This window comes from Camellia sinensis, chromosome 7, assembly GCF_055761805.1.
Source record: "Camellia sinensis isolate YWXY chromosome 7, ASM5576180v1, whole genome shotgun sequence".
Taxonomy (NCBI): Eukaryota; Viridiplantae; Streptophyta; class Magnoliopsida; order Ericales; family Theaceae; genus Camellia; species Camellia sinensis.
The window spans coordinates 176,352,450-176,424,538 of record NC_138967.1 but is presented as its reverse complement, the minus strand read 5'-3'; the positions used below and the strand labels follow the sequence as shown (position 1 = coordinate 176,424,538).

The following is a 72,089-nucleotide window of genomic DNA, read 5'->3' as shown; positions in this document are numbered from 1 at the left end:
AGCTCCACGTGTCAAGAGACTAATGGGAGCAGATATAAGCGCAGAAAGTATATAAGCTTGACAGTGCCCCCCATGTTGAGGATGGAACATCATTTGGTGAGATAGACTTACATTCATTGAGTTTCTCTCTCCCTGTCTCTGTCTCTGTCTCTCTCTCTCTCTCTTTGAGTGTGTGCTAACTTGACCGTCGGAGGGCTTTCCGGCAACACACTGCCGGGTAACTTACCGCCGTTGTGTTCTCAGGTTAATCAGATAGATTCGGAGTTTGGACGAAAAGAGTACGGACAGTGACGAATATCTTTTCCCCGTACATGATACTTGTCATGTCATCTCTCATAAATCAAATAAAAATACTAAGGGTTGGTTATGGAATAGATTATTTTAGTAATTTTTTAGTTTTTTAACTAAAATATGAAGTAAAAAAATTAATATGTTTGAAATAATTTTTTAAAAATTTACGAAAAAGCGTGTAAAAAAAAAAGAGAGAAAATTTTGACTTTTTTGTATAATTGTTTGACTTTTTAACTTTTTGATTTTTTTTTTTTTTTGACTTTTTTAACTCTTTCCAAACCAAGCCTAAATCTCACTATATTAATATAACAACAATGCTACATCTACATAATTTCTCTTTCCCATAATCCCTCGAATGGGTGGCAAGACGGAATAAATGCAAGGAGAGTTTTTAGAGAATATTGGAGTGTAAGTCAAGTATTTAAATGTAGCTTGTTACCTCATTTGGGGGAGGGGAGAATTTGTGTGGATGAATCATTTTTCATTCAACAATAAACAATAGTGCTACATCTATACAATTTCTTTCCCTCCCAATCCCCTAATGAGGTGATAAGACAAAATGAATACAATGAGAGTTTTGAGAGAATATTTAAAATTGGGTTTATTTTTCAAATTTTACTTGTCACGTCATTAGAGAGATTGTAAGAGAAAGAACTTATGTGAATGAATCATTTTTGAACAATAAGGCCTCATTTGGGAATAAGCTATTTTAGTTGATTATTTGACTTTTTACGAAAAGATATACAAAAAAATATAAAGATATAGGGAGCTTCTATTTGCACCCCAAAAAATAGATTGGACACCCCAATTTAATGATATTTTTTAATACTATTTAGTCCCTATTTAAAATGACCAAAAAGTACTTGACTTTGGAAAAAAATGTACATAAAAGTGTTTTGGCCACCCCATTCATCATCAGTTCTAATATTCATTTTCTTTCTTCTCTTCTGACATTCATCATTTTGCATCTTCATACCCAACCTTAACCCAACCCTATTTGCTTTAATCTATCATTATTACATTGTATTTTATATTGAAATCAACAATGGACAATAAATAAGACTTTTCCAATCAATTTTTTTTGTAGAAAAAGTAAATTTTTAATTGTTGTTCATCGTTTTTCTTAGGTTGGTTTTCCGAATTCATTCAGAACTGAGTATTCGAACAAATTTCATAGGTTTGGAATTAAGTATCTGGACAAATATATTTTGTTCGACACTAATAAGTATCCATATGAAACAATTAGAACCAATTTTCTTATGTTTGTCATTGAGTATCCGAACAAACTTCATAGGTTCAGAATTAAGTATTCAGATAAATATATTTTATTCGGCATTGAGTATCCATATGAAACAACTGAAACTAATTTTCTTATATTCGGCACTGAGTATCTAAACAAACTTTTAAGTATCCAAACAAATATATTTTAATTCACTGAGTGGAAGACTTTCGTCTTGGAATCCCTCTTCGTTTCAGATGAATTCATAATCTCTCTTCGTCACTTGGAATTTCAAAGACCCCAAATGTGTAATTGGGTGTACAAAGTAGATTTGTATAGGATTTTAAGGTTATTAGCGTTAGGATATGTATTATTTGGGATGCTCAGATAAATAAATAAAATTTTAAAATTATTATTGAAATGTTCAAAGTAATGGGATGCCCAACCTATTTTTTAGAGTGCAAATAAAAAGCTCTCAAAATTGTGATGAAATATTTTATTTTAGGATTATTTTTTGATAAATCCTCATCTAACCCATATTCTTTTTTAGTATTTCACTAAGTCTTGTTTAATGTAATATGACCAAATCATTCTTTCTAATTTTCTGCACATGTTTCTATTTTGAAACTAATACATAAAAATAGTCTATCATTTTATAGAGAAAATCTCTCATTCATTCTAAAAAGATAATCATTCCCTTATTCCATAGAGAAAATCTCTCCATTATTCTAAGGAGAAAATCTCTCCCGCATTCTATAGAGAAAATTTCAAATTATAAATTTTGAACATTTTATGGTTTGAAAATTTTAAAAATAACGCAAAAAAAATCTGAATGAAAATCAAAATACAATGTGAATGTTCATTGTAAACAACAAACATATAATTAATTTTTGAAAAGACAAAATACATATTAAAGTCCAATACGAATGTTCACAATAAACAACAAACATACAACTAACCTTCGAAAAAATAAAAGTCATACCAAAATACAATATGAATATTCACAATTTATAATTAACATGCAACTAGCCTTAAAAAAATAAAAAAATAAAAAAACTCATACCAATGTAAACATTTACACTGTAACTTGAAAACATAAAATAAAATTGAAAAAAAAGTAAAAATCGACTATTTCAATTGTTCTATGGTAACAAAAATGATTGTTCAACTAACAAGAATAGTAACAAAACCAACAAACACACAATTAACTTTCGAATAAACAAAACTTATACAAAAATACAATGTGAATATTCACAATTTACAATTAATATACAACTAGTTTTAAAAATAAAAAATAAACTTATACCAATGTCAACGTGCACACTACAACGTGAAAACATAAAATAAAATTGAAAAAAGTGAAAATCGACTATTTCGATTGTTCAATGATAACAAAAATGATTGTTTAACCAACAAGTATAGTAAAAAACATCAACAAAATACAACTAAGTTTCGATTTTTAAAAAAAAAAAAACTCATAACAAAATACAATATGAATGTTCACAATTTACAATTAACATACAACTAACCTTAGAAAAACTAAATTCATGACCATTCACACCGCAACATGAAACAAAATTGAAAGAAAAAAATGACAATTTCAATTATTTAATGGTAACAAAAAAGAATTGTTCAAACAACAAGTATATTAACAAATAACCAATGATATGTGAACATTTACATATTGTAAAACTAGTGGTCACTCGTGCGATGCACAGGATTTTAGAAAGTCAATAATTACTAAAAAAAAAATTGCTATTTGTTTATATTTCTTAATATTTTTATTTGGTTTGTGTATATAAATCTTACTTCACATCATTAAAAATATTTAATATTTCACATTATTAAAAATTTTAAAAAACTATCATACATTAGTAAATCATCACATATATAAGAGCTAATTTATCTAAGAATTACTTCGGACAACTAAAAGTAGATTAACAAAGGCATATTATAATTAACCAAAATGACTAATATATTAAATAAAAGTAACACTAATTTTGCTTAATGAATAGTAGATATTACATTAATCATCTCATATAATATAATAAATTAAAATAAAATTAATTTTAATTCCCATTATATTCAATTAGTGGTTAAAATTTTTTTACATGCTATTTGTTTTTTCGTTATATTAATTCATTAAACACAAATAGGTTTGGAATGATTATAAAAAAATAAAAAATAAAAAGGTTTGAAAATATGTTAAACTTGAATTGACAAACTTGAATAATATAAATATTTAAATTATTCAAAAAAAAATTAACATTTTAAATATGAGATATTGTCCATTTGCTCAAACTCTGAATCCAAATAAATAAATAAATTAAATTTTAAAAAGAAGAAATTTGTGGTTTAGTTCTCAAAGGAAATAAGTTACTAAAAATAAATTTAATCATGAATTACTTCAACAGGATAATCAACAATAAAAAATCAACTGATGAATACATTTAAAGTATAACCCATATCCAATCAATTTTGATGTGTTCTTCATTTTAAATCTAACATCTACACCAAAAAAAAAAAAAAATTAAACACAAATAATCAATAAGAGAGAGAGTTACAAATTGATAATAGCAGTGCTTTTATAAATATAAAAAAAGAATAAAATCACAATTAAATGACACATTATTAACAGAAAGAAAGAAATAAGGAAAAATACAGATTGTAACCAAAAAAAAAATTAAAAAAATATATCCATTTATATGAACTCACTTTCTTACAAATGCAAAAACTCATGCAAGTACACATTTCATATGTAAAAGTAAATATTTAAGATTTTTAGGCACCGAAAAGAGATCAGAAATGGCTCAATGTTGATTATTTTTCCCCTTAATTTTCTATTCATGGTTTATTTTGCAGGAACTTATTTTTATATTGAAATGATTATGCTTAAACAAAAGATATATATGGAATTCTATCATGTTTAAAATTTGTATGGATAAGTAATTGATGATTTTAAAAGATAAAATATTAAGTTCCACTTAAAGATAAACTTTAAAAAGATTAAGTTGAAATATATAGAAATTCTATAACAAACTAACAAAAGATAAATATAGATCGTTAAAAAAATTATCATCTTTTTGGGATATTTGTATCCCAATCTTATTCTTTTTTTTTATTTAAATATTTTGTTATCTTTTATTTGAATTTTTATTAAATAGCTATATTTTTATTTTTGTATATTTTTTCATGTATATTTATTTGTTATTCACATATACATAATTACCTTCTTATTTTAAAAATCATTTGACTCATAATATTTTTTTATTTAATTTTTTTAATTGTTTATATATAAATAGTTAACTTTTTATTTTTATAATTAATTGACTCGCAATATCTTTTATTTAGTTATTTTTTTCATCTTTTATTTGACTCTTTATATTGTTTTGTAGTTGAAATTTGAATAGTTATCATTTTATTTTATTTATTTTATATTTTTATCTCTACCTCTTTGTTGTTCATATTTAAATATTTATCATTTTATTTAAATATATATAATCCTTTTAGCTTTTGAGATTTAGATAATTGACAAATGATTAAAAATTAGGAAAAGTGAGAGGGAGACTTGAGAAATGACACGTAGGAGAGAGAATTCATAAGAATTTAGTATTAAGAGTTTGGATATTTTTTTTAATTGTTCATATATAAATAGTTAACTTTTTATTTTTATAATTAATTGACTCGTAATATTTTTTATATAGTTAATTTTTTTTATCTTTTATTTGACTCTTTATATTGTTTTGTGGTTGAAATTTGAATAGTTATTTTTTTATTTTATATTTTTATCTCTACCTCTTTGTTTTTCATATTTAAATATTTATCATTTTATTTAAATATATATAATCTTTTTAGCTTTTGAGATTTAGATAATTGACAAATGATTAAAAATTAGGAAAAATGGGAGGAGAGACTTGAGAAGTGACACGTAGGAGAGAGAATCCATAAGAATTTAGTATTAAGAGTTTGAAGAATTCTTTGCAGGAACTTATTTTTATATTGAAAAGATTATGCTTAAACAAAAGATATATATGGAATTCTATCATGTTTAAAATTTGTATGGATAAGTAATTGATGATTTTAAAAGATAAAATATTAAGTTCCACTTAAAGATAAACTTTAAAAAGATTAAGTTGAAATATATAGAAATTCTATAACAAACTAACAAAAGATAAATATAGATCGTTAAAAAAATTATCATCTTTTTGGGATATTTGTATCCCAATCTTATTCTTTTTTTTATTTAAATATTTTGTTATCTTTTATTTGAATTTTCATTAAATAGCTATATTTTTATTTTTGTATATTTTTTCATGTATATTTATTTGTTATTCACATATACATAATTACCTTCTTATTTTAAAAATCGTTTGACTCATAATATTTTTTTTATTTAATTTTTTTAATTGTTTATATATAAGTAGTTAACTTTTTATTTTGATAATTAATTGACTCGCAATATTTTTTATTTAGTTATTTTTTTCATCTTTTATTTGACTCTTTATATTGTTTTGTAGTTGAAATTTGAATAGTTATCATTTTATTTTATTTATTTTATATTTTTATCTCTACCTCTTTGTTGTTCATATTTAAATATTTATCATTTTATTTAAATATATATAATCCTTTTAGCTTTTGAGATTTAGATAATTGACAAATGATTAAAAATTAGGAAAAGTGAGAGGGAGACTTGAGAAATGACACGTAGGAGAGAGAATTCATAAGAATTTAGTATTAAGAGTTTGGAGATTTTTTTTAATTGTTCATATATAAATAGTTAACTTTTTATTTTTATAATTAATTGACTCGTAATATTTTTTATATAGTTAATTTTTTTTATCTTTTATTTGGCTCTTTATATTGTTTTGTAGTTGAAATTTGAATAGTTATTTTTTTATTTTATATTTTTATCTCTACCTCTTTGTTTTTCATATTTAAATATTTATCATTTTATTTAAATATATATAATCTTTTTAGCTTTTGAGATTTAGATAATTGACAAATGATTAAAAATTAGGAAAAATGGGAGGAGAGACTTGAGAAGTGACACGTAGGAGAGAGAATCCATAAGAATCTATACTATATATATAAGCAAATGTAGTGATCTCTTAAAAAATTCAAAACTCTCAATCCTAACATCTTATGAACCTCTTTCCTACGTGGCACATCCATTCTTTTCTCATTCTATTTTCCTATTTTTTCTTATCTTTTTTTTTTATATTTTTTATTTCACTTTTTAATTACTTATGGCATGGATATAAAAGATTTTCAAAATATTTAAAGATAAAAGATTTTCAAAATATTTAAAAATAGAAGATGAGTTTGACTCTAATTCAAGTTTCTTCATCAAAACAAAACTTTCAATCCTAACATCTCATGAATCTCTTTCCTACGTGGCACATCCATTCTTCTCTCATTCTATTTTCCTATTTTTTCTTATCTTTTTTTATATTTTTTATTTCACTTTTTAATTACTTATGGCATGGATATAAAAGATTTTCAAAATATTTAAAGAAAAAAGATTTTCAAAATATTTAAAAATACGACCCCGCTACGTAGCTCGAAAGTCTTTGGCACGAATTTGGCTCGACACCAAAACGACGTCATTTTGGTATCGTTTTTTTTTTTTTTTTTTTCCTATGTTGTTTGCAGAGAAGGAGAACGGAGAAGAAGAAGAAAAGGAAGAAGAAAAAGAAGGGAGAAGAAGAAGGGTGGAGAAGAAGATTGGGAGGAGGAGGAAGGAGGGAGGGGAGGGGGCCATAAAAATCAGGCTGGAGGAGGAGGCGGGGCTGCGCCGGGCTAGCTGCTGCGACGAACTGGACAGGAGGGGTTGCGACTGCGACTGCGACGATCGGCGAGGCGGTGGTGCAACGATCGGCGAGGAGGTGAGGAGGTGGTGCTGCGACGACGGCGGCGAGGCTACTGCGACGGCGGTGGTGCTGCCTCCTCCTCTTTCTCTTCTCCTCTCTTCTTCCTCTCTTCCCTCCCTCTTTCTCCTCTCCTCTTCCCTTTGTTTGTGCAGAGCTCCTTTGCTTGAAAAGGGAAAAAAAATTTTGAGCCGTTTCGAGCCGTAGAGTTTCGAGCTCTGGATCATTTTCGTTAAAAATAAAAGATGAGTTTGACTCTAATTCAAATTTCTTCATCAATTTATGTCTTACCCAAGGATATTTGAAATAAATAAATAAATAAATTTATAAATCTCAAAACCTAACTTCTATGACAATATGAAATTAGGCAAAAAGATTGGAGAACAAAAATAACGTTCTAAAGAAATTAAACGGGTGATTTAACCAATTATGCAAAACTTTTAGCATCTTATGTGAAAAGAAGCACATGTTTTAAATCTCATATTATGTTTTTTGCTCTCTTTTACTTTTGCAATTTATCTAAGTTTCTCTTTCTATATTCGTATAATTTATCTTCAAATTTGCATTTGATTTTTTTTTTAATCTTTATCTTATATTTACAGGATCGATTCTTGCTTTTGATTTTTAATTAAGTTTATTCTATTTTTATCTGATTTTCACTTTCTATATTCTTATAATTTTTTATTCTTTCTTATTTCAATTAAGTAGCTTTAGAAGACAAAATTTGATTAAATTATAGGTAGTAGACACAAAATAGAGTTAAAATTTGTATAATAAGATAACATAATTGCTTATTTTTTAACTACACAAAATTTAAATTTTAAAAAATTATAAGTGACACTTAAATCTTATATGATTTTTAACATACTACCTCGATTTTATTTTAGTTTTTTTTTTACAAATTTTAAAAAATTATAAGTGGCATTTCACTCTTATCTAATTTTTTAATTATTACCCTCTCCATTTCTTCTGTTATTAGAGTTATATTAGATTTTATTTTTCTTTTCAAGTTTGTCTTATCTTATTTTTTAATTTTAAATTTCAACTTTTTTTTTTTTTCAATTACTGAATTTCTCTCTACCTTTCTAGGATTTGTCTAATTTTCTTATATATATTTATAGTTTATCTTCAAATTTAAACTTAATTTGTTTTTATCTATATCTTATATTTACAGAATCCACTCTTACTCTTAATTTTTAGTTCAACTTTTTTTTCTTCTAAAATTTATTTAATTAAATATAGTAAGATCACTAAATATATTATTTCAATACCCATCTAAATAAATTTCATAGTATTTAATTGTTAATTTTTAGCATGTTCAACATTATTTACCATTTTTTGTTACTTGTCCGTACATAGCACGGGTTACCGCTAGTTTAGTATTAAGAGTTTGGAGAATTCTTTGCAGGAACTTATTTTTATATTGAAAAGATTATGCTTAAACAAAAGATATATATGGAATTCTATCATGTTTAAAATTTGTATGGATAAGTAATTGACGATTTTAAAAGATAAAATATTAAGTTCCACTTAAAGATAAACTTTAAAAAGATTAAGTTGAAATATATAGAAATTGTATAACAAACTAACAAAAGGTAAATATAGATCGTTAAAAAAATTATCATCTTTTTGGGATATTTGTGTCGCAATCTTATTCTTTTTTTTTTATTTAAATATTTTGTTATCTTTTATTTGAATTTTCATTAAATAGCTATATTTTTATTTTTGTATATTTTTTCATGTATATTTATTTGTTATTCACTTATACATAATTACCTTCTTATTTTAAAAATCATTTGACTCATAATATTTTTTTTATTTAATTTTTTTAATTGTTTATATATAAGTAGTTAACTTTTTATTTTTATAATTAATTGACTCGCAATATTTTTTATTTAGTTATTTTTTTCATCTTTTATTTGACTCTTTATATTGTTTTGTAGTTGAAATTTGAATAGTTATCATTTTATTTTATTTATTTTATATTTTTATCTCTACCTCTTTGTTGTTCATATTTAAATATTTATCATTTTATTTAAATATATATAATCCTTTTAGCTTTTGAGATTTAGATAATTGACAAATGATAAAAAATTAAGAAAAGTGAGAGGGAGACTTGAGAAATGACACGTAAGAGAGAGAATTCATAAGAATTTAGTATTAAGAGTTTGGAGATTTTTTTTAATTGTTCATATATAAATAGTTAACTTTTTATTTTTATAATTAATTGACTCGTAATATTTTTTATATAGTTAATTTTTTTAATCTTTTATTTGACTCTTATATTGTTTTGTGGTTGAAATTTGAATAGTTATCTTTTTATTTTATATTTTTATCTCTACCTCTTTGTTTTTCATATTTAAATATTTATCATTTTATTTAAATATATATAATCTTTTTAGCTTTTGAGATTTAGATAATTGACAAATGATTAAAAATTAGAAAAAATGGGAGGAGAGACTTGAGAAGTGACACGTAGGAGAGAGAATCCATAAGAATTTAGTATTAAGAGTTTGGAAAATTTTCATACTTCACTACATTTGTTTATATATATAGTATAGATATATAATTATGTTAATACTTATATTCCAATACTTATTTCTCAGACTTTCAAATTATGTGAAATGTGAACGTTCACACTAATTGACAAAAAAATAAAAACAATTGCAGCAATAGAATTATAAATTCAAAAAAAAAAAAAAAAAAAAACTCAATCACTCTAAAAAAAAAAATATATCACCCACATTCTTATCATCATCATCATCATCATCTTTATCATTATCACTATCATTAATAATCTATGCAATTTTATCATTCCATCAATCCAAATTAAACCAAACCCACCTTTGAAGAATATGTTTGCAACAAAATTGACTGGACATAAACAGAGTTTCGACTTACAACAATGGAGAAACATAGAGCTTCGAACATAGAACAATAATGGACAAACACAGAACTTTGAACACAGTAACAGTGGAGGAACACAAAGATTCACCGTAACAATGGAGGAACATAATATTATTTCACCACCATGTGTAAACTAAAGTTTATGAACCCTATCAAATATAGAGTTTCAAACCCTAGCACAATGAAACAACATTGGGGGATTCTATTTGAACCGAAAATATGTCTCAATACGCTCAATTCAAATTCATAAATTTTAATTTCTATTATATCCTAATATAAATTTACTAATAAGGACAACATATATTAAATCCTAAAATAAATTTTTTTTCCTCATGGTTCAACCTAATCAGTTATTCCTATCTAAATCTCTGCATGTTCTTCCCCAAGAGATCGAAGTTATTTCTTTTTCTTCTTCTTCTTCTTCTTCTTCTTTTTCTTCTTCTTTATCCTCCCTCCAAAACTTCAATCCACCCTACCAAAACTCACTATCATCATCAACATCATTGTTTTTTATTATTTTGAAACCCCAAACCCTATAAGAATGAGAGTAATAATCAAAATAGTTTTTTGAAGCAACCCATAAAAAATGAGGTAAATATTCATGTAAAGAGATTTCACAATTTTTGTAGAGCACCATCAATTATTTTCTATATCGTTTTTTTGATAAAAATTAAAGGGTATAGTAATTAAATTAGCAATAACGTATTATTGGAGTTGTTATTATTTTGTCATTTATATAGTACATTATTTGAGAATTACTCTTTCTTATTAGTGCCCGATGCTTATGTACTTATAAGTTTAGTTTTTATTTTTCCACGAGTATTCTTGTGGATAATTTATAATGTAAAAGTTTTTTTTTCTGTATTGAAAAGTTTTACAATACTTATGTAAAAGTTTGATTTTTTTTTGTATTTATAATGCTTATATGCTTATAAGTTTGTTTTTTTTTTTTTTTTTTTTTTGTGTTTGAAAATTATTTTCTATATTGAAAAATTTCAGAAATAATTTAGTTTTTTTATTATTTATTATTTAGGTTTACCTTGAGAGTAATTCGGAAAAAATAATAGGGTGTAATGAGAGTAAAATACAATTTTAAATAATTAAATAAAGTGTACTTAGAAATTAGAAGTACTTAATGATTTTTTGGGTGTAAATAGAATCCTCAACAATACCACAAATGTGAATGAAACTGATCAAAAAGAAAAACATGAATAATGATAATTAACAAAATAGAAATAGCAACAAAAAAATAAATGTATATATTATTTTTTTATGTAATACATATCAATAATAGACATAAGGGTATAAAAGTCCAACAAATAATATAAGTTAAGAAAAAAAGACCTCATAAAAGAGTGCTGCTATTAGCACCTGCCAAAATTCTTTGGATCCCCCATTTTATAAAAAATTTTTTATTACAATTATACCCTAAAGTAAAATTACATTAAAAGACATTATGAAATGGAACACTCACCTATCAATAATAACTAATACTCTATAATATTGGACACCCACCCACACCCCCACCCCCACCTCCAACTCCAACTCCAACTATACGTATTCCATATTTGTAAACCCTAAACCTATTACTTTTCATAACCAATTAACATAAACCCTAAATCTATTATTTTTCATAATCATCTTAAATCCTGAATGTGTCATCTTCATCACCATCATCAACGCTATTGAACTTGAAAGTTTTGCTTCAAGTATAACGTATACTTCATCACTTATTTCACTGTATAGAGCAATGGAGGACGAGGACAACATTCTCGGTCGTTTATCTGTCTTGTATTAACATTCTCGGTCGTTTTCGGTCATTCTTGTTTCGTTCGAGCTGTTCGGTACTGGTTTGCTGACTGTTACAATTATGTTCGGTAACACAGTACTAAACATAATCCTTTCGTTCAACACATAAGTTCTGAACATTATTGCAGATAGTCAGTTATGTAATTTTCTTTGTTAAACTAACTTAGAATGGAAAAGAGTGAATTGGAATGGATTTAAGTTATGTATTTTGAATGGATTTAATTCATGTTATTTTAAGTTGTGAATTAGAATGGATTCAAGTCACACAGTTATGAACAAATTTTGTTCGGACATACAGTGCTGACAGGATCATTATTGTTCGACAAAACAATTCTGAACAAAATACATTTTTTCGGCTACACGGTGGTGAACAAATTGGGTGGGTGTGCTTTTCATTGTGAAAATATGGAGATTAGTTTTCTATTCTGAAAATATTATGGAAATATTATGGAGATTAGTTTTTCATATATATACATTGTTTTCTATTCCTACAATTCGCATCAATCTTCACTTTCTCATCTGAATTTCCCAATCAATGGCAAATTCTAAAGAGACCCACGTCGTCGAAATCCTAATCGACGAAGAACACCAACCCCACAAGTAAATGCATTGTGTTTCTAGGAACCACTTTTTAGATGTGGTTAATGTTGGAGAGAGAAGAGAGAGAAAAAACTAGAGTTTTGAAGGGGTTTTGAGAGAGAGAGAAAAGAGAGAGAAGAGAGAGAAAAATCTTCACTTTCTCATATGAACAAAAGGGGTTTTGAGAGAGTGAGAGAAAAGAGAGAGAAGAGACATCACTGATGAGGAGAGAAAGAGAAGAGAGGAAATTGGAATGGATTCAGGTGGGTGTGCATTTCATTGTGAATATGAGTAAATTTGGTAATAAGTGGGGTGTCTAAAAAAATATTATTAAAATTTAGGATTTAGGGTTGGGGTCCAAAGAAATGAGGGGTCCAAAGAATTTTGAAAAGTGCTAATAGCAGCACTCCTCATAAAATAAAAATATAAATACATGAGACTAATTAAATTATAATTTTCTTCAGTAAACATACTAGATTAAAACATCTCCAAATAAAATTTATCAATAACAAATTATTTATTTTATTAACCATTTTAACCTCAAACACGCTCTAAAAATCAAATTAAGGCATCAAATTCAAGCAACAATAAATAATTAGAGAATGAGTGAGAGCACTAATTAGTGCTATCACTAATGATGTGGCAGTGAGTCCCACCATGAATGATTTGATGTATTGGCCTTGGTGTTGTATTTTTTTCCCTTTTTTATTGAGTGCTATAGCGATCCCGGGTTTACCCTTGTTGTACAGTGATCCGGACATGTGTCCGTGGATGATAGTAGCTGATTATTACCTGGTGTACATCTTTTCTTACTTTGTATTTGAGTTATAGGATGTGTTGGGCAGGTTTGTTACAGGTTGGTTGAGATTAGAAACCAAAACTAGTTGCCCAGATTTTGACCTGTCCGCTCGAGCGGAGGTTTTGGCGCTCGAGCGGGAGTTTTACCCATCCAGTATTTCCTGTTCTGTGTTCGACGCTCGAGCGTGGGATTGGCCGCTCGAGCGGGTTTGTGTGAGTGCCGCTCGAGCGGGGAGTTGGAAGCTCGAGCAGGAGACCTGTCTGCATAAGTGCTGGGAGTGTGCATCCGGAGCTCGAGCGGGGGATTGGACGCTTGAGCGGGAGTCTGTGTGTGCCGCTCGAGCGGGGAGTCTGACGCTCGAGCGGGGTGACTTTTATATAAATCCGAGATCTAACTTTTGGATCACTTTTTCAAGATCTTTTCTCTCTCTTACTTTTCCAAAAAGTCATTTTCAGAGCTTCTCACTCTAAAACCGGCCCTTCTCTCTTAGATTTGATCTAGTAGGAGTTGTTTGCTCACTTTTGGTCTTTACAAAAGTTGTGTTGATCGTCGAGGGCTACATTTTAATCTGAAAATTTCGAAATTTGAAGCATTTTGGTTTTGGTCTTCATCTCCATTGGAGCTCAAACTTTGAGGTAGGGATATCCTACTCCTCTTTATGAGCTTTGTCTTTAAATTTTAGTATTTTGAGATGTTGGGGTTGGTTTAGTAATTTGTGAAAGTTTGGGGACTGTTGTGTAAATTTACAAGAGTTGGGGTTTTAACTATATCAAACCTAGATGCATGTTTGGCATGGAAAATGTGAAATTAATGTTAAGACATTAATGAAAATGGAACCTAAGGGTTGAAATGTTAATTATGGAAAATGCCCTAATTACATTGATTGGTTAATTTGTATAATTAATTATTCGAAATGAGGAATTGAATTGAGAATGTGGAAATTGGAAAGGGAAGAGGTTAAAGGGTGTAGTTGGATTATTTATCACTCACCTAGTTGAAATGTTGATTATATATCCATTGTTGCATTTATTTTCTGTATAGAAATAACTGCTTTGGGCTATCGGTGGAGGATAGTCGTGATTGTTGTAGACAATGCATGATGATTAGGCAAACGGAAACTAATCACTGAATTGAGTCATTAAGTATGATGATTGAAAGAACACGTTAAATTTATGTGTTGTGTGATGATGTGTATAATTATTGTTTATATGCATTGTGTTGTGTTGGAGGAGATAGGAGATGTACTCCACGGTTTAGGGGAAGATAGGGATGGACCTCTAAACCGGATATTGTTGGGAGGAGATAGGGGATGGACTCCGTAGATAGAGCTCATATGCTTATCTAGTGATGTATTGACAGAGCTCATATGCTTGTCATTGGAAGTGTGATAGTGCTCATATGCATATCTGTGGAAGTGATGATATAGCTTGCATGCTTATCTGTTGTTGTGTGATATAGCTAGTATGCTTATCTATTATGAAATGGGAAGTGTTTGATATGAGTTACTGTCTCATATGAGTTGTTGGCCAGGTTCTGAGCTATGGTTGTAAATTGAGAATTGAGAGGAACTGGAAAATGAATTGTAACATGGACTTGTATGTCATGAAACTGTAAAGTGTGATAAGAGAAAGTATCAGTGTTGGCCATCTATCAACTGCTAATCTTTTAGTCATTGTTCATATTTGGTTTAGTGTATTTCTACTGGGCTATGGCTCACCCTATATGGGAATATCATTTTCAAGTACAGGTAGCATGCCACCTCCAAGGACGTAGCTTGGGAGGCTAGAGGCGGACACACTTTTGTTGTCTTATTTTTGATGTATTACATGTAAATTCAAGCCAAGGACTTAATGTGTAAATGAGTTAGCACTCTTTTGTTGTAACCAAGTGTTAACTTGGAAAGCTGTAAGCCCGTAGGACATTTGCTTTTATTGATTAACATGTAATAATTTTGTAAAGAACTACTCTGATGAATAGAAGAATGTTTATCTTTATTACCAATACATGTCTCTATTGATGGGTTTAATGTGTTATTTTGAGGGTGTTACAAGTGCCATGTCATTAGTGGTCTTTTTAGAGTTCCAAAATTAGTGGTCTCTATCATTATTGTAAATAATTTCCCCTGATAGTGAGGCGAAGTAGCGCACCGTTATTATCACGCATCCCGAGGTATCCGTAACTTCTATGGGCTATTTAGGAAGTTGGCATTTAATCACTTTTTTTTGGTTTGTAGCAAAAGTCAAAAGTTGATTTTTTTACATTTTTTTTATTTGAGAAGGTGGTTTTTAACTACCAGTGAAATTATAATTTTATCTCTCATAAGTCAAAATGTGTTACATTAATGAAGTTATAAATATTTTAAATTAATGGGAATAGTTTGGTCATTTATTGTGATTTGACATTATAAACAAATATTAATAAAAAAAAGTCAAAAATAACTTTTTACTAACTTCCCAAATCATTTGTCTAAAAAAGCTCAAACCTTGATTAAAATTCAAAAAGTCACTTTTTACATCTTTCCAAAATAGGCCTATATCAATGTTTTCAAACCCAGATCGGACCGGTCGGTCGAACCGGTTGGACGGGGAATCGGGCCTTGTTTCGGTCCGGTCAACCCCCTAAACCCGGAGTGGGGCCAAAACCGGAAAAAATCGATGACCCAGTGGTTGAACCGGCAAAACCGGTGACCCGGACCGGGTCGGGAGGGTCAAACCGGTTTTTTTTTTTTCGGTTTTACTTTTTTTTAAAATTTTCTTTCTTTCTTATATATTTATATATATATAAATATATTTTAAAATTTTGACTAAAAATTCTTATTTCAAGAGTCTTCTCTCATAAGGAAGAGTCTCATTGAAAGCATGAGAAGATTATGAAAGTCTATTTCTATTTATAGGAAAAGATTTTTCAAAGAGAACCTACAAAATTCTATGTGAGATTCAATCAAATTATTTGAAACATATTAATTGGAGGGAGAGTTGAAAATTTCATTTCCCTCCAAAATTAAATCTAGTATTCAATCAATTTATTTGGAGGGAATATTTAAAAAATTTAATTTTTTTAAAATAAATGACTTTTTTTAATCAATTATAACTTTATTAAATATTATTAATAAATACTATGCAACAATTTTTATTTTTATTTGATTATTTATATATATTTTTATTTATTTATAAATTATAATTATATTTTTTAATTATATAATATTAATTATGACGTCACGGTTCGACCGCTTTAATCTGACGATTGAATCAGTAATCCGTTCACCTAATTCCTTTTCCGATTCACTTACCGGTCCGATTTTGAAAACATTGGCCAATACGTCACAGTTTGGAAAAAGAAAAAAATATTGTAGAAAAGTTACTTCGCACACAAATTACGCCACCGACACTATCAATCAGCCTCATTTACATCAACATCCCCCGCCAATTTCTACTTTACTTTCTGGTGCAGTTATATATTTTTATTTTATTTATATAAATACAAATAAAACATATACTACTTTTGTTTCAAAATAATAATTTCTTTTAAAAAATTTAGTTTTTTAATATTATAATTATTACACTTTAAAAATATATATTTTTTAAAATTATCTTTTAATAGTATATATTTTTTAAAATATTAATTATCATAATTATACTTTTTGTGTTGTTAATAAATTTAAAAATATATATATGAAATTCATATTAATTTTATCCTTGATTTTTTAAAAGGAACTATAATGTTTTGAAATAATAAAAAATAAAATAAGATGCTAATATTTTGAGATGGAAGGATCAACTCATTTTGTATAAAATCTTGTAATACAATTTTAATTTCTAAAAAATTTACAATAACATTTTATTTTTAAAAAATAAAAAATATTTATTTTTGTCTCTCTAAAAATTAAGAATTGGCCATGTACAATGAGATGTAATAATTCCAAAGATACTAGTTTAGAAATTATGTTTTAATAGGCAGTGGCTTTGGTCCAGTCCAAGATCGGACTGGACCGTGCTGTTGGGTCCGTGGGGCCCACCACGGATCCCGTTTTGATAATCTGAACTGTTCAATGTGTAGAACTCGTCGAGTACTATATGCTTATAAAAAATCACGTTGATCGGATATCGATAGCTATGTAAACAAAACAGTTTTTTATTAACCATTAATTGTTTCACCGTCCATTTTTTTTATATAAAACTGATTTGATTACATAGCTATTGATATCCGATCAACGTGATTTTTTTATAGATATGTAGTACTCGACGATTTCTACACATTGAACAATTCGAATTATCAAAACGAGCTCAAAAAATAGGCCCCATAAATTAAATTGAACGAGTCCAATCTTGATCTCAACTTGAAATAAGCTAGATCCTTTTAATAAATATTTATACAACTTGTAACAGTTAATTTTTAATATTTAATTGATCCATATAACACGGAAGAGTTGGTATGTGAATTTAGATCAACTAGTGTCTAGTAGGTTAGATCATGAGCTAAGCCTAATAAACATAGATTCCGGCTATTTTCCATTTAGGAAGTTGGCTAAAAGTCACTTTTTTTTTAGTTTGTAGTAAAAGTTAAAAGTTGATTTTTTTGTCTTTTTTTTTCATTTGGAAAGTTGATTTTTAGCCAACGGTAAAATTATAATTTTACTCTCATGGATCAAAATGTGTTGCATAGGTGAAGTCGTAAATATTTTAAATAAATGAGGGTAGTTTGGTCATTTTATTATGATTTAACATCATAAACAAACATTAATCAAAAAAGTCAAAAGTCACTTTTTACCAACTTTCCAAATCATTTATCTAAAAAAACCAAAAACTTAGTTAAAAGCCAAAAAACTACTTTTTACCATCTTTCCAAAATAAGCCTAAGGCTTGTGTTTTTAGTAGTCTTAATCACTTCTGATTTTTATTAGAGTGACGAGTTTTTCTCAGAAGTCATTTATTTTCAAGAAACATTTTCAAATTGAATCCTATTTTTTTTATAAATTTTTCATCACTTAGATATCGTTTGGTAAAATTTACGTTTTCTGTTTTTTTATTTATATTTACAAAAATTTAAAAAATTCAAATAAAAATTTGTTTGATAAATTTTTGATTTATAAATCAATGGTCTCAGTTTATAAATTTGGCAAAAAATGTAAACTCATAAAATGAGTTTACGTTTTGAATTTTCAGTTTTTTTTTTTACCACCCAACACTAGACACCACCCGCAACAATTTTTCACCACTTCTTCCGCCTCCACCACCCACCCCCCACCACCACCACTCACCAGCCACTACTACTTGCCACCCACTCGCCACCACCACCAACTCCTCGCCGCCACCACCACCACCACCACCCATCTGCCACCCAGCCGCCACCACCCACCACCAGCCACTACCATCCACCACCCGCCACCATCACTCACCTGCCACCACCTGCCATCCGCCACCCACCACCCACCACCCGCCATTACCATCCACCACCACCACCATCACCACCCACCTGCCACCCAGCCGCCACCACCCACTTCCCACCACCACCACTCACCAGCCACCTACCACCCACCAGCCACTACCACCCACCATCCACTTGCCACCTACTCGCCACCACCACCTACGCCTCGCCACCACCACCACCACCACCACCCACCTGCCACCCAGCCGCCACCACCCACCACCCGCCACTACCATCCACCGCCTGCCACCATCACTCACCTGCCACCACCGCCTACCACCCGCTACCACCGCCTACCACCACCATCACTCACCACCCACCTGCAACCCACCTGCCACCACCACCCACCACCCGCCACGGTCACCCACCCACCCACCCGCCACCACCCGCCATCCGCCACCCACCTGCCACCACCACCAACACCACCCACTAGCTACCACTCGCCACCGTCACCCACCCACCCACCCACTACCACTTGCCACCACCACCCACCCACCCGTCACCACCCACACTCGCCACCCACCACCCACCGTCACCACTTTCCACCATCGTTTTTTACCGCTACCACCCGTCATTTGCCACCACTTTCCACCATCGTTTTTTACCGCTACCACCCGTCATTTGCCACCACTTTCCACCACCGTCTTCCACCACTGTCTTCCGCCGCCACCACTCGTCTCCACCCACCAACCCCCACTACTTGCCATTTCTCACTATTTTTTATATTTTTTAATTTTTTTAAACATTTTGTCTAAACCAAACGCGTTTATAGTATATGTTTTTCTAAAAATAAACAAAAATTAATTTATAAAATTTTTACAAATATAAACTGAAACGTAAACGTTACCAAACAGGCTTTTAGGTTTCATTTGGTAATATTACTTTTTAACCTAAAAGCGAAAAAGTCATTAAAAAAAATAAAAAGTCAATAACCTATTCTAAAAAGTTAAAGATTTTTTTTTCCTTCTATTTTTTGTATATCTTTTCGTAAAAATTTAAAAAATCATATCAAATATATTAATTTTTTTATATCATATTTTAATCAAAAAAATCAAAAAAATATTAGAAAAGCATGTTTATAAACGAGGCCAATACAATTTCAAACCTCAGCTCTAAATCTCAATTAAATTTTTATCTAAAAAAAAACTACATGCTCTAATGGCTTTTCATTGACTTTTCCAAACATATTTTGTTTGGAATTTCTGAAAAAAAAAATTATTGGATACATATTCAGTAGTCCGTTTTGCCGGTAAAATACCTATTGTCAACCAGCTGTTGAAACGTCTTTATCTTTTTGGTAACTCTCTTTTTCTTCGTTTTATATTCTCAGGCTTCTCTGCTTCATCAACACTCCAGTCTCTCTCTCTGTCGGTCTCTATATCTATATCTAGAGAGAGAAAACGCATAGTAGAGAGAGAGTAAGCAAAGGTACAGATCTAGATCTGTGGTGTGTGTCTGTGTGAAGAAGAGGAATCCATTGCAATGGCGTCAAAGATCTTACTGATTGCGGTCTTCGTCTTCGATGTCGTTGCCTTTGCGTTGGCTGTTGCTGCTGAGCAGAGACGAAGCACTGTGAGCTCTCTCTCTCTCAAACTTGCTTGTTTCTGATTGATATAGGTCAATCGCGATGTATTGTGGTTGAACTTGATTCATATATGTGGATTGTTTGTGATTTTGAATTGTAAACCTAGTTATTTTCGCTTAATTGTGTGAGTTTCACTAAATTTTTAGTACATTATGTGAAATTTGACTGTCCAGTACTTTCTTTTTCGTATTTCTAGTTTTCTAATCAATCAACCAAGCCAAAATTAAGTGAATTCTTACTAAATTTGATGTGCAATTACTGGATCTATTGCTGTCTCTGCTCCAAACTATACATTTGTGTCCCGAAAAGCATAAATAACATGTACTGAAAGAAGTTTGCTGGATTTTGTTAGAACAATTTGAATGCTGGTGGTAAAATGCATTATTTTCACAGCATTTTTGGCCTAATAGCTATTAGATAAACAAGATCTATAGAATGATAGTGGTTTTACCCTAATTCACCAATGTTCACAACTTTTCATTCGGATCGATATAGCCACTAGTGAATTTTTATTCATGATTACTTTTTAGTGAGTTGAATTGTAAAAAACTGATATTTGGATCTTTATTTTCCGGATGGTTAGAAAAGAAAAGGAAAGAATAGGGGGGAAAATAAAGATTATTCTGTTTTTATGTTCTTTTTGTTTCAAAGAATGTAAAATTCTACATAAGTCTCAAGATAAAATTGTTTTACTGGGGCTAGCTTGGTTTGCTAAAGCTTCATCTCGCTAGGAAGTCGAGGGTTTGAATCTTGCCTGTGATAAGACTTCCCCCTCTCTCAGGCAATGGTCTCCGTTGTACCAAAAAAAAAAGGCAATTTATATTAACATCTTTTGAGTTTTGGACAAAATACAATAAGCTCCTCAAGTTGGCTCTCTTAAAGTTTTAATTCAAATAACACTTAATCTACTTTTCATCAATAATTCATTAGTCGTATAGGTGGAAAAACGATATTGTCTTGTTATTTCTTTTACACTAAAATATGTATTTTACTTTATTTATTTTTGTTTGTTCACACCATTTGTATTAGTTCCAATCCCTTTAGCCCTATGTTACCTGGAACGCGGATCGTTCCGGTACGTAAAATGGGAACGGGAACGGGAATGGGAATGGGAACATGATAAGCTACATGCTCTAAAATGTGGTATAATAGGGGTAAACTTGTATATATTACACTAAAAAATTTTAAATACTTTTAGAATAATTTTCTTTTAACAATTAGGTATCTAATAAAATGTATTATTTTTTTTTCATTTTTGATGTTTTTGTCGTGTCAAAATTTAACTCACCTTAGATTTTAGTTCATTATTTTATCAAGCCAGTGTTGAATTTGTCAATGGAAAAGACAAAAGAAAGAGGAAATGAAATAAGAGAATATAAGGCTCCGTTTGGTAGAGCTTTGTAACTATGATTTGAGAATATGAGTTGTATTTTGAGTTTGTGTGTTTTAGAATTATGATTTGAGTGTAGAAAATTTGTTTGGTTATGGTTTTTGAATAAAGTGTTGAATTGAGTGTGGAATTGAGTGTAGAATTGAGTTTTGAAAGTTTGATTTGACATGTGAAGTAAGAAAATTTGTTTGGTTATGAGTTTTGAAAAGAGTTTTCAAAACTTAATTCAAATTGTTATAACTCATAACAAAACACATTACTTTCACATTATTGAAAATTTTGATCAACACTCATAACCAAACTCTTTTTAAAAATTCAATTAAAAAATTTATTATTAACAAAAAATAACATTAATCAATTTTTTAATTGAAAATACTACAAAGGAAATAATTTTTTTTCAAAATAAATATTCAAAAAATTTAAATCATAAATATTTAAATAATTTAAATAATCTAAAAAATTTAATAAGTAAAAAATTAAAATAAATATTCAAAAATTTTAAATCGTAAAAATTTAAATAATTTAAATATTTAAAAAATTAAAATAATTTAAAATTTTAATATTTTAAATTTAAAAACAACTCTACACTTAAATCGTAACCAAACACATAAAACAAAACTCAATTAAAAAATTATTTTTAAAACTCATAACTAAACACATAACTTGAAACTCCATACTACTTTCACAACTCTACACTCAAATCGTAACCAAATACATAACAAAAAAATTAAAATATTTAAAAATATTTTTATAAAATAGAGTTTGAATTTATTTTTATAAAATATTTTAAAATTTAAAAAATTAAAATCGTAATATTTAAAAATATTCAAAAAATTAAAAAAATTAAAAAATTAAAAAAATCGTAACATATTTAAATATTAAAATATTTAAAATCTTAACAAAATTAAAATATTTTTAAAATATTGATTTGAATGGAGTTTTGAAAAGAGTTTTGAATTATGTGTTTGGTTATGAGTTTTGAAAAGTAATGATTATGTTTTGAATTGAGTTTTGAGAAATGAGTGTAGAATTATGATTTAAAAACCCTAAACAAACACCACACTCAAAAGTGAGTGTGGAACTAGATTTTGAAAACTCCACCAAACGGAGCCAAATTTCTTACTCCTAGTTACGATTGGATTTGATTCAAATTTTGGTTCTGAATTCAAGATTCTTTTTTGAGAAATGCGTGGTAGCTCGAAAGTTGAGTGGTTCGAATGCCTCGAGTGTCAAAACGACGTCGTTTTGACACACTTTTTTTTTTTTTTTTTTTTTTTTCTTGAACTGGTTTGAGAGAAAGAGATAGGCGAGAGAGAAACACAAAGGCGAGAGAAAGAGAGGAGGAAGAGAGGAAGAGAGAGGCGAGAGAGAAATAGATAGGCGAGAGAAAGAGAGAAGCCGAAGCTGGATCCGCCATGGACGGAGACCCAACCCACCGCTATGGACGGAGAGGACGAAGCTTGATCTTCGGCTATGGTTGTTTTGATTTTGTTTTGATTTATTTTTTTTTGTTTGTTTTTTTTTGTGATTTTTTGGGTTATTTTGTAAACTGTGATGATTTTGATTTTTTTTTTATTTTTTATTTATTTTGATTTTGCAAACTATGTTGATTTTGTGTGTGCTAATTTTGGCTGTGGATTTTCGGCTGAACCATTATTTTTTTGATCTCTTCTTCTTCTTCTTCTTCTTCTTCTTCTTCTTCTTCTTCTTCTTCTTCTTCTTCCTTGGGTTTGAGGAGAGAGAGAGAGAGAGGGCTGTGTGGCTTTTTCAACAAACCCAAAAGGAAAAAGAGAGGGAAAGAAGAAGAGAAAGAAGGAAAGAGAGAGAGAGAGAGAGAGACGGCTGTGAGGCTAAGAACTGAAAAAGGAAGGAGAAGGGAAAAGAGAGGGAAGGAAGAAGAGAAAGAATGAAGGAGAAGGAAAAAGAATAAAAAAAAAAAATTCGAGCCATTCGAGCTCTCCATTTTCGAGCTACATAGCAGGGTCGTTCTTGTTTTTCACTTTGGATTTTTTACATGTTTTTGGTTACATTGGAGGGGGAGGGGGGAATTGAACAACTGACCTCCTAGTAAGTTAAACAGTACATCGGCTCTGGGCCACTAAGTTAATCACATCACAGTGATTACTTCAGATTGTTTTTGCTGAATTGGGGTTATGTGGAATGTAGTTTTCTTCAAAATTTATTTGTAAATTGAGCAACCAAGCAATGCAGTCGGAACTGGGGCCTCCAATTTCCACTCCCCCTAATCCATTGTTATAAATCCAGTCAGTTTCTGCCTGAATTGTAGATATTTTTAATGAAGTCATGATCTGACAATTTTCCTTGACAGGCCACAATCACACCAGACAATGAAAAAAATTATAATTACTGTGTCTACGACTCAGATATTTCGACGGGGTATGGAGTTGGTGCATTCTTCGTCCTCATGGCCAGTCAAGTTGTTATAATGGTAGCAAGTCGATGTTTCTGCTGCGGGAAGGCTTTGAGGCCTGGAGGTTCAAGGGCCTGGGCAGTTCTTCTTTTCATTACCTGCTGGTATGTTATGTTCTGATTTTGAGGCATATAACTATAATCTGATATATTGATCTTTGATCGAATTGGTAAAGTTCAATATCGCATACTGTGAAAGGATAATTCAAGATGTTCACCTCATACACATACTTAAATCATCAATTAATACGTTTCAGGGTGTTGTTCTTCATTGCGGAGGTGTGCTTGCTAGCTGGTTCAGTGGAGAATGCCTATCACACCAAGTACCGGACTATTTGGGGTGAAAACCCCCCCTCTTGCCAGATGTTGCGAAAGGGAGTTTTTGCGGCAGGGGCAGCTTTCATTTTCTTGAATTTCATAGTCTCCGAGCTTTACTATATTTGCTTTTCCAAGGCCCAGGAAAGCTTCCAACCATATGGTGGAGAAGCTGCTGTTGGTATGGGAACCTACAAATAAGCTCAATCTGGCAACTATCTGGACTCTCTCTGCATAAATTAGATTGCCCCATTTGTGTTTTGATTTCACGTTTTAGGAGTTAAAATTTAGTAGGAAACAGCTTGTATTCTACTACTTTGTTTCATTCTTGCTGTTGTGAAATTTTCCATTTGCACCAAAAAAAAAAAAAAATCATTGGATCAGATGTGATATATAAATATCAATAATAGTAGGATGATGTTTGTTTTCTGTTCCTTTACAGTCTAAAATTTTGAGCACTAACCTATGAAAATGAATGAATGCGAATGAAGAAAGCTTCATGACATTATTCATGTTTCATGCTGAGGCAATGCTTGAATTCATGATTCCCTAAATCCATGATCTAAATACAGTTGTAGGGCGTCTACATATATACATGCTTGGTTTGTGGAGGCATTATTCCAAGATTATGATCCTCTTCATTTGTTAGGCAAGTGCTAAATGTAGCAGAATATTGTTTGCTGTGGAATACAATACTCGCTGTCCTAAAATAATTTCTTTTGAGAAATTTAATTTTTTTTGATAGTACAATTATTGTATTTTAAAAATATTAATTTTTCAAAATTATCTTTTGATAGTAATTTTCTTAAAAATATCAATTGTCATAATTTTATTTTTTGTGTTGTTAATAAATTTAAAAGAATGATAAAATAAGCTATTCATATGATTTTAATCTTTGATTTTTGAACAGGGATTAATATTTTGAGATAATAAAAAATAAAATAAAAGACTAATGTTTTAAAACAGAGAGTATATAATGTTGATATAAACTGAAATATCATGTGATATTATTCGTTAGATCATGAAATATTTTGTTTGATCATCTAGTATTGCCAGAACCTAGTGAGATTAATTAAATTGCAATCTTTGCCCATTCTATTTGGATAATCATTGCTGAGCTTTGCAACATTTTTGGGGGGGATTTAGGTTAGTTGGCCAAATTTGAAAGTGGGTTTGAAAATAGCCTTTTTGGAACTTTTTTTTTTTAAAACTTGTTTTTGTTGTTTTTGAATTGAGATTCAAATTGAGTTTCAACAACGATATGATTCCACGTCTTCTGCATCAAGAGAGAGAGCCAGAGATTTTGAAATTTTTGACGGTAAAAGGAGGCAATGATGATATATTGCCGGGTGAATGGCAATGAGGGTGAAGTGGCTCACAGCCGAGTAAGAAAGAGATGGTTTTTAGCCTCTGTTTGGCAAGTGAGGTTGGAGGCTTTTTTGGCTATTTTAGCCACAAAAAACAAAATAGGCTATTTTAGCCATAACAAACAAAACATCACATCCAACCCATAATCATTACATTCTTCTCTCACAAAAAAACTCAAAAAAGCCAAAAAGCCAAAAAGCCCTTCCCAAACCAAGCTTTTAAGCCCAGGCTAAAATAGCCAAAAAAGCCAAAAAGCCAAAAAGCCAACCCACTTCCCAATTAAAGTTCCAAAAAGGCTATTTTCAAAAAGCCAACCCACTTCCCAAAAACCCATAATCATTACATATTATAACAATGTAATGTTAGAATTATAGATTTTACTAATTATATAAATTATAAAAATTTAAAAGGATAATGATAAAGAGCTCTAACACTAGAGCTCTAACATGACCTCTAGGGAGGTGTTAAAAAAAAAAAAAAAGATTAGGAATTCTAAATTAAAAGGCTCTAATTAGTGTGTGGGCTCATGTGATGTGATATTTTGGTTTTGATTTTTTTTTTTTAATTTTTCACATCATTGGTGTTCTTTTAGAGCTCCTAAATTAGATAAATGTATCATTTCTAAAAAAAAACAAGCCAAAACATCACATCATGTAAGACTCACCATTAGAGCTTCCAAACATTATTATATGTATAATTTTATTCAAAAACAAGTACAACCAAATATATGAACAGTATTTTTAATTTTTTTTAGACATTTCATATATGACAATATTTAAAAAAATTAGAATTATTTAGGGATATCCAATATCAAATTTTTTACTAGATCTCTCACATGATTGTGGATGAATCCCACAGCCATGTGAAAAATTTAATAGAAAATTTGATAAATTATTTGGGATTATTTGAAATTCATAGCATTTTCTAAAAAATTAACGTTGTGTTTGGTTGTAGGATATGAGAAGAGATATGAAAAGAGAAAAAAAATAGATAAAATATGAATAAAATATACCTACATTTTATCTAATTTCACATGGAAAAGATTTAACACTAAATTTAATAAATTGTTTGGCATCCATAGTGATGACACAGCGTGTTCCGGATGGAACGGGTCGGATTGATCCACGCTTTTCAAACCGGTGTCTGAAGTACCAAGCCTACAAAGAGACCTGTACAAGAGTTCAACGGGAAACGGGGAGTCCCCCAGCGAACCCTCCGACGGGCAAGGTACAAAGAGAGATGGAATGTAGAGATAGATTAGTGATAGAAAAACTTAACCTTCTTCTTGTCTTCGACGCCTGCTTATATCATCTGGTAATCATTTCGTTGTCCCTTCCGACCTGTCATCTTGGCCGAAAGTCTACGCTCTAACTTGCCTTGTTCATGGTGAGGCCGTTCTGTCTCGACGGAGAGGGGTTATCACAATAAATGCTATAAGGGACTTCATTAATGGTTGATGTGCAGTGCAATAACTTTGCAAGATCTTTGTCTGCTTATGTGGCTTATCCTTCTCTTGCCACGTGTTTAGATGTCATTAGTTCTTAATGCCATGTTGAGCTCCAGCGACGTTGGGCTTTAATATTTAAATTATGTATTGGGCCCTAAATAGTGGGCTATATCCTTTATGGGTTTACCTGTGTCGCATAGCATTTTCTAAAAAATTAACGTTGTGTTTGATTGTAGGATTTAAGAAGAAATATACAAAGAGAAACAAACAAAAACATAAAATATATTTATATTTTATCTAATTTTATACAATTCTTTTTTAAAAAAATTCAAATCTATCAACCAAACAACGTGTTTGTCCAATGACCTTAGAGCATCAGCATCAGTATCTTCAAAATAACAAAAAGTTAAAATATAGTTAATAAATAATCAAATTCTCCCTGCATCAGTCTCAACAAATTTTTGTTAAATTAACTTTTTGTTAAATTTGCTATAATAACTCCTTTGATGAAACGAAGAACTGTTCATCGCTACAACACGCGATTTAGGTGTAATCGGACGTCCGCTCGAAAGTTCGGCCGATCAATCCGCCGGTCAACGGCAAATTTTTTATTTTTATTTTATTTTATTTTTTTTACATTACTTCCAGTTTTATCTTTTGTAAAACATAAGAATTGTTTGGTTGATAGGTCATCAATTTAATTATAAAAAAAAGAATAACAAATATTTTAATAGGATTGAGTTAAAATAAATAGTTTGATGCAATGAGTGACTAGCTAAAATAGAAAAATAACTTTTTAAGTTATAATTTGATTTAAAATTTGCTGAAACTGATGCGAATGGTGTTTAAGGCGTCCCTATTATCCCATCATATTAGTCTGTTTGAAATGTCAAACACCGCCAACCATGGCATTTGCTGGTGAAAGACCTATTGTCAATCAATTGTTTGATAGTTTTTGGTCTTTTGGTAATTCTGTCAATGGTAGTGCAGAGAAGGTGGAGAGAGAGAGAGAGAGAGAGAGAGTGAGAGACCTATATCTGGGGGTGTAAGTGAAGGAGAGCTTCATTGCAATGGCGTCAAAATTACTGATCGTGGTGGTGTTCGCATTCGATGTAATTGCGTTTGCGTTGGCTATAGCCGCTGAGCTGAGGAGAACCACTGTGAGTTCTCTCTCTCCCTCTCCCTCGCCATTACCCTTCATTCTAGTTTCTTATATATATATATATATATATCTATATAATAAAGCAGAACGGATTTTGAAAATATCCTAGAGACATTTGTCCTACTAGGACATTTCAAGGGCCATGATCCATTTGTATATTCACATGGATGGCTCAGATAACCCCCTTAATTTTATATCAATCCTAAATATATATCTTCCCGCCCAAAGATTCAGCCTCCTCCTTCCCCACGTCTCCCCTCTATTCCATCTTTATCTCTCTCTTCTCACACGTCTCTCTTCTATGTTTATCCTTCTCCCTTCTCTGTTCTCATCAGTTTGTTCCCTTAATTTTATCTGCTCCAAAATTCTGATTGATCAACAACATCGTTACCTGCTGCAAACTCCACTTGCTGTTATTCCACTGCCGTACCCAGCCGCTCCTCTTCATCACCACTCGCAAGGTATTCCTGTCCTCCTCCCTCTCTATGTTGTATTTTTTGAATGATCAAGAACAGATCAGATTGTAGAAACTGATTTGCAGAAACGGCCGCTGCTCATCATCACCTCTCGCAAGCTTCCCTCTCTCCCACCCTTGGTTGTTCCCTTCGCAAGGTAATTTTGGTCTCCCTCTGCTTTAGGGTTTTTCTCTTCTTCGAGTTTTGACAATTATCTGCTCCAAAATTCTGATTGATCAACAACATCCTTACCTGCTGCAAACTCCACTTGCTGTTATTCCACTGCCGTACCCAGCCAAATTCAGAAAATTCATAATCTATCATTACTTGACTTTGGTCTCCATGTTCATACTCAACATCCTTTACACGGTATAATTGTCATTACTTGACTTTGGTGTCCTTTAACACATATTCATAATTTGGTCTCCTTTAACACATGTTCATACTTGACTTTGGTCTCCTTTAACAGAAAGAATAAAGGAAGCAAATGAATAATAGGAGACCGAATAGATTTTGTTAGCCTGTTGTGTTCATCAGAAAATGGAGAAAAGAAAGAATTAAGAAGCACAAAACAAAGAGGGTTATAGAGATTTTTGTGACAGGGAATGGGGATAGGGAAATGGGTTTGTTTTATTATTTTTTTATGTTGTTATGAGGGTACCTACTGTTTGGATTTCTATTACAATATGCAGAAACTGATTCAATTTTACTTTAATCCCATTCAAGAACAGATTGTATCTTTAATCAGTTTCTGAATGATAAGATATTTTTTTACAGGTTATTATTTTAAAAATTATTTATATTACACTTAATTAATTTAATATTTTATAAAAAAAAATAAAAAATCAATCTGCAGAAACTGATTCAATTTTACTTTAATCCCATTCAAGAACATATTGTATCTTTAATCAGTTTCTGAATGAGTATGAACATGATAACTTTGGTCTCCATTGGCTCTAATGTATGTGGCGTAACACTAACTGATGTGCATTTTAATTTTAATTTCTTTTAAATTGCAGAGTATTGGCTGGTGTGCATTATTTGATATTTAATTTTTTTTTATATTTGATGTGTTTGAAATTGTAAAGTGTAGTCTATTAAATAGATTTTTATAATTGCATTTTAATCTTAAATTTCAATAGTGTTGCGATAACAATTATTTATACCGTGCCTTCAGGCACGGGCATACGCTAGTATATAAATATGGCTTAATTACTTAAGATTTGTTTGTTTGTTTTTTTTTTTTTGAACGGATTTGTTTGTTTGTTTTTTTTTTTTTTTTCAGATTTTATCTTTTTATTTTGAATAATTTATTAATGATGACTTACTTATTGAGTAAAGGTTTTTTTTCGTAATTACACAAACATTCTTAGTCAATTATGCAACAGATTTTTTCGTAATTACGTAAACATTCTTAATCAATCGTGAAACAGATTTTTTTGTAATTATGCAAATATTCTTCATCAATTATGAAATATAAATATTTATTTTTTAATAAATTATAAATACACCTATAAGATTTATTTAAAATAAGAATTGATCCTATAATATTAGAAATTACAACAACTGTTTGTTATAAATTTTTATTTAACAAAATATTCAAAGAAAAAAAAAACTAATTCTCCTATGTAATAATAAATTATTAAAATTGTTTATTAAAAATTATTTTTCATATCATTAAAAAATATTAATTGACTTAATGATTTATTTATTAACAAAATGGTTAATTGAAAAATATTTTTCATATCATTACAAATTGTCAATTTACTTCTTAATAAAATTGGTCATTCATTATGTGAGTATGATTTATGTATTAATAAAATTAGTTATTTGTGTATATATATATATATATATATTTTTTTTTTCTTTTGCTTCTTTATTAATTCAGTGAATTATTTTAGTAGTTTTTTTAGATGGAATAATTATCTTAGTATTTGTTTTGTATTTATCTGTTGAAAAAAGTTACACATCATAATTTTTTTTCATAAATTCAAAAGAAGTATTAAAGACTCATAAGTTCACCCAAAATGATATGGTAACAAAATTTGAGTCTATATCATTGGTTATATAATAAATCAAAAAATAATACATACCATATCATTTAATTCTATTATATATCTAATAATTTATTCTATTCAATTTCATAAAATAATATTTTAATTTTTAAAAAATTATCAAAATATAAAATTTAAATATAGTGTAATAATAATATATATGCTCTTAAGCAAGTGCAGTGTTAGGATTAATGCACACCCAGAAATCAATCACACACAGAAAAGACACAAGCTATTTATGTGGTTCAGCAATTGCCTACGTCCACAGAGAGAGATTACCACTAAAGAATTATCCCGGAGCGAGATTATAACTCACACCTCACAACTCTCTATAGAACTCTCTCACTCACACAGATTATACATTCTGTGTTGTCTCTGTTTATTTTTTTATTGTTTAAGCTCACAACTCTTCCCATTTTCTATACAAACGGGAGAGCCAAACTCAACCTCTGCTTGCCAACCTCTACTTGCCAACAACCAACTACCAAAGTTAATGGCAAGCCACCCTAGGTTTGAAAAACTTCAACAAGTTTGTAGCCTCCATACTTGACTTCCATAGCCAAGTTCACATAGGTGTGGATCTTTAACAATTTTTTCCCTCCACACCTATGGAGAGTAGGATCCTTACTGGAAGTCCATCCCAGCAATGTCCTTGCACACTTCGAGTTTGTCTCTGGTGACAACCTTGGTCATCATGTTAGAAGGATTCTTGTCTGTGTGAATCTTCACTTACTTCATCAGCTGCTTTTTGATCACTTCTCGTATCCAATGATACCAGATATCAATGTGCTTTGTACATGAATGGTACATGGAATTCTTGCTCAGATCAATTGCACTCTGACTATCACAATGTACCTTGTACTTTTCCTACTGTAGACCCAATTCTTGGAGAAATCATTTTAACCATAGCATTTCCTTTCCAGTATCTGCGACAGCAATGTACTCTGCCTCTGTTGTAGATAAAACAACACACTTTTGTAGTTTGGATTGCCATGAAACAGCTCCCCCTGCAAAGGTGAATAAAAATCTTGATGTAGACTTTCTACCATTAAGATCACCCGCCATATCGGCATCTGTAAAACCCTCTAAAATTGGTTCAGCTCGCCCAAAACATAGACACATCTTTGAAGTTTCCTTCAAGTACCGAAGAATCCATTTGAGTACCTCTCAATGCTCCTTTCCTGGATTGGCGAGGAATCTGCTTACAACGCCAACTGCGTGAGCTATATATGGCCGAGTATACACCATTGTATACATCAAACTTCCTACTGCAGAAGAATGAGGGATTGCCTTCATTTTTTTCCTTTCAGAGCTCGTTGTGGAACATGAATGCTTTGTCACCTTGAAATGGTTGGCTAGTAGTGTGCTGACTGGCTTGGCATCTTTCATGTTGAACTTTTCAATCACTCGTTCAACATATTTCTCTTGTGACAGCCATATCTTCTTGGCTTCCCTATCATGAACAATCTTCATGACCAAAATTTGTTGTGCTAGGCTTAAATTCTTCATGTCAAAATACTACGATAAGTCCTTTTTCAACTTATTGATCATAGTAGTATTATGTCCGATGATCAGCATATCATCGACATACAACAGTAGGATGATAAAGTTTCCATCCGAAAACCTTCAGAAATATACACATTGGTCTGCTACCGTTCTTGTGTACTCATGATCCACCATGAATGAATCAAACTTCTTATACCATTGTCTCAGCGCCTACTTCAAGCCATAGAGACTCTTCTTCAGGTTGTAAACTAGATTTTGTTTCCCTTTAACTTCAAATCCTTCTAGTTGCTCTATATAGATCTCTTTCTCCAAATCACCATGAAGAAAGACAATCTTGACATCTATCTGTTCTACCTCTAGATTAAACCGAGCTGCTAATCCCAGAACTACTTGAATATAAATCATCTTCACAATTGGAGAGAAGATTTCATCAAAATCAATTCCCTTCTTCTGTCCAAAACCTTTGACCACCAAGCGAGCTTTATGTTGCAGTATTTTACCGTTGCTATCTTTCTTCAATTTGTACGCCCATTTGTTTTTCAATGCCTTCTTGCCCTTTAGAAGTGAAACAAGCTCATAAGTGTGGTTCTTCTGCAAATAACTCATCTCCTCCTTCATGGCTTGCATCCAGCAATCTTTCTCTGTATGACTCTTTGCTTCTGAAAAACTCTTAAGCTCCCCTTCATCAGTAATCAGAATATACTGAGAAGCGGGATATTTGGTTGATGGCACAACAACTCTTCTAGATCTCAACAATTGAAGCCCAATTACCTCTAGTTGAGGGGGTTGCTCCCCCTACTCAACACCCTCTTCATCCAGATCTTTATCTATTTCCTCTTGATCCTCAATTTTTGGAATAGGATCCTACAACTCTGGCACTTCTTGTTGCATATCATCACATCTAGAATTTTGTGATAGCTCGGGAGATGGGAACAAGTCTGGAGTGATGACATCTCTAGACTTTGTAGACTTCTGAAAATCTATTACTGTCTGGTCTTCTTGGAACACAACATTTCTGCTCCTAAACATCTTCTTGTTCATTGAGTCCCACAACTTGTACCCAAATACTGCATTTGAATAGCCCACAAATATACATGGAGCGGAATTATTATCAAGCTTCTGTCTATTTTCTTTGGAGATGTGTGCGAACGCCTTACACCTGAAGATTCTCAAGTGAGAATATGATTCCTTTCTAATGGACCAGACTTCCTCAGGTGTTGCAAAATTTAACGGGACTGAAGGTGACCTGTTGATGAGATAACATGCTGTACGGGCGGCTTCAACCTAGAGTGACTTTGACAACTTTGCCATTCTAAGCATGCATCTGGCTCTTTCAATAATAGTGTGGTTCATCCTCTCTACCACACCATTGTGTTGTAGGGTACCAGGAATTGTTGTCTTGTGTCGGATACCTCTACTAGCACAATATGTTTCAAAAACATTGGAAGTGTACTCGCTTCCATTGTTTGTGCAAAAACACTTCAACTTCTTCCCAGTCTCTCTTTCCACTATTGTATGGAACTCCTGAAAGTACTGGAATACCTCATCTTTCGTCCTCAAAAAATACACCCATAACTTCCTTGAAGCATCATCAATAAAGGTCAGGAAATACTTGCGGCCGCCAAGTGACTCTACTTCGATTGGGCCACAAACATCTGACTATAACATGCTGAGCACTTCTATTTTTCTCTTGCTCGTTGAATTGAATGATACTCGATGCTGCTTGCCATAAAAGCAATGATCACACGGCTTCAGGGCACTTCGTTTGGATAAGGGTATCTTGGATTGTTTTGCCAACAGATGCAATCCCTTCTCACTCATGTAAAACAGTCTTTTGTGCCATAAGTCTGGTGACTCCTTGTCTTCTGCTGCATTAAGATTTCTCAGACAAATCTTCGTTTAAGTCTTGTATAGTGTTGAAGACATCTCTCCTCTGGCGATTGTCAAAGCTCCTCCTGTTAGCTTCTAATGGCTATTTCCGAATATACTTGTATAGCCCTATTGGTCCAGGGCGTTTCCGGAGATAAGATTGAGGCACAAATCTGGAACATGCCTCACATCTTTGAGAACCAGCTTGTGTCTGACATTAGTCTGAATACTAATGTCTCCAATACCCATAATCTTCGAATAGCTAGAATTTCCCATTCGAACATTGCCAAAATCTCCAGTGTTGTACAAGATGAAGAGTTCTCTGTGGGAAGTGGCATGATATGATGCAGCTGTGTCTATCACCCACTCTGTATAGCTGTGGCCAGCCACGTAAAGGCAATCTTCCTCTTCACCAACTGTAAGAAGTATTTCATCAGTTGTTGTGGCTGTTGTGTTCTCATCTACCTTTGGCTTACTGCTTTGGCCTTTATCTTTTCGATTTGGGCAGTTCCTCTTGACTTTTACTGTCTCTAGATTTACTCATGTTGTTCTATTTGCCTCTACTTTTGCTTCTTCCTCTGCCTCTTCCTCTACTTCTGTCTCTGCTTCTATCTTCTGTGATAAGAGCATGGGACTAATTACCTCTCATGTCTTTTCTCTTTATCTCTTCATTGTACATGGCATCTGTGACCATGCTCATGGTCAGCTTCGTCTTTGGTGCAGAGTTACTAAGAGAAACCACCAATGTCTCCTAGCTGTCCGGTAAAGAATTGAGTAGTAGAACGACATGCATTTCATCGTCCAAGGGCATCTTGACGATTGTAAGTTGATTCACCAGATTCTTGAATTCACTGGTGTGTTCGGCGACAGATACACCATTCTTTAACTTTAGATTTACAAGCCTTCTTATCACTAAGGCTTTGTTTCGAGCGGTCTTTGACTGGTACATTCCTACTAACATTATCCAAAAGACACATACATATGTCTCCTAGGCGACATGGTGGAACACATTGCGGTCTATCTATTATCTAATATAACCGACAGTCTTCTGGTTTATCTTTATTCAGTCTTCATCCTTTATTTCTTCCGGTTTAACCCTTTTTAGAGCAATAGGGTCAAACAAGTCTTTATAATATAGGATATCTTCCATCCACAACTTCCAGATTGCATAATTGGAAGGATTCAACTTGATCATGGATCCTGAAGTTGATGTGAATTCCTTCATCGTTTGCTTTCTTTTTATAGAAATTCTGAATAAAAAATCTGACCGTATAGATCTCTCCGCAATACTCCAAATAGTTGGAAATCACTATTGGATCGCCAAAATCAAACTTCAAATGGCTCAGATCTAGCCAAAATAAGTTCAAAGGTTCAGATTTGCGGATGTACTGTAGCTACGTAGCACCAGATAACTCCTCTGCCACTGGGTCAGGTCTGGTCAACAACGGTTGACTTGGACAACACGTGTGCTGACGTGGCGATGACGTCACTATCACACGCAGGTCAGTCGCCTTCTTCTTTCCGTTGCGTGTGTAGCGCGTATCTGTGACTGAGATGACGCGTCGGTGATGTCAACGGTACATGTGGCGCGTATTTGAGAGTGGCCCTTACATGCTTTCTTCAGAGGCGTGAGGACTATTCTTGGGCTCGGCTTTGTAGTTCTGGACTCTTCTCGTCGAGAGCTTCCTCCCGGTATGCTCAAAATTGAATTTTGAACAACTTCATTTCTAGGCAGTTTTGAAAAACACACCATGTTTTTTTGAAAATCGACCAACGTGGCTCTGATACCAATTGTTAGGATTAATGCACACCCAGAAATCAATCACACATAGAAAAGACACAAGATATTTACGTGTTTTGACAATTGCCTACGTTCACAGAGAGAGATTACCACTATAGAATTATCCCGGAGGAAGATTACAACTCACACCTCACAACTCTCTATAGAACTCTCTCACTCGCACAGATTATACACTCTATGTTGCCTTTGTCTATTTTCTAATTGTTTAAGCTCACAACTCTTCCCATTTTATACACAAACAGGAGAGCCAAACTCAATCTCTGCTTGCTAACCTCTGCTTGCCAACAACCAACTACCAAAGTTAATGGCAAGCCACCTTAGGTTTGAAAAACTTCAGCAAGTTTGTAGCCTCCATACTTGACTTCGATAGCCAAGTTCACATTGGTGTCGATCTTTAACATATAATAGTTGTGGTCAATCGCAAATAAAGGAATGAATTCTGGTTTGCAACGGTTCATTTTTTATTAAATCTCTCACATGGTGTGAGATCCACACAAATCACATGTGTGTGGGTCTCACACCCATGTGAGAGATTTGGTAGAAAATTTAATATTTTATTTGGGATCCCTAACATAACTCTTTTAAAAAAAATTCAAAATTATTTCTTTCCATTACACATCAATCAATTACTTTTTCTCTCTCTTCTTTCCTTTTCAATCACTTTTTTTCTCACACACATTAGAGCATCTCCAACGGTTCATTACTTTTTTCATCAAATCTGAGTAAAAAATAGCTGATTTTCTCAATCTGATACAGGTAGCTCCAACGATGTGCATCAAAAGGGAAGGGGACGTCCGGTTGGTCGACCGGCCGATCGACCGATAAGGCTTATCAATTTTTTTTTCCCCTCCCTTTCTGTTCCCAATTTGTTTACTATTTCTTTTTCCCCCCATTACATATTTTTCGTTTTTTGTTGCCTCTAATAATGATTTCCTTCTAAAACCTGATATAAACACATTATCCATATGCTAGACAAGTGATACGACTATAGCTTAAAGGCACATAAGTGAAAGAAAACAGAGCATAATGACTATCTTAAATTCCATGATGTTCACTTCATTTTCATCCTTTTCTTCTTCCTCCTCCTCTGATGATGAGTCTGATGATGAATCTATGGTCACACTTTTGGGGGCTTATGAGATGAATAATGCTAGTATGATTTAGATTCTGCAATCAACTGATAGCTCAAAGAAAAGAGGTGGCTCTATTGTAGGCCATAAGTACATACGCCGCGATAGAAAGAAGGGTCATGAGAGTTTATTTGCAGATTATTTTGCAGCAAATCCATTTTATTCACCTACAATATTTCAGAGACGTTTTCGAATGCGTCGTCTTTTGTATCTGCGAATTTTGAATGCCATCGAAGTACACAATTCATATTTTGTTCAAAAACAAGATGCAGCTCATATTGTTGGATTATCTTCCCTACAAAAGATGACTTCAGCTATGAGAATATTGTCATATGGAGTGGTAGCAGATGCAGTTAATGATTATATACGTATTGGGGAAAGCATTGCAATTCAAAGTTTGTAACAATTTTGTAATTCATTGATTGAAATCTTCGGACCAGAATATCTGAGATCTCCAACACTAACTGATATTGCTAGATTACTTGCTATTGGAGAGGTTCGGGGTTTCTAAGTATATTGGGAAGTTTAGATTGTATGCATTGGGAGTGGAAAAATTGTCAAAAGGCATGGCAAGGTCAATACGTAGGCCATTAAAAAAAGCCAACCATTATTCTTGAAGCAGTAGCTTTTTATGACTTATAGATTTGGCATGCATTTTTTGGAATGCCTGGCTCACACAATGGCTTGAATGTGTTGGATCGATCGCCCTTGTTTTCTGAACTTGCTCAAGGTAAAGCTCCCCTCTGTCCATTACACTATTAATGGACATAGTTATAATATGGGTTATTACCTTGCTGATGGTATATACCTTCAATGGGTAACACTGGTTCAAACAATCTCCTCTCTCTAAGAAGCAAAGAAACAACATTTTTCAATGATTCAAGAGTCCGCAAGGAAAGATGTAGAGCGGGCATTTGGAGTGCTTCAATCTCGATTTGCAATTATAGGTGGTGCTGTACGTTTTTGGGATCCGAAAATGTAATAACCCGACCCTCGTATGTGATTCTGATATATTTTTAGTCTCCTATTCTGTGCTTTCAAATGCTTAATGTGAAACGTCATGAGAAATTAAGTTTAAGTGTATGGATCTTATGAATTGAACCTATATCTGTTTGGTAAGGAAAGTATCTGTCATAATTAAAATGTTAAATCAGAAATTAATGCTATGCATGAAGATTTAGGTCAATTTGAACGAAACAATGTTTGGACTCTAGTTCCAGACCTAAAGACATGAATGTGATAGGTACAAAGTGGATCTTTAAAAATAAATCTGATGAGAATAGTACTGTGGTTAGGAATAAAGCCAGGTTGGTTGCTCAAGGCTACACACAAGTAGAGGGTATTGATTATGATGAGACGTTTGCCCTAGTTGCACGTCTCGAATCTATTCGTATTTTACTTGGTGTTGCTTGTTATCTTGGTTTCAAATTGTTTCAAATGGATGTGAAAAGTGCCTTTCTGAATGGGTACTTGAAACAAGAGGCATACGTTGAGCAACCAAAAGGGTTTGAGGATCCTAAATGTGCAAATCATGTCTACAAGTTAGACAAGGCTTTGTATGGATTGAAACAAGCCCCTCGAGCTTGGTATGATAGACTTACTACATTCCTTCTTGATAATGACTTTCAAAGGGATAGTGTGGATAAAACCTTATTTGTGAAACATACTAAGTCTCATATTCTTGTTGCTCAGATTTATGTTGATGATATTGTGTTTGGATCCACTGCTGATCATCTTGTGAAATATTTTTCGGATTGCATGACACATGAGTTTGAGATGAGCATGATGGGAGAGTTGTCTTATTTTTTGGGTCTTTAAATTAAACTGTCTCCTTCAGGTATGTTTGTTTCTCAGTCTAAGTATGCCAAAAATCTTGTGTCAAAGTTTGGTCTTGAGTCTGCCAAACATGCACGCACTCCCATGAGCACCAGTCTTCACATTTCCAAAGATTTCTCTGGTATTGATGTTGATCCTACCCTTTATAGGAGTATGATTGGGAGTCTTTTGTATCTCACAGCCAGTCGTCCTGATATTGCTTTCAGTGTAGGTGTTTGTGCTCGTTACCAAGCCAGTCCTAAAGAGTCTCATCTTCTTACTGTCAAACGCATCATTAAATATGTTAATGGGACTTTGGGGTATGGGGTTTGGTTTTCTATTGATACTACAACTGAAATTACTGGTTTTTCTGATGCTGACTGGGCAGGGTGTGCTGATAATAAGAAGAGTACATCGGGGGGGTGTTTTTACCTTGGGAGTAATTTGGTTTCTTGGCATAGTAAAAAGAAAATTGCCATCTCCCTTTCGACTGCTGAGGTTGAGTACATTGCTGCAGGGAGTTGTTGTGCAAAAATGCTGTGAATGAAGCAAATGCTTCATGACTATGGGATAAAACAGAACACTCTCACTCTTTTCTGTGATAACATAAGTGCCATAAACATTTCAAAAAATCCTGTCCAACACTCTCGAACCAAACATATTAACATCCGTCATCATTTTATTCAAGAGTTAGTGGAAGAAGGCCTTGTTGTTTTGGAACATATACCCACTAAGCATCAAAAAACTGATATTTTTACAAAACCCTTTGATCTTCTTCGATTTGAGTATCTTTGAAAGACCTTGGGTGTAGTGCTCAGTAACTTGGTTGTTTCCTGTTTATTAAAGTGAGTGTGAGTGGTTGGCTTATTATACTTGGATGTGATAATCTCATTGTCATTGAGTCCTGATATCTTTGCATCAAAAATGTATATGAACACTGCTCATGTTGTTTACAAGATCTCATTATTCTTTGTTCATAGCTCATTCTGAATGCCCATACTCATTTACTTCATGATCTCATTCCGTACACATCCTTGAGATAAACTGTTGTAGGGGTTTCCGCACAAGTGATCAAAGTTCTCTATAGACCACTAATAGTGCTTCTTGTACTGTTTCAGAGGAATTGACCTATACTAGTATATCATGGGTGATGTTGAGTCTCTTAACCATCTACCATTTTTTTCACTTCCATGGTTTCTCCCTCAGTTCATTGAAATCCGGGCATGAGGAAAAGGCTACCTCAGAGGCACTAACTAGGCCATCATTTTTTATTTCATTCTTCTCTGGTTCGGTCTCCATACTCTTGAGCGTGCATGCCACCAGTGAGTGCCCACAAGAAACGAAAAGTTTAACAAAAAAAAAAAAAAGAGGGAATCATTGATTGAGGGGAAACCTTCGTGTTTACTCAACAAATACCCCATAATTCCTAGTGGTTTGATTTTTCTCTGTTATGGTCCGTTACTCTTGTCGGAGGTCCAGTCATCTGATCACTACGAGGATTAACTCTAGCTCTGTGGGTCTTGAGGATTGCACACACACACATTCTATTTGTGAGCTCTCATGTGTGTTCTTGAGTTATGCATTCTTATGATACTTATGGCTATGATTACATTCTATCTGTTTTGTTTATGACCTGGTGTTTCAAAAAATTTTTCTACAAATTTTCAGGACTCATGATTAATGGATTCCTTTATCCTAGTGATATAGTTGTCCACTTGGACTCCCTGTTGGCTACAGGTCATCTTTATTGTTTTTTGCTTTAAAAAAAAAAATTGTTGTTTTGTCCCGGCTCGAGCGGACATGCCCACGCTCGAGCGTGGTTTTGAGCCTTGCAGCATTTTGCACTTCACTTTACAGTTCTGAGAGGGGTGAATTGGCGCTCGATCGTCCGTTTTCACGCTCAAGCGAGTCTCTGCGTGTTTTGGCTCACGCTTGAGCATTAAAACCCACGCTCGAGCGGACTGGTTTTTGTATAAATCTCCCTCCTTCGACTCTTCAGTCCATTTTTTGCACATTGGTCTCTCTCTCCTAGGGCATCCTTTGCAATTCCAGTCCATTGTTCTTCCTTGGTGACTTCTTGAGGCTCTTAGTGTGTGTGCACCCCTAAGGTATATCTCTCATCTCTTTCTTCTCTGTTCTTGTGTCGTATTTTGGTCCCTTTGATTTCTTCATCTTTGTTTTGCTTAAGTTGATTTTACAATGTGTAGATGGGTCTATTTTGTTTTTGTTCATCATATTACGGTTTCTTCATTGTTGATTTTTCTTGTTTCACTATGATTTAGTTTCTTTCTCTTCCATCTAGGGTTAGTGATTTGGGCATTTTGCTAGTTTTTTTTTTTTTTTGGTTTCCATTGGGGTTTTCTATGATACAATATTGCTCTATGGTTTTGTTAATTTTTTTCATTCCTAATTAAGTATCTACCCATGTTGGATTCATGTGTTGTTTGATAGATGTTTGATAGCACAGATTCTCATTTCATTTATCTTATGATATTTTCATGTTGGCTGCCTCGTTTACCACGCTTCATATTTGCAATATTTGGTTCTTTTGAGCCTACATTTTTGCATCATAGATTTATTTCCTTGCCTCATGTTCTTATATCAAACTGTGTTGCTAATGTTTTGTGTTGTCTCTATTGGTTTCTTTTTGGTCTTGGGTTGGGGGTTATCTGTGTTACATTAGTATCCATGAAAATTTGAAAGCCATGCTTTTGAACAATCACCCTGAAAGAAAAACAACCACACAATGCCAACCAAAATCTGTGGAACTGTATTAAAGAACAAACTATAAATCCATCCATCAAAATATATATATATATATATATATCCAACATATACAATTATACCATACAGCTATCCAACTGTACCAAGGAAGGATATAAACCAAAGTAAAGTAAGACGACTGTACCATCACAACTGTACCAACTGTGTACCGAGTGGACTAACTGAAAAATCACTCCCGCTTTTTGTCCGAGAGGGATCAAAAAATAAGAGAAATAGACCAGAACTACAAAGATCATGGAGCAGGGGGCTGGGACTGCATCTGAAGCAAAGACAAAATCTGAGCCAGCTGAGCAGAAGACTGAGCCGCGGACTCCGCAATGTGCTGGGAAGAAGCCTCCAAGGCACTGAACCGGGTATCAGCTGTGGTCTCAAGATCAGTAAGCCTGGCCTCAAAGATATCCATCCTCCCCTCGAGGTGGTCAAACCGGGAAGCAACAGATCTCTCAAAGGAATGAAGCTGACCACGAACCGTACGAACTGGAGGGAGTTGCTCCCCCTCACCAATATCTCTGCCAGCAGCAGCAGCGTCATACTCAGCCTCTTCGGCCATGGCTGCAGCATCACTAGTACCTGCACCAAATCTACCGGAACCAGAAGAAACCCCCGAATATGAGACTGACTCTGTGAGACAGTCTTTTTGGTGAAAGGCTAGGAAGGGGAAGCAAATTCATCCTCATCAAAAACAGGAACCTCAAACTTGGCGAGAAGCCGGTTTATGAGGCACCCATAGGGTAAACCAAGATTGTTGTGCTCAAAAGCAGCAACCATCTTTTGAATGATCAATGTGGCAAGATCTATGGAATGATTTTGAGCAAGGCATTGAAGGACAAACCCTTGGTCCTGGTTAATTTTGGAGCTATGGATGGTAATAATGATATTGGCACACACAATAAGGTTGAGCAACCTAAACTGTGGGAGAAGCTCATTTTGTTTAATTAGGGAACCAGAGGGCCAAGAATGGGGAAAACCATAAAGGGTGTGGGCAACCTCATCAAAGTCACAAGTGGGGCGCACTGGAAAAGGATAGAAGATGGGGAATCTTTCAGTAACCCCTAACAGCTCGCGAATAAGGTCGGTGGTAACAGTAATGGATTTTGGTTAGCATTGTGTGGTTGTTTTTCTTTCAGGGTGATTGTTCAAAAGCATGGCTTTCAGATTTTCATGGATACTAATGTTGGCTCATAGTTGTTGGTGTTGTTAGTCTTGTTTTTGTGATTTTGATAGAAAACTTGGTTTAGTGATTTTGTTAAGGAAATTGTCTTAGAATGGTTTTGTCCAGGATTTGACAAAGGGGGAGATTGTTAGGTCCCTTTGTTGTCAAATTTCATGGATCAAAACCAAGGTTGTAACATTTTATAATTTTCCAGTTTTGACCTTCCCGCTCGAGCGGGAAAAATGACGCTCGAGCGGGGATTACACTCTCACGGAATCTCTACTACGCTTGCAAGAAATACTGGATATGGTGATTCTACGCTCGAGCGTGGACCTTGTATGAATCACGGAATATGCAGTCTCCGCTCGAGCGGGAATTCCCATGCTCGAGCGGACCACGCGATCTCAGACTCTATATATTCGCGTGTTGGGTTAATTTTAGGATTATTTCTCCTAGATCTTGTTTAAGGTTTTTTAGGGTTTTGTTTGAGTTTTTCTTCTGAAGATTTTTGTGAGTTTTCCTTGAGAAGATTGAATGAGTATTACACTCATGAATTGAGAAGCACATATCAACGAGGTTGATTGAATACATACAAGAGTGTTAATCTTCGGTGGATTCTGAAGATTTAAACGTAGAGTTTCAAAGGCGTTTGATTCTGTACGTAGTCGTTGATTCGACAAGCGAAGTTGTGGATTCAACTTCAGGTTGATCAGTTCCGAGACGAAAGTTTGGTGAAAGAATTACAGAAGGTGTGAAGACAAATTGACTGAGTTGGGTAATTTGTGTATTATCTTTGTAATCTTTCTTTCTTCAGTAGTGGATTGATTAGTGGCGTTTCGCCCGTGATTTTTTATTACAATTGAAGGTTCTTCAATTGTGGTTTTTCCACGTAAAAATCGTTTGTGTTGATTTATTATTTATTCAGAAAAACAACAATTTAAATCACTTTCGTAAGTGCTTGATGATTTAGATTGCGTGTTTTGAATAATTGGGATTTAGAATATTTTAATCTTGATCTAATTACGAATCACTTAGGATTTTCAAAAACCAATACTATCCACCAATACAGAAACAGTCAATGCAATCTATTAGTTGTTCGAAATAAGATCAGTCGTTGAAGATCTTCGTAGTACGCCCTTTGCATGGGATTTAAAATTGTCATGTCCATTGACATTATTTTATGATCTTCATTTCGTTGTTCTCTTTCATTCATCATGATAGGAGTTTTAGTTGTTCCTCCCTATCCTCGACCCTTCTTCGATGCTCTGTAGCCTTCTGTTTACAGTCTACCGCCTTTTGTTTAGCTCGCTCAACAGTTCTAGCTGAGATAGTTGATAACACTTCAACAATTTTGGATTGGTTGGCAACCATTTCATCAAATCTACTATCGTGAGTTCTTTGATTCTTTAACTTCTCTTTCGCTGCCTTAGTACCAATTGATCATGTTGATGTATTAGTTGGTTGTTCGTGCACCGCATTATTCTAGTTGGGTTGAAAAGCCTCATATTCAGTTGGTGGATTCGAACATGGATAAGCATGTTGCATGGTTTTTTTGGGTTGTTTTCGAAATTCATCCCACTTACAACTTCGACGCAAAATATCCCAACATATATCAAATGTGAAGATTACGGTTTCGATTTGATTCACCGCTCAATTGTGAATTGAAATAAACAAGTACTCGTTCCCAAAATATAGCCGTAGTCTGACTATTACTAGTAATGGGATCTTGAGAGACTGCCAACCAAGGTCTACATAAAGTTTCATCTTCTATAATTGTGAATGCTTTATCACGAGAAACACGAGAAGTTTCTGAAATAAAATGATTATCAGTGTGCTGCTCTTGTGAAGTTTCCGAAATAAAATTAATATCAATGATGTGCTCCAACATTTGTGATTTCTCAAACATTTCAAAATCTTCCATAGTTTGAAGCAAATTCAATAGGATACAATATCTAACTTAGACAGTGAAAAATATTGAAATGATATACACTCAACCTCAGAATCAGATAATATAAACTGAAGCTCACTGGAAAAAAAAATTATAATGACACAGAACTAAAAAAATTCACAGCATGTCTACAACAAAATATAATGCTATTATCAAACTGAAATACTCTATCAACCCAATTGAAATTCACAGCATGCTATTATCAACAGATATATTTTATAGAGCACAGCAGCAATGGTAAGTTTTCAAAATACTTTGTCAATTCAACGGTAAATTATTGGAATTGCAGATGCAGAACAACTAGTTATGAACTAAAAATATGTATATAGGATGTAACTTTTTCATTTGCATTTTCATGAGAATTTAAATTTATATCACCCTTCAATTTATTCCTAGTCCACAAAATAACCTACCTATTTGAACCTGTTCCAGAAAATAAACCAGTTCGCACCTGTTCCAAAAAATAAACCAGTTCGCAGATTGAGGGAGCTGGTCGACTGGTGGGTCAACCGGCCGAACATCCGGCAGGTTGACCGGTTGGCCCACCCCAATGTTACAGCACAGTGAAATACTGAAATCTTGTGCTTGTCCTCAGTTTGATGAAAGTTTTGTTCCGTTCTCAGTTTGATATCAATTTGGTGAAACCATTGGAGAGGGAAAAATGAACTTTTTTCATCAAATTTGAATTTGATGCTTAATCTGATGTGCCATTGAAGATGGCCTTACTTAACTATAACAAAATATCAAATCATCACAAACTCTCAAATTCCAAAATTATTTTCAAAATATACAACCAAACAAACTAAACAAATTTCTAAACTCTCACCTCAAAAACACAAACCACAAACCCAACCAAACACATATGATTTCCATTTTCAAAATTCACTTTTTTTTTTAAAAAAAAAAAATCATTTTTCTTATTATTTTTATTTTTCATTAATTTTTTTAATATTTTAAATAATTTTTTTTTAATTTTTAGACATACTTAACATAAATATTCTTAAAAGGTATAATATTTGTGAAAAAAAATGTTTAAAAAATTAACTAAATACCAAAAATACAAAAAATATCAAAATTCAGTACATTTTCATGTTTTTTTTGTATTTATTAATTTTTTAAAATATTTTTTTCACAAATATTTTACTATTTAGATACATCTAAAAAAAATTTAAAAATTGCTTAAAACTTTAAAAATATTCACTAAAAAAATTCAAAAAACAAAAAACTTAATTTTCAAAAAATTAAATTCAGAAAATTAAAACCAAACACACTGATAACGATTTCGAAATCTGACTTTTTTCATGTTTTCGGAAACAAAATAACAAAAGGTTTGAGTATACTTACCCTTTTTTGTACAATTTGTTTGTTTTGTTTTGTTTGTGTTTTTTTTTTCCCCAACAATAGGATCATATTTGATTCTTTTGTCTAAATTGGAGGTAAATATCAACAATTTCAGGACACTTGTCAATTTTTTAAAGTGTACATTAAGACAAAATTAATAAAAATTTAAATGAAACGATCAAATTAAAACTAGACTTAAAGTGTAAGGATCTAATTGTTCAAATTAAAACTATAGAGATTAAAGAGAAATTTGAATCAAACTATCAGGATAAAAAGTGTAATTAATCCTTTTTCTGATTTTAATACTACCTGTGTAACTCTTGATTTGTTACAAATTCAAACTAATAAGACCCACCTCTTTTGCCCCATTATTCCTAATTATACTAAAATTCAAATATTCTTTAATTAATTGTCATCCAATACCTTTCCGATCTCCATCACTCGAAAAGTGTGATGATTATCGGTGTTGAACATGTATCTATTAGTAAAACATATTTTGAAAAGTGGGTTAAAAGTCACTTTTCAACTTATAATTGACTTTCCTCTCTCACAAAAAAGTAAAAAAAAAAAGCCAAAAAATAACTTTTAACCATCTTCCCAAAACAACCCTAAGCTTTTGCCCTATTTTGCTTATGGTTGAAATGACAATATCTTCATCAACAGGCCACAGTCAAACCAAACTCTGATTTGAATTATGAGTATTGTGTTTACAACTCAAGCATATCCACTTGGTTTGGTGTTAGTGCCTCCTTGTTTTTAATGGCCAGTCAAGTCCTTGTAATGGTGACAACCCAATGCTTCTGCTGTAGGAATGCTTTCAAACTGGAAGGTTCTAGGGCTTCCACACTTGTTCTTTTCATAACACTACAGGAAAAAGGAGTTTAGGCGACGTTTTTTTAGCGACGTTTTTTAAAACGTCACTTTTTTTAATAGTTAACGACGTTTTATAAAACGCAGCATATTTGTTTAATAAAACGATACCGTTTTGAGGCGTTGAAAAACGCCTCCAAATGCGTTGTGATTCACGCGCATGGTCTCCCCCCTTTTCAAACCCTAATTTTGAATCTGAGACTCACCTAAGACTTGGATCTCGAGCGCGCTCTCTCTCTCTCTAAATCTCAGAGCGATTTCGAAGCTCCACCGCTTATTCATTCTCAGAGCAAGGTAGTGAGCACCAACGAAGGTGAGCTCCACTCTCTCTCTTTCTCTCTCTCTCTCTCTCTCAACCCTCTCTAAACCCTTATCAGAGCGATTCAGAGATTCATCTAAGAGATTTAGAGATTCAGAGCGATTTCATCTCAGTGATTTCATCGCAGAGCGTCAGAGATTCAGATCGGTCTCCACCATCTGCACCATCGTCTGCACCATTATCTGCACCATCGTCTACTAAGGTGAGCTCCACCCTCTCTCTCTCTCTGAAGCTCTTCCTTCCCGTCGACTTGGTGGAAACTTCTTCAAGCCACGCATTCCAATCCGAGTTCAAGGTCGAAGATGATGACACCAATTCGATGCCCTCTGGTACTATTCCCCAACCCTAGACTCTCGATATATATACATATACAAATAAATGTGTGTCTGTAACCCTAGAATGCTTTAATATTTGGGTGATTTTGTAGACATTGGCTTGATTCAACATGCTGCGTGGATTGGTTTGGCTACCATCACAAGCAAGATTCTGGTGATTTTTAACGATTAAAACCACCTCAACATTTTGATTGTTCTTGCTTAATTTTTGATGTAATTGTTATTGTTTTTCATCGCAGGGATTAATTAGGGAGATTATTGTGGCTTCAGTTTTCGGCATAGGTCCAGTGGCAACTGCATTCAAGTAACCACGCTTTTCTTTAATCATATTTCATGTAAATACTTATCACGTGTTTATTTGTATAGAGGCTAAGATCTTCGGCTCCCAAATTTCTCTGTTTCCAGTGTTGTTTCTGTTGAGAATGAAACCAGATTTTATTCTAGTTACATTCATTATATGTGCAATGAATTTACTCTCTGAAAATGATCGAAGTTATTGTGAGAAAATTATCTTTCAAACATGTTGAGGAGTTATTCCCTTTTACAGAAAGAAATATTCTCATAATGGTTAATTCTGTGTAAAATTTTCAGGTATGCTTATCTGCTTCCTGGTTTTTCTGCATCACTGCTGGGTGGTTAGTTTTCCTTGTAATGTTTAATGAGTTGTTTTGATTTCGGATAGTGCTTACATTCTATATAATATTATGGACAGTATCTGTCGTCTGAAGTAGAACACAAAAAAGCATTATACTTGTCAATTGTTTTGTATGCCATATTTACTTCATTTTGACCTTAATTTTATAATTTTGACCTTAATAATGATTATACATTAAGATAGAACTGTCACAAAAAAATTAAAAAGTAAACCAATAGTTTTTGATGGGTGCACTATAATGGGTGTGGAATTAGCAACTCCCTCCCACTCCATGGGACTTTACATGATCTACCCACAAGTCAAACAACAGTTACTTTCAAAGCGATTTAGCGCCATAATTGTAATTTCTTCAACCACCCATTTTCCATATCATCCTCCTCCTCACGAATAAAACACTCCAATTACAAATAAATAAATAAAATTAATAAAAAGGCACCAACTGTAATTTTTGTTTTTGACAGAAGGCACACGTCTCTGATCTGAGAGAGCCTGAACAGGGCACCACCACCCAATTGATTAGATTAGTGTTTCTCATTTTCTCTGTACAAACCACATACACCTACCAGGTATGCAAGTTAATTAGCTTCAATTTAAAAATCAATCAATACCTTTATTCAAATTCATTTGTGATTTGTTGGTGTGTTCCATCTTTCTGCATAATCATTGGGATCCTGTCAGGGATATATGTTAATATATGTCATTGGAATGAACCAAGAATGGACTTTACTTTCTTGGTTGATGTATTGATCTGCTCAAATACCAACACGTCATGTAATCTTCCTAATAGAACTGTACTGTACCTTACCTTGTAAAATAAACCAATTTCTCACTGGTTTAGAAAACAAAAAACCAAAGCAAAGAAAGAAGAAAGAAAACAAATAATCAATGTTCAACCAATACCATGAATCCATGATGATGAATAAGTAAGATTGTTTCACGATGAACCCGGACAGGTAGTCCAACAATTAAGAAGGTGAATTTTAGAATGAGTTAACCTTTAAAAACACAATCAATACTTATAATTTGTAAGTAATTGTAAGTATTCAGAGTTTATATAATTGATGTGTAGCACAAAAATTTGTGAACTTGGGGGCTTGACACGAGTTTATAATTGATGGGTTATTGTGTGTGTGTGTATATATATATGTGTGTGTGTGTGTGTAAGCAGGGAAGATTGAATAAGAAATAAGGGGAAAATGTCTGCAACTGTGAAGGACATGGTGATGAGGTTGACAAGTCATGTAGCTGCTAAAAGAGTGGTACTGTTGAAGCACAAGTATGTAGATCACACTCAGATTGATTTATTAAACAGGCACCACTTACAGAAGAGCTGGTATTTAGAGCATGCATGATTCCTTTGCTTCTTTGTGGAGGATTTAAAACATACGGTGTCATATTTTTCTGCCCCATTTTCTTTAGCTTGGGTAAGTTAATTAAGTTTGCATTTCAATAGATTCTTTGCATGATCTGTTCAGGTGATTAAGCTTTATTATGACTCATGACATTTTTGTTTTCAGAGAAAAGTTGTAATGATGTTAATTTTGTATAGAATGGCTGTATAGTTGACAAACAGGTTTAGTTGGACATACGTCACTCTTAATTTGGCTTGAAATTGCTCAGAGTTGATTACAGAACTATGCTCATTCATATGATAGTACATTCTTCTGCAACAATAATTTTTTATGTGAATGATGATATTGAGATGCACGTATGCAACATTAAATAATTCCGCTAATCATTACGAGCTTTCAATTTTTTGAGACTAGCAAGCAAGCTATTTTATCAACCACATTGGGTTTGGAAGTAGAAAGGCATAATTGTCAAATCTTTCAATATTTTACATTCTTTTCTCTAAAATGCATACTATAACTGCCATTTTACATATTTCAAAAAATGTTACATATGTGTCATGGGTATTCTTATTTGGCATTAGTACAGTTAAACTTTTTGATATTATGATGATTGGTGCTCTTCATATTTTTCTTACAATTAGCAGCACCATACAATAAACACACCACACACTTGTTTTCATGCAATATTTTAATTCAAAATCATGCAGTAGTATCTATATTAGCACTTACAAAAATTCCAGTGATGCCCCGATTTTTCAGGGGTTTTATAAAACAAAAATTAAAAGTATAAATTCCAATGTTTGAAAAGTTGGTGCAGTCCATTCAGTATACATCAGACCATCTACATCGTCCCAACATAATCCCAAAGCCTAAAATAATACATGTCCGGGAACATTACTCTAAACACAAGCCTACAAAAAAATGTCCAAATACTAAATCATTAAGTACAAAATATAAGGCAAATGTCCATGATTGCTAATGGCAGGATTAATCATCTAATGTCTCATCAAGAAAGTTCGTGGAGTGAACTCCCCTCCTTGCCAAGGTGAGTTCCTGGTGAGCTGCTGCTTAGCAGGCATATCCTATCCTGTGAGGTGTGTGGACATGCACAATTATATGTACAGTTAAACAAATAGTATGTTAATAGAAAACATGTAGAGCTCAAGCATCATAGAACTGAATAAATGACATGAATCGAGCAGTTTCCCAACTGGCACCCTCTCTACAATCCATCAGTCCTCCACACTCGCCAGTCTTCCGTCTCTACAATCTATCATTAAATTCCACATGATTCCTTCTGTATCTGAATTGGTATTACCCTCTAGTAAATGGAAATAAACTATTTCCCCCCTAGAAATTTATAGTATCCTAAAATATGTTCAAATGGCTAATATATCCTGTTTCAAAATCTGCTACAAAATTGAAAATGGTTTTTGTTATTCATTTTCTTTCTTAATTCTTTCATACTAAGATGAATATGCATTATCTTTATTATGCAGCTCATTTAAATCATTTCTTGGAGTTCTATACCGAACAAAACCGTAGCTGCTAAAAGAGTGGTCATACTAAAGTTTGGTACTGCCATAGATGGAGTTATTAAGATTTTCACTGTTGCAGTATGTGCCGTTTTACAGACATAATTTGTAATTAGTATATATTCATATATAGTTAGTAAAAAGATTCTCTTAACCTTCTTGTTCTCTATAATGCCAGCCTTGTAATCCGGGGAAACTAACAGATTCTCTTCTCCATATGTTATTGATTAATACTCTCTCGTGTGAAATTGATCATACGTTGAAGAAATTGTGATAAAATCTTTTCCTTTTTCTTTATATGTATTTATTTAGTGCTTCTTGGTATGTGATAAAATCTTCTTGTTAGTGCTTCTTCAAGTTTTAAGTACTGTTTATAAGTATTGGGTACAAATTCTTCAATTTGTGTTTATTTTGGTAAATCTGATTGCAGTTTATGTTTTGATGCAGGCATGTAGACCAGTGAAGATTACAACTTTAATGCTAAGACATGATTTTTAGATATATGTTAGTTTGTGGTTAATGTTAAGGCATGATTTTTAGATATATGTTAGTTTGTGGTTAATGTTAAAACATGATTTCTGGATTTTGGATATGTTAATTTTGTGGATAATGGTGATTGGATATTAATTGAATGAGAAAGTGAATTAATGCTTCATTACAACTATTTGAATGGGAGCTATTATTTTATATTAGTGCTATTACAGGTATTTTTTTAGTTCAATCAAATAAAATTAGCACAATTTCAAAAAAAAAAAAAAAAAATAGATATGACGGCGTTTCTACAAATGCCTCTTAAACCATACTTACTAACGGATCTATCCCTAAAAAAAGATATGAAGGCGTTTTTCTAAAACGTCGCTAAATATGGTCAGTGACGTCAGCGTGCGTTTGGTGGGACATTTGGCGGCGTTTTTAAAAACGCCGCCTATACTAATATCACGACGTTTTTAAAACGCCATAAAGCTATAGCGACGGCCGCGTCCTCGGCGTTTGGTGCTTAGCGTCGCAAAAGGAATTGGCGGCGTTTTTGCCACTTATAGCGGCGTTTTTTAAACGCCACTAAAAGTCTATTTTCCAGCAGTGTAACCTGCTGGTATGTTCATACTCTGTCACACTGATCTTAAATAGAATTGATACATTATCACATTTAGTCTGATTGTTTTGGTAGAAAACGTGGTTTAGGAAACATTTTTTCGTATTTTGCACAAGGCACAACAAAAAATGAAAGTCTAATGAAAAATATTTTTCTTGTTCAACAGAAAATATACTTATTTGGAGCAAAACCATTTTCCAACTCGCTAAAACATTTTCTAGACTAAGGTACTTGTACCAATACCAGCACTAGCACCTGTGAAGCATGGACACCTCTCTGGTGGTCACGTACTCTTCTCCGACTTGGGACACGTTGGGGAACCTTATATATATATTTTATTATTATTTTTTTCATAAAAATAACATACCAAAATTGATGAATTTGATGATAATCAATATTTGACGTATAATAATTATATGCTTTGCACGTATTCCCTATATATTGTGGCTTACATTTTTGAAACTTTGTGTGTCCTTATGTCACTTGTCTGTGCTTCTTAAATTAGCACATTACTTCTAAAATCCCAACCAAACAAAGGAAAACTTTTCCTATAGAAAATGTCTTCTGATTTCAGTAGAAAAATGTTTTATGCCGAAATAGATGGAGCATTATATTCTAAACTATTACCATGAATTCCTCACCTTTGATAAAATAAAATTGTTCACTTCACACTTGGTAGTTCACACTGTAAAATAAATTGATGTATATTATTGATTGATTTGTATTACAAGATTGTTGTGTATATATTTTGTACAAGAATTCCTATTATATAGGAGATGATTCTGGAGTAGGTGAGGAGTGAGTGGTGGAGGTAGGTTTGGTGGAGTGTAGTAGGTGATAGGAGTAGTAGGTGGAGGTAGGTTTGGTGGTAGGTGTAGTAGTAATTTACATTTACATTAACAGCCCCCCTCAAACTCAAGGAGGATAGGTACTAGCCAACTTGAGTTTGGAGAGAGTAACAAAACAGAAAAATAAGCTGACAAATAAAATTAAAAATGGGATAGGAGACACTGTATGGTCGTGTCGGACCGTTGTAGCAGACAGTTTACGGGGTCATGTCGGACCGTTGTAGCAGACACTGTGTGGTCGTGTCAGACCGATGTAGCAGACAGTTTATGGGGTCATGTCGGACCGGTGTAGCAGGACAGTTTACGGGGTCATGTCGGACCGTTGTAGAAGACAGTTTACGGGGTCATGTCGGACCGTTGTAGAAGACAGTTTACGGGGTCATGTCGGACCGTTGTAGCAGCTGACCGGAATCAATGTCGGGACAGTTTATGGGGTCATGTCGGACCGTTGTAGCAGCTGTGGTGGTGCACCGAGGAGGCGACTTAGGGAGTGCGCCATGAGCGACTTATACATGATACTGTGTATAACCCCCCCTCAAACTCAAATAGGTGTGAAGATAGAAACCTATTTGAGGTTGAAACAAAGGGATTGATAAAGCGGACCGGTGTAGAAGACACTGTATGAGTGTGTATATAGGCTGCCCAAAAGATATACATGGATGTAGATATCGAGCTCTCAAAAGTCGTGCCCTCAAAAGGGGTGTCATCAAAAGGCGTGCCCGAGTCATGAAAAGGCGTGTCATGAAAAGGCGTGCCAGGTTGTCGGCGTCAAGAGGCGCGCGATGCGCGTGGCTGCCTCGGCTATATAACCAAGACGGAACCTGAGGCCGAGGCAGAAGCAAAAAACCTGCGAAATCCTCTGTAAAACTCTTCGTTGTGCTGAGAGAGAGAGGCTGTAACACTGTTGTGCTGAGAGAGAGAGTCTGTAACACTCTGTTGCGAGAGAAAATGGCTTCGTCGTCCCGTGGTCTGCTGACTCTCTTTCCCGACCTCAACGAGTCAACAAGAGAGATAACGGGTGCGGTGTCCCGTGAACCTCAACCAAACACCACTGGGTTTGCTCCATTGAACTTTCCGATGCAGTCGGTGGAGCAAAAAATGGCAGTGCAAACGGATGTGGAGGCGAATCAGTATACTTTGAAGGCATGTGTGGAGTCCATGACGGCGGTCACAAACTTGTCGCACCGGCTGCAGAGTAGGACAAATGAGGTGCAGCAGTTAAACGCCCAGCTGGCTCTGCTCCAACGCATGTATAAGGATGCGCGAGCAGAGATAAGCGTGCTAAGGGCAGAAAACAAGGAGCTGAAGCGGAAGGCCACCGTGATGTTCCGATTTGGAGGGCCGCCATATGCTGCAGTGGAGGAGCAGGGAGTAGTGATCGTGCCCAGTGGAGTGGGAAACACGGAGGCAACACCGGCAAGGACCGCCCAGGACGGAGGTAAGAAGAAAAGACCGGCGGAATAGGCAAAGAAGTGATGGCGGTGGGTGGCCGTCTGCAGAAAAGAAAACAAAGCTGTTGGTGTTGTGTTTTGTTGTGTTTTTTTTTGTTTTGTTTTGTTTTTTTTTTTTTGTTTTTTTTTTTTTGTTTTGGTGTAAAATTGTGATCGGGGTGGATCCCTGAGAGAAATAAAATATGGGCTGTTGTGCAAAGTTGTAAATTGTTTGCAATGGTGTTTTTTTTTTTTTTTTTTTTTGTTTTGTTTTTGTTTTTGTTTTTGTTTTTTTTTTTTTTGTTTTTTTTTTTTTTTTGTTGGAAAAGAAAGGAATCGAATAAAAAAAAATATGGTGAGAGTGATGAAATGATAAGCATAGTGATAATGAATATAGAATGAGGAATAAAAAAATAATAATAATAAAGGAGGTAGTGGGAACAGGGAGAGCACCAAGTAAGCTTTAGACTAACGAAGCTTCATAATAAAGAAAAGAAAGGTGAAGATGGGTTTAAAAAATATAAAAAGAGGATGGGTGTGTGTGCAAGATTGGGTTAAAAAATAAAAAGGAGGATGGGTGTGTGGGCAAAAAGGTAGATGGGTTTAAAAAATAAAAAAGAGGATGAGTGTGTGTGCAAGATTGGTTTTAAAAAATAAAAAGGAGGATGGGTGTGTGGGCAAAAGGGAATGGATGATACGGCTGCCATGGAAACCAGAGAGTGTGAGTTCAATGGAGATCGACGACGATGGTGGTGCTGTCTCTGACAACGATGCCGGGAGGTTGCCAATGATGCCGGAAGAGGGTGGCAGAGCTCCGGCGTTAGATGGCGAATCGACTCCTCCGCCGCCGGCGACGGCGGAGAACACGGCGTCACAGCCGAGGGGAGTGACTGGGCTCTGAATCGTCGGCGAGGACGAGTTACGGAGAGAGGTGAGTCCGAGCTTGATCTCGAGCTTCCTCATGGTGTGCCTCCTCTCCTGGAGCTTGAAGGGTGACCGGCGAATGCCGGTGGCGTCGATTGGGTTGTAGGGTCTGGAAGAAAGCCTTGTGGGGAATGTTACAGGGAGTTTGTCCGCGGGGTCACCGGTTGCGCCGGTTAACTTCTGGACCAGTTCTCTGATAGTGGTGGTGTCTGCTTGGACGAAGGTCGTTGGTGTTGGAGATGATGGTGCCATCATTGGGTTTTGATGTTTTTCCATTATATATATATATAGAGAGAGAGAGAGGGAAAGAGAGAGAGAGAGAGTATCTGGGGATGTGTTTTGTGTGTTGTTGGGTACTAAAAGGTTCACCGAATTGGCCCTTTCGACCATGTAGGCCTTGAAATTGAAGGGTGTGGGTAAGGATTCCACATGGGTTTGTTTGTCTTCTTCTTTCCCTTTCTTGGTGAGAATTGCAGAGATGGAGAGAGAAGGATGAGTTATGATGATGGGTCGTCGTGTTGTTGGGTTTGAGAATAGCAGTGTTACAGAGAATGGAACAACTGGAGAGGAGGAGGAGGAAGAAGAGAGCGAGAGAGGAGTAGAAAATTTGGGTTTGTCCGGCGGACGGCCAAGGCAAGGTTGACAAACAAACCCATGTGGAATCCTTACCCACACCCTTCAATTTCAAGGCCTACATGGTCGAAAGGGCCAATTCGGTGAACCTTTCAGTACCCAACAACACACAAAACACATCCCCAGATACTCTCTTGTAATATACACAACACACACATCAATCAATACATAATTCATTCTCTCAAAAAAAAAAAAAAAAATCATTGGCGACTTAGGGAGTGCGCCATGAGCGACTTATACATGATACTATGTATAAAGATTGTTATGTATATATTTTGTACAAGAATTCCTATTATATAGGAGATGATTCTGGAGTAGGTGAGGAGTGAGTGGTGGAGGTAGGTTTGGTGGAGTGTAGTAGGTGATAGGAGTAGTAGGTGGAGGTAGGTTTGGTGGTAGGTGTAGTAGTAATTTACATTTACATTAACAGCCCCCCTCAAACTCAAGGAGGATAGGTACTAGCCAACTTGAGTTTGGAGAGAGTAACAAAACAGAAAAATAAGCTGACAAATAAAATTAAAAATGGGATAGGAGACACTGTATGGTCGTGTCGGACCGTTGTAGCAGACAGTTTACGGGGTCATGTCGGACCGTTGTAGCAGACACTGTGTGGTCGTGTCAGACCGATGTAGCAGACAGTTTATGGGGTCATGTCGGACCGGTGTAGCAGGACAGTTTACGGGGTCATGTCGGACCGTTGTAGAAGACAGTTTACGGGGTCATGTCGGACCGTTGTAGAAGACAGTTTACGGGGTCATGTCGGACCGTTGTAGAAGACAGTTTACGGGGTCATGTCGGACCGTTGTAGCAGCTGACCGGAATCAATGTCGGGACAGTTTATGGGGTCATGTCGGACCGTTGTAGCAGCTGTGGTGGTGCACCGAGGAGGCGACTTAGGGAGTGCGCCATGAGCGACTTATACATGATACTGTGTATAATGAAGGGTGTGGGTAATGATTCCACATGGGTTTGTTTGTCTTCTTCTTTCCCTTTCTTGGTGAGAATTGCAGAGATGGAGAGAGAAGGATGAGTTATGATGATGGGTCGTCGTGTTGTTGGGTTTGAGAATAGCAGTGTTGCAGAGAATGGAACAACTGGAGAGGAGGAGGAGGAAGAAGAGAGCAAGAGAGGAGTAGAAAATTTGGGTTTGTCCGGCGGACGGCCAAGGCAAGGTTGCCGCCCGCCGGAAGGTGAAGATCACCTAGAGCTAACCTATAGCTCTGATACCATGTAAAATAAATTGATGTATATTATTGATTGATTTGTATTACAAGATTGTTGTGTATATATTTTGTACAAGAATTCCTATTATATAGGAGATGATTCTGGAGTAGGTGAGGAGTGAGTGGTGGAGGTAGGTTTGGTGGAGTGTAGTAGGTGATAGGAGTAGTAGGTGGAGGTAGGTTTGGTGGTAGGTGTAGTAGTAATTTACATTAACACACACCATAAATAAATCAGCAATTGAATTTCTCAGGGTGTTCTTCATCATCACAGAGGTGTGCTTGCTAGCTGGTTCAGTGATGAATGCCCATCACACCAAGTACCAGGCCATTTTTGGTGAAAACCTTCCCTTTTGTCATACCATGAGAAAAGGAGTTTTTGCAGCCGAGGCAACTTTCGTTTTCTTGAATTGCATAGTCTCCGAGATTTACTATATTTGCCTTTCCGATTCCATGGAAAGCTTCGACCCATATGATGAAGAAGCTAGTATTGCTCTGATAATCTCAAAATAAGCTCAGTTATGGTGATATTGAGCATCAAATCGTGCTAGCTTCGACTGTGTCGACTCTCTCTGCGTGAATTTGCTTGCTTTGTTGCCCGTCTGCATTGGATTTCATGTCGTAAATTAAGGGTTGGTGACAGTTTGTATTCTAGTACTTGTTTCTTTCATGACTCTCTTTTGTTCTTGCTAGTGTGAAATTTCTCATTGGATATGTGATATGTGATATATAAACGTCAACAATAGGAGGTTGTTGTTCAATGCTCCTTTATGGTATGTAAAATTGTGAGGACTAAGATATGGATATGAAGGTCAATTGTGTTGTACACGTAACAAAAAATTGTGTCATCTATCCAGCTGAATAATGCAATTATGTGGTTTGTTTCAAGATTAACGATCCATCAAAGAGGATCAACAAGTGATCAAAGGCCACACAAAGAAACGCTTTGAAGGGGGTACCAAGGACTAGAATTTAAAAAGGATCTCAAAAAGATTTAGTAAGGAACTGAGAGCATCTCTATTCGAGTTGTCAATTCTTATGTGGCACTTTTGACAAGTGCGTTGTGCTCCATCTGAACTTCCAAAAAAGAAATGGCATTTGGCATGTCTTGAATAATGTCAATTTTGACATAACAATAGGAAGATGCTAAATTATTTGATTTTCATTATTTTAATAGTAAGAACCTACGAAAGTATTAAAAAATATTAAAGTATATAATGTTTAAAAAAAATAATAAAATAATAAATTTAATATATCGGGTGAGTGTTTTTTCTAGAGAGTCAAATTCATATGTCAATTTGACACCTAAGCCTTCAAAATAATTTTACATACAAATTTTTTAAGGAGGGGAGTAGAAATGTTCAAAGAAATTTATTACATGAGTAAGAGTCTTTACATATGGGTATTTTGGTGAAACCCTCCTTTGGGACTTTTTATTAGGGTAAAGGATAACTCAATCAATTTTCTTTCAAAAAGCCCCTGACTAGGAGATGTCTGCCTCAATATAATTTGTCGTTTTTTTTAATGGCAATATTGCCCTTCTATATATGTATCATATATTTGAAATCTGAGTTGATATATAATATACGAATCTGCGATAATTTGTGAAATCAGGAATGCAATCTACAAAATCAATCAAAACGATCTCCAAATCTGAAGATCTCTCCCTTGGTCAATGATAAAATTCTGGACATATGGTACTGAAGTGAGAAGGACATCTTTAGCCGAATGGCTAGATTCCCCTTTTTTACTGGAAGTGGCATATAGCCCTGGAAATTCTGTAGTGTAGGGGTTGCCCCTACTGCGGCCCTGTCTGCCGGAGCCTCGGCCCCTATTCTGCATTTGGACCCTGTAAATATTCGTGGGTTAGAAAGTCTGGAAGAGAATTAGTTTCTCCTTTGATATATTCAATGTCAAAATCAAAAACGGAAAGTTGGCCCTGCCAAGTGGCAAAAATTTGTTTTTGAGCCAGATTTTTAACATCTTTTTTAAAAATCTATTTTGCTGCAGAACAATCAACTCTTATTAAAAAATGTTGATTTAATAAATCATCCTGGAATTTTAAGACACATTTAACAATAGCTAAACATTTTGGTTTAATGGTTGGATAATTTTTAGCAGCTTGATGCCAAATACCAGAAGTAAATCGTAAAAGTTCTTCTTTTTTACTGTTGGAGGCATCAGTTTCTACAATTTTTTTCCATTCTGGATTTGGTAAAGAAAGACAAGGTAGCGTTTTCACGCGAGCCTTAATCTTCTGAATAGCTTCTGTATGTTCGGGACCCCATGGAGGAGGATTTTTCCGAAGTTGGGAATATAAAATAGCTGCATCTGTAGCAAGGTTAGGATAGTAATCATGGATACAATTTAAACTTCCTAAAAATCTCTGTAATTGAGTTTTGTCTTTTATTTCATCTGAAAATTTAGATGCAAATTCCATGCTCCTGTTAATAGGGATAATAGTGCCATTATGAATATTATGGCCTAAAAATCTAATTGTAGTCTGTAAAAGTTGCATTTTTATATAATAAATTTAATAAAATAATAAATTGTAGTCTGTATTAACATCTTTATCCTATGTCAAGCACCATTATTGTGGTATCAGAGCCAAGTTCAATGTTCATTATAGTTTGTTTTATTTAATTTTAATTATACATATATGGTCATCATATAACTAAATGAGTACTGAATCAACAGAAGATGTTAATACAGTAGCCAACACAGTGGCCAATACAGTAGCTTCTACATCAGAAGCCAGAGAATTAGTTGCTTATTAAGATGTCAATGAGGCACTTGATAAATGGACAATACCGAAGGTAAAACCTAATACCATCTATAAGATAGGTAAGCTCGACTTTTCCAGCCGAAGAATCATCAAGACCTTTGAGCATGCAGCCTCAGTCCAGAATAATGATGAATTAATGTATTTAATCCATCTCCAGGATCTTTATCCTTTCTTACAGCAATACAAATATATCCACATAGGACTTGTACAGGTAGCATTTAAACCATTGACCCTTTTAGGTCAAAATACCAGTATTTAGTGTACACTCCGAGATGGTAGATGTACCAATTGGAGAGCTTCACTAATGGGAGCTATAGAAACCAGTCTAGCTCATGGTCCAGTATATTTCGATATATACCCAAATCTGAGTGTCGCCCTTTCAGACCAGAATCTTTCTAAGGTTTTGGAATTAAGAGTTTTATCTCATGGTTATGAGTATCTTCCAGGATCACCACCCTTTACGGTTATTTCCATAATATATCTGAAGGTCCTCACAACCTTAAATCCTTACATAAGAAAGCAAAGTGATCAAGGTCATACAGTGCTAATTGATACAAATCTTTACAGTAGTCAAGTAGCCATGCCAAAAATGATTGAATGGCAAAAAATAACCTTCCCAGAAAGATGGCAGATCACTAATGCTGTTCCACCGAGACCAATTGTCCAGCAAAATTTGGATGATGTTATCCACACTGATGGAGGTAATGTTTATCTACGTTTCCAGCGACCTCAAAGACAACTATCTAGAAGTATGTCAACTACTAGTGTTAGATCTACTCCCTCTTTTCGAGGAGCATATAGGGTAGATTTTCCTGAGTCGTCCAGACACTCTAGTGCTGAACCTGTAGAATCTGTTATCCAAGGTATGCCATCCAGACCACCAAGTAATCCTGATCACATAGACCCTATGGATCCTGTTGTTCAGGGATTACAATATTCAACCAACAGAATCCCACATGGATTTTATGAACCCCGGGAATCCAGTAGCAAAGGACCTTATAGTCCTACTGCCAGCGATATGAATTTTGAAGTTTAATGGATTTTAGTCCAAACAGTAAAAACAGGAAAATCCTAAACCAAGATTTTTACCAAGACAAGTATGCAGAATTCCGAACGTGGTACTTTAGTAGCCATAATAAAGAACAATTACACCAGTTCAAAATCCAGTATTATTCTTATTTAGAAAAACACCAGATGTTAACACCTTTCCCTTTATGGTTTAAGGAAAATACTGAATATTCTAATAGACAAATCAATGTTTTAGACAATATCCAGAAAAATTGGGTAACTACTGATGGTAATATTATTACATCAGTACACTCTCCTGCAAAATCTTTAGAATTACTCCCTAGTGATTCTACTACCAGTCAACCCTTAGTTATTACTGCTTTTGTTGAACCTCCTGCAAAAAGCACTAATGCGGTGATAGTTAAGGAAATTATTCCTATTTTAAAACAAAATAATTATACTAATCTTTTCTGTCAAACTATGGGAAAACAGTTAATCAAAATTGAAGAAACAATTGTTCATATTAAGGACACCTGTCATCTCCAACCTAAGACTCCAGATATTCAACCTGTAGCTTTTAAGCCTACTCCTACAGTAACAAATTTTAATTTAAAATCGAAAAAAAGATAATACAGAATTCATGGATACTCTATTAAACAAGATTAAAAATCTTCATATAGGAGAATCCTCACAAGTTAATATGTTATCCAGAAATCATTTCCAGGAGATAGATGAAAATTATCAGAATTTGGAACCCCACCAAATATCTGAAATCCAGGCTAATTTCCAAAATGAACCCTCTTCTGTTAATAAAGTTCGTTATGGAACAAATATAGATAGAACTGCTTATACTACACCAAACAGATATTATTATTCCAGACCTAGCCCTATGGATCTTCTTTATGAAGAAGATTTCCTTCATAGTCAGAAATCTTACCACAGTAGAACCATTTATGAATGGAATATTGATGGTCTTACAGAATATCAAATATTCGAAGTCCTTCAGCATATGCTTATGTTTGCCACCGTATGCAAACAAAATGAGAATACTGACCATCAAGTTGCCCGATTTATAGTCAGTGGCTTTACCGGGTTACTCAAAGCATGGTGGGATAATATTCTCACTACAGCACAAAATAATGAAATTTTAGGTTCTACTCGTATAAAAACTGATCCAGACACCAGAGCTGAAACTACTGAGCAAGATGCTGTTTACACTTTGGTAAACACTATAGTTCTCCATTTCATTGGTGCCGTAATCGGTATTGAAGATCGAAGTAGAGAACTATTACAGAAATTAAGATGTCCATTTTTATTCCATTTTAGATGGTATAAGGATGTATTCCTGATGAAAGTACATCATAGAGCTGATGCTAATTCAGATCATTGGAAAGCCAAATTTATTGATGGTCTTCCTACTCTTTTTGCCGAAAGAGTCAGAAAGAAGTTAAGAGATCGTCATAACCAATTGGCCATCCCATACAGTAGATATACTTACGGTCAACTCGTAGGATTAGTTTTTAATAAGAACAAAAGAAGTAAGAAGACATAATCATTGATTACAAATTAATACTTCTGGAAGTTTATACTGGATGTATAAAGAATTACCACTTGCACTGGTAAGTGATTGGGTTGTTTTATGAAAGTATTTAGTAGGAATTAATCCTTCCTAAATACAGTTCATATCAGCTCCACTATCTACAAGGGCAATGGCATCTTTTATAATAAAATTGGGTTTTATCATAAAAGTGATTATGATATACCATTTCTAAAAAGTAACTGTACTCATGAGCATGAGGTAATCAAGCTCTTTTGTTTCTGAAACTGGAATAGATTCAGAAGTATATTCATTAATTATGATTCCCTTTTCCTTATTCTGGATCTTACTATTAATCTTCTTAATTTCAGAATTAATAGTAATATTAGAATTTTGTAAATGTTTAAAAAAAATAATAAAATAATAAATTTAATATATCGGGTGAGTGTTTTTTCTAGAGAGTCAAATTCATATGTCAATTTGACACCTAAGCCTTCAAAATAATTTTTCATACAAATTTTTTAAGGAGGGGAGTAGAAATGTTCTAAGAAATTTATTACATGAGTAAGAGTCTTTAGATATGGGTATTTTGGTGAAACCCCCCTTTGGGACTTTTTATTAGGGTAAAGGATAACTCAATCAATTTTCTTTCAAAAAGCCCCTGACTAAGAGATGTCTGCCTCAATAAAGACATTCTATAATTTGTCTTTTTTTTTAATGGCAATATTGCCCTTCTATATATGTATCATATATTTGAAATCTGAGTTGATATATAATATACGAATCTGCGATAATTTGCGAAATCAGGAATGCAATCTGCGAAATCAATCAAAACGATCTCCAAATCTGAAGATCTCTCCCTTGGTCAACAATAAACGATCTCGTCACCAACGATCAACACTCTCAATTAAATGAGAGTTTACATTTCAAAAATGTACAAATCTGTATCAGATTTTGAGAATTTCATTGAGATTTGTGAGTGTTGATCGAGTTTTAGAGGTTTTTCTTCTCAATCAGGTATGTTGATTTGTTGATTAATTATTTTTTTTGTTTGTTTGTTTGTTTTTGATTTTGATTTATTTTTGTTATGTTTGATCTGATTTTGTTTGATAGAATTAGAGTAAAATTTTACTCTGGTTCTATGTGCTCTGTTTTTTGTTAGAGAGAATGAGAGTTCAAGTTTACTCTGATATGTGCTCTGTTTTTATTTGAGAGAATGAGAGTAAAATTTTACTCTGGTATGTGCTCTATTTTTGTTTGATAGAATGAGAGTAAAATTTTACTATAGTATATGCTCTGTTTTTGTTTGATAGAATGAGAGTAAAATTTTACTCTAGTATGTGCTCTATTTTTGCTTGATAAAATGAGAGTAAAATTTTATTCTGGTGTTAGAATGACAGTAAAATTTTACTCTGGTATTCTATACTTCTGCTATTTGTGTTTTGGACTTGTAGTGACAGTAAAATTTTACTTTGATAGTGACAGTAAAATTTTACTGTTAATTGATTTCAAATTTGAAAAATGGTTTTACCTCTTATGTGGCTATGCAAGTATGGTAATTATATCATTGTGTTCAAGGTTGTGTCAAACTGTACATTGAAGGATTTAACTAATTTCTTAAGTTGTAAATTGAAGAAGTTTGACAGTAGCGGTTCCATATTGTTATCGTACTGTTTACCTAGACATTCACAATGCATGATTGATAATGATTTTGGTTTTCAGAATATGTTGTCGCTTGTTTATCCCCTTGGTGTTGACCGGGTTGATGTGACTATTACTGAAGTGGACATTTCAAATAAAAAACATGGAGTTAAAGAATCGGGGGATGCTAGTGGATCCAACATTACTAATGATGAAATAGATTTACTCCCTATGTTTTGTCAACATAAAGAAAGGACTTTGTTGTCTTGTGAATGGGTGAATGGAATTACTCATGTAGGTCAAAGATTTATTAAAGATGCAAAGGATTTTCGAACTGCATTATGTAAATATGCCACTGAGATAGGATTTGAGTTTGTGTATGTGAAGAATGAGAAGTATCGGGTTACTGTTATGTGTTCAATGCGGGAGTCCAAAGGTTGTTTATGGCGAGTACATGCGTCTCTAGAGAGTGCTAATAATTTTTTCTACATTAGGACTCTACATGATGAGCATAGTTGTGGAGCTGTAGTTCGTACTTCTAAAAACTCAAGGATGAGTTCAAATTTGGTTGCAAGATTGATTATTAATGAAGTTCGTGGAAATCCCCAGACTCGTCCAATTGATGTTGTGCATCAATTTACAGATCAATACGGGCTCGCCATTACGTACAATCATACTCGGTTGGGAGTTAAGAGAGCTAGGACTACTACTTTTGGGGATTTCTCTATGTCTTATGATAAGATTTGATGGTATATGGATATTATGATGAGCACAAATCTTGGTAACCATTTGTGTCTTGACTATAACAATCAAAGTGGATGGTTCAAAAGGTTTTTTGTTGCATTTAATGCTTTCATTCAAGGGTTTAGGCATTGCCATCCTCTATTGTTTATCAATGGAACTTTTCTGTAGGGAAAACATAAGGGCACTTTGTTAACAGCTACAACGAAGGATGGGGATCAAGGTATATATTACTATAGTTTATTGAAAAGTAACAAGTTACTTATTCTCAAAGTAACATGTTACTTATTTTCAGAGTAACATGTTACTGTTATTCAAAGTAAAAATCTATTATATTTGTCCTTTTCGTTTAATATACTTACTAATTATAAAATGCTTTTTTTCAAGTTTTTTCTCTCTTGCAATGGCAATTGTCGATACAGAGACTATAGACAATTATGAATGGTTTTTTATGCATTTGTTGAATATATTATTGGATGAAAAACCAATTACCTTCATATCTGATTGGAACGCTGGACTTTTAGAGGCTTTACCCAAGGTTTTACCTACTGCTTACCACTATTTTTGTCTCCAACACTTGAAGGCCAATTTGAGGGATAAGTTCTCTAGTTCAAGTTTCATCAATACTTTTTGGAGTAGAATAGTTTTTTGGTTTTCTTCATGTGCTTATGCTCCAATAGTAGGATGTTCTAATCAGTGTTTGAAAGAATTACAAGATGAGGGAAAAGGGATTGTTTGTAGGTTTTTACCCAATTTGCCCTATGACAAGTGGACTAATGCATATTTTAAAGGACAAAAATACGGTGAAATGCACTCGAATGTGGCGGAGTCTTTCAATTCATGGATCTGTCAAGCTTATCATTTGCCCAGTACGAAGATAATTGATTCAATTAGGTTGAAGATCATGGATTTTATGTCAATAATGAGAGAACAAGCTAAGAAATGAAATAATTTTCTTTGTCCGGAGATGGATTCAACATTAGTAAATGCTCTTAAAAGTGGAAGAACTTGGTTGGTTAGTCATTCAAGTGATCATGTTTTTGAGGTTCAATCCTAGCCATCGGTTAGCGTTGACCTCTTGAATAAAACTTGCTCATGTTATCAATGGCAATTGAGTGGATTTCTTTGTGCTCACGCGGCGACCACTATACAAAAGAGCGGAGGTGGTTTGTATGCACACATAGAACGATTTTATTACACTAGCAAGTTCAAAGCTTGCTAAGCTGAGTCCGTTTATCCAATACCTACTGTTGAGAAACCTCCTATAGCTATGGATGAACTTCTTGTCCTTCCTCCAATTTATAAGAAGCCACCTGGTAGGCCAAGGAAGAATAGGATTTCATCTAGGGCTGCGAAGATAAGACGAGTACAGTGTGGTAGATGCGAGAAGTACGGTCAGAATAGGAAGACTTGCAAAGAGACATTGCCATTAAAGACACTATTGCTTTTGTAATAAAAGTATGAAAATAATGTAGTTTTTCTGCAATAAATAGTCCGTAGCAATAATAATATAGTATTTTAGACTAAACTTGTAAGGAGACATGCAATAAAAGACATTTTTACTATGTTCTTGAATGGTTGTCTATCTAAGTTTCTGATTTGCTTTGTGGTTGAGTTTGACATTTTAATATATTTTTTTAATGTGGTTGAATAAGTTTCATGTAAATGAACTTATAATGGAGTTTGTTCAGTAGGTGTGAAGGTTTGAAATGGTTGTGCTCAGCTTGTGCTTTCAGAGTAAAATTTTGTTGTATTTCAAAGTAAACTTTTACTTTAATGCAGAGTAAAATTTTACTTTTTCAGAGTAAAACATTACTTTCATTCACATAAAAGTAAAACTTTATTGTATTTTAAAGTAAGAATTTACTATGTTGTTGAATGGTTGTCTATGGTGTAGACGTTCCCGAACGCCCCAAGAGGGTGAGTCTTGTTCTGTTCATATTGGGCTCACTACAGTTCGGACTCTCGAATTGTCACGGTTCTTAATCTGAACCAAAGAGTCCAAATCCGACAAATCGTTTTGAGAAAAAACAAATTTTTAGAAAAGAAGTGCCAAACATGGACTGCTTTGCCAGATACAGAGTCACCACCTAAATATTTTATTTTGGAAAATTTAGGAAACCCTGACTTGGTGCCAAAGGCCACGTGTCCGTCATCACCAAAGTTGCTCGGTTCGGGAACTTGGGTACGATTGGGGAAGGTCAGCTATGAGCACCCCCTCTCGCCCGATCAAAGATCGGCCTCTACTAACTGTGATATCTTGTTTTGAAAGCATTATGTGTTCCTATTCCGGTTATTAGCCTAGAATTACAACGTTATGCGCACAGTAAACAAGTATAGACCAAATCGCCTAAATTGGAATGAAACATTGCTTGTTTGTTTTGAAAATGGTTTGCTACTCACGAGTAGGTTAAAATGCAGATTTTGCCACCCTCAAGTGGGCTTTAGAAAAGATGGTTTTGCCACTATCTAGTGGGCTTAAAACTCACAGTTTTAGTGCATTATTCCAATTTAGGTAATTCAACCTCCATCCACAGGCATTCAAGCAGTTATATCACATAAGCAAGTAGCCTCATAGTAAGCATGCTGTCACGTTAACATTCACACTCATGCGAGATGCTAAAGCATAAATGCTCACCTAGTACTCCGTGCCAAAATAATAAACTAGTTAGTAATCATATGCATGATCCTAGTTCTTGTTAAGTGCCTAATGCGACACATGCAAAATGTAACTAAGATGGGCTCGGCTAATCTACAATGACATGTGAAATGCTACAGCTAACACATATTCAATTTGGAATTGGAGTACAAATACAGTTAGGCTGATGCGCCGAGCCTGGTGCATGCAAAACAAATGAATGGATGCGAACGTGCTATCATGTTGTATGCTAATTGAAACATGCCCTAGACTAACCATCGAAAGCTAGTAAGTAAAAGGGAAGAAAGACGTGGGGTTGGGAGACATACACACACTCACGCACACTTATTACAAATTTGCCCTCGCTCGGAGGGACCGAAAGAATAATACAAATTAATTAACCTACAAGATAATTAAATATTTCAGACCAATTAATTAATTAACAAATTAACTAATCTAATGAAAGCAGTAAACAGCCTCGGGAAGAGGGCCCAATGCAATGCGCGCTCGACTCTGCTCGGAAAGCCACTGCCATGCACAAGTTGCCTCTGCTTTGACTGTTATTCTTCTCTGAAGACTGCACAAATCTCAGGGTTGCTTCCCTGAATGCTATGGAATACCACCGGCTGAGGGAATTGGTCACCGGCCATGGAAAATGGTCACCGGCCACAAATTAATCCATCGGTCACTTATGGATGGCGGGTCGGTACTGCAGATGGCCGGCCGGCCAAATCTTCCTGCAGAATCTGTTTTTGACAGCAGCAGAGGGCAAAACATAGCATGGCAATGTATTTCAAGCAATGTATGCACCAATCACACCCCTTATCATATTCATGACTCAAAGGGATATGATTCTCGATTCTTGGACCACCAATCGCGCATTTCCATGCGTGATGGCCCAAGGAACCAAGTATGCATTTTGATATGGAATGTAATGCACATAATCAAGCAAAGGGGGCTCAACCTATATCATACTCAACTCAAGAGGTGAAGCAAGCATGCCAATACAATGCATCCTAGGTATGGAGGCTAGCATGCAATATGGCAATGCAATGTGTAATGTAGGTTAGGCACACAACCTAAGTAAAGAAGCATGTAAGGCATGAAGCAATGCAACCTACAAGTATGCAAGACACAATATGGATGTTCAAGCATGCAAGCAAGCATGTGACTTCATTCAATCATGCAACAACACACTAGTATGCAACAATACACAAGGTGAGCATGCAACAACATGCAAAGGGGTGGACTTAAACTAATTTAGGCAGCCCTGAAACAAGCCTAAAACAGTGGCCAATGCTATGGAAATGAGGGCCTACACACACACACACATGTACATGTTGATGGGCCAACACTTAAGCATCAAACAAGCAATCTTTAAGCACACTTAAAAGAGCCTAACCATGGACAATTAGCATGCAATGTAAACTCTGGAAATCATGTTAATAATGGTGCCAAACCAATTTAAACAAGACAAACATGGCATGCAATTGGTCCAAGTATTTGAGGCAAGTCAAGGAGACTTAAACCACGGCTAAGTCAACCAAGCCTCACAAGGCCAAGAGGACTTAAAACAGGTTCAAGGCAAACTTGACAATGCTAAGGGAACACCTAGATGGCATCTAAGTGGTTTAAACATGCAAGCATACAAAGAAGCACATTCATGGAGCATGAGGCAACAACCTTTTAAAGCAACAAAGGAGTTTCAAATACAAGTATGCAAGCATGTTACAAGGACTGAAATAACATGACAAGTGGTTCCAAACCACTGAAATGATGCAAGGATGGCATGCTAGAGGGGTCAATGCTCAAGGCATACAAGAGAGTTTGCATGGTAGCTATGCAAAGCAAAGCATGGATGACTCAAATGACCAAAAACAGTCCCTTAGCATACTAAAACAAGCATAAAAGCTTCACAAAGCTAGGTCAAAACACATGAGCATGGTAGTCTAAATGCTAGGCACATGTTAAGGCAAATCATGGCATTACAAAACATGTATACAAGCTAAGCATGGTGTGTCTAAACCAAGTAAAAATAGTGCTATATCATGGCAAAATAAGCACAAATAGCACTTAAGACATGGCTAACATGAACTTAAAAATGGTGCTCACACATGAGGCTAAAATGACACTTTTTGAAGACAACAAGGAGAGGGGGTGGCCCTCTCCTCCTTAGGACCTTAAGACACCATCCTCACCACTGAAATCTTGAGGGATTTCAGTGGTGAGGAGGCCCAAACAAGGTGGTCCCGAAGCTCACCAAAAATAGCACAAAATGGGGCCAAACAAGGCCTAAGAGGGGGTAAACGACCCCAAACACAAAAGTGATTTTAAACAAACTTCAAAAGGAGCTCAAAATAAGACTTTTTTCAGTTTATGACAAAGCCCAAATATGCTTTCAAGTAAGGCTAAAAGTGTGTGCAAAAATGGGGAATAAAAAGGGAAAAGGAGTTACCTTTGTAGCCAAAAGGGGACAGCAGCCTCTTGGTCCAAGAAAACAGTCCTTTAGCCTCTGAAAATGGCCTCCAAGCTCCTTAGGTTGATGATGGAGGTGTTGTGCTAGGAGGTGTAGTTCAAATGGCCAAGAACTAGACCCTTTTGCACCCTCTAACCCACACAAATGTAGAGAGAGGGGGAGATATAGAGAGGGAGAGAGTGATATATATATGATATATATCAGATTTTCTAACCCTTGAAATGGGAGGAGAGGCCCTCTATTTATAGAGCAAGGCAAAAGGCCTAAGCTTCTTGGAGAAGCTAAGGCAAAAGGGTCAAAGGGGGCAAGCTTCTAAGGGAAACTAAGGTAAAGGGGCCAAGCTTCTTCATGAAGCTTAGAACAAAAGGGTTAAGCTTCTTGGAGAAGCTAGACAAGGGTTCAAGCTTCTTGGAGAAGCTAAAACAAATGTGCAAAAGGTGCAAGCTTCTCTTGGAAGCTTAGAAGGGTTCAAGCTTCTTGGAGAAGCTTGGGGAAAAGGTGCAAAAGGTGCAAGCTTCTCTTGGAAGCTTAGAAGGGTTCAAGCTTCTTGGAGAAGCTTGGAGCAAAGGGCTCAAGCTTCTTAGAGAAGCTAGAACAAAGGTTCAAAAGGTTCAAGCTTCCCCAAGAAGCTAAAACCAAGGGTTCGAAAGGCTCAAGTTTCTTCAAGAAGCTAAAACTAAGGGTTCAAAAGGTTCAAACTTCCTCAAGAAGCTAAAACCAAGGGTTCAAAAGGTTCAAGCTTCCTCAAGAAGCTAAAACTAAGGGTTCAAAAGGTTCAAACCCCCTCAAGAAAAGGTCTCGGCCCGAAAAAGTGGCCGATTGACCAAAATCAGTAGCCAACCGACCAAACAAAATGCCGACCGACCATCAATAGTGCCGACCGGCCATCACCAATGGCCGGTGGCAAAGAAACAAGGCCGGTGGCCTCAAGCCATGGCCGGTGAGGTGTGGGGATGGCCTACAAGCTATTCCCTACCCCTCAAAGGCAAAACACAAGTGTTTAGTGCAAAACCAAACACAAAACAGTCAAGTCGAGAGATCCTGAGGCAAGGCGCGTAGCCGAGACCTCCGGAAACTCAAGACGAGCACAAACAAGGATGATCACCGAGTGTTCAAACGGTGACGCCCAAGTCTTGAGGACGGTCAAAAATGGGGTGTCTACATATAGCTGTAATGAGCCTATGATTTCATAATAAAATTTTACTTTTATGCAGAGTAAAATTTTACATTTAGATTCAAAGTGTAAACTTTTTCTCTTATTTAAGAGTAAAATTTTACTTTTATGCAGAGTAAAATTTTACTTTATTTCAGACGATATGTTAGTCCCTTAGAAAAACATTTCCAACCTACACAAAATTTACCACAATACACAAACTTTCTTGATGCTCATCATGCAATCTTTGTGCAAAAATAATCTAACCTGTATAACTTGTATCATTGTATTCTATCCATAACAACATTCATTCCTAGTCAAAACAATATACTGCTATAATAATGTATTAAATACCAAACTACAGTAAAATTTACTAGAACAATAGACATAGCATGTACTATCTAATACTCTTTTAGTATTCTTTCACTTACAATTACTTTTTCACCAT

The 72,089-nt window shown here is 34.3% G+C and overlaps 2 protein-coding genes across 2 annotated transcripts; both read left to right on the top strand.

Moving 5' to 3' along the window:
• The first annotated feature begins 20,003 nt into the window (after positions 1-20,003).
• Positions 20,004-25,049, top strand: LOC114260095 (uncharacterized). The gene is made up of 3 exons (XM_028200150.2): positions 20,004-20,467; positions 24,200-24,405; positions 24,558-25,049. Exons 1-3 carry the CDS (start codon positions 20,378-20,380, stop codon positions 24,814-24,816), a joined length of 555 nt encoding a protein of 184 aa, XP_028055951.2. The 5' UTR covers positions 20,004-20,377; the 3' UTR covers positions 24,817-25,049.
• Positions 25,050-28,388: 3,339 nt separating this feature from the next.
• On the top strand, positions 28,389-58,175 carry LOC114260111 (uncharacterized). The gene is made up of 4 exons (XM_082881394.1): positions 28,389-28,590; positions 47,112-47,309; positions 49,257-49,264; positions 57,917-58,175. Exons 1-4 carry the CDS (start codon positions 28,501-28,503, stop codon positions 58,173-58,175), a joined length of 555 nt encoding a protein of 184 aa, XP_082737520.1. The 5' UTR covers positions 28,389-28,500.
• The last annotated feature ends 13,914 nt before the right edge of the window (positions 58,176-72,089 follow it).

Coding starts and splice junctions, on each gene's coding strand:
- LOC114260095 (XM_028200150.2), top strand. CDS start 20,378: ATGGCGTCAAAGATCTTACTGATTGCGGTCTTCGTCTTCGATGTCGTT. Junction 20,468..24,199: donor CTGAGCAGAGACGAAGCACT/GTGAGCTCTCTC, acceptor TTTCCTTGACAG/GCCACAATCACACCAGACAA. Junction 24,406..24,557: donor CTTCTTTTCATTACCTGCTG/GTATGTTATGTT, acceptor AATACGTTTCAG/GGTGTTGTTCTTCATTGCGG.
- LOC114260111 (XM_082881394.1), top strand. CDS start 28,501: ATGGCGTCAAAATTACTGATCGTGGTGGTGTTCGCATTCGATGTAATT. Junction 28,591..47,111: donor CTGAGCTGAGGAGAACCACT/GTGAGTTCTCTC, acceptor CTTCATCAACAG/GCCACAGTCAAACCAAACTC.